At 39.0% G+C, this 72,089-nt stretch overlaps 1 protein-coding gene and 1 pseudogene across 2 annotated transcripts; both read right to left on the bottom strand.

Moving 5' to 3' along the window:
• Window positions 1–14,504: 14,504 nt before the first annotated feature.
• LOC149265518 (uncharacterized) lies at window positions 14,505–16,113 on the bottom strand (annotated as a pseudogene). The gene is made up of 3 exons (XR_016251676.1): window positions 15,767–16,113; window positions 15,587–15,670; window positions 14,505–15,483 (listed from the first exon to the last, which is right to left on the bottom strand). The product of XR_016251676.1 is annotated as an uncharacterized LOC149265518 (transcript).
• A 27,631-nt stretch (window positions 16,114–43,744) lies between these two features.
• On the bottom strand, window positions 43,745–44,584 carry LOC149265517 (uncharacterized; the record flags this gene model as incomplete). The annotated part of the gene is made up of 1 exon (XM_089404456.1): window positions 43,745–44,584. A coding segment is annotated over one exon (594 nt), but the record flags the coding sequence as incomplete, so codon positions are not given.
• Window positions 44,585–72,089: the final 27,505 nt, after the last annotated feature.

Here is a 72,089-nt window from a genome sequence, read left to right as displayed (position 1 = left end):
TACAATAATATTTGGGTTCCCATGTAGCTTTTAAATTGTGTCCATAAACGCAGTAAAAACTGTACTGGATTTAAATGGATTTGATAATGCACAAAAGTGTGCATACTTGGTAAGTTTGTCAACTACCACTATGATGACACTCTTTCCTTCAGACTTGGGTAAACCTGTGATAAAATCCATTGAAACCTCCTCCGAACGTTGGCTTGGAATGGATAAAGGTTGTAATAGACCTGGGGTCTTATTTGTTTCAACTTTATTTTCTTGGCAAACCAAACATTCTACCACAAACTTTTGAATATCCGATTTAAGGCCTTGCCAAAAAAATTCCTTCTTAACCATGTGGTAAGTTTTTAAAAATCCCAAGTGCCCTCCTAAGGGTGAAGTGTGCAATTCCATAAGAATATTTTGTTTGAGTTTGGAATCCTTACATAAGTATAAATGATCTTTGTAACATAACGAATCATTTTTCCAGCTAAATGTATCAGATATATTGGGATCTTGTTGTAACATTCGAATGAGTGCCCACACTTCTTCGTCATTCTTCCATTCCTCCCTTGCTTCGTTTATCCAATATGGTTGGATAATAGAAATGGCGCACAACAATGCTTCCACATCCTCATCCTTTCTTGAGAGTGCATCTGCCACAACATTTTGCTTTCCTTTTCTGTAGACGATTTCAAAGTCGTAACCCAACATCTTTGTGACCCATTTTTGTTGCTCTTCATAGGATAATATTTGTTCTAAAAAGTATTTAAGACTATCATGATCCGTTTTTACCTTGAAGTGTCTTCCCATTAGGTAGGGTCGCCATTTCTTAAGTGCATGTAGTATTACCAACATTTCCTTCTCATAAATAGCTTTGTGTAAATACTTTCCCTTGATTGGATGACTTTCAAAAGCAATGGGTCTTTCATCTTGCATTAAAACAGCACCAATTCCATTTCCTAAAGCATCACATTCCACAATAAAGGTTTTTGTGAAGTCTGGCATAGCTAAGATCGGTGCTTGGAACATTGCCTCTTTAAGATGTTCAACGGCCTTTGTTGCTTCTGGAGTCCATGAAAATGCATATTTCTTCAATAATGTTGTTATAGGTGCTGCTATTATCCCATAATTCTTAACAAACTTGCGATAATACCCTGTCAACCCGAGAAATCCTCACAGATGCTTTATGGATGTGGAGATTTTCCATTCCTTAATGGCTTTAATTTTGCTAGGGTCTACCTTAACACCTTCATGAGATACAATATGACCCAAATATTTCATCTCTTGCACTCCAAAGAAACATTTGGAGCTTTTTGCATATAATTGTTTCTCCTCCAATAGTTTGAGCACCCTGTCAACATGTTCAACATGATCCTTCCAAGACTTGTTGTAGATTAGCATATCATCAAATAACACAAATTTTCTAAGGAAGGGTTTGAAAATGGAATTCATCAAACCTTGAAATGTAGAAGGTGCATTGGTAAGGCCAAAAGGCATGACCAAACATTCATAATGACCCTCATGAGTTCTAAATGTTGTTTTCGGAATGTCTTAAGTCTTCATTCTGATTGGATGATATCCTGAACGAAGATCCAACTTGGTGAAGAAAATTGATCCATGCAATTCATCCAATAATTCATCAATGACAGGAATGGGAAATTTATCTTTAATAATGAGCTTGTTGAGCTCCCTATAATCCGGACACATGCGCCATGATCCATCCTTCTTGTGCACCAATACTACTGGAGAAAAGAAAGAACTTTGATTAGGTTGAATTATACCAGCCTCTAGAATTTCTGCAACCATACGTTCAATTTCAATCTTTTGGGCATAGGGATATCTGTACGGCCTGATGTTTGGAGGAACACTTCCTGGAATCAAATGAATAGCATGATCATGATCACGAATAGGTGGGAGACTTTTGGGAGTCTCAAATACCTTGGAATGATTGTCCAAGACTTTTTTGAGATCTGGAGAAATAAATGATTTCAATGTGGGAACTTCTAGCGAACATAATTGTGCAATTACACCTCGTTGTTCCTTCTTTAGAAGCTTTGTCATACAGTTAGAGCTGATTATCTTTCTCGGTTTCCCTGCAATACCCCTTAATTCAAATTCCTTTCCTTTTGCACAAAATTCTATGAAAAGTTCTTGAAAGTTAAAAGCTATTGCACCCAAGGATTATAGTCATTGGACTCCTAGTACAACCTCAGCACCATCCATTGGAATGGAAAGCATTGAGATATTCAATACATATTCTCCCATCGATAGCTTGATATTATGGCACTTTCTTGAGCAATTTATGGTTCCTCCACTTGCAACCATCACTTGACACTCTGGTGTTGGATATATGAAGCAATTCAATTCCTTTGCTATCTTACAATGAATAAAATTATGGGTACTTCCCGAATCAATCAACGCTATTACCTTTTTCTTCTTGATATGTCCTTCTATCCTGATAGTTTGAGGAGCAGCCAATACATTACAAGATATGGTCGAATTCATTTCTTCTTTATCTAGGGTTTGTTCTTGGAGTATATCCTCCTCTTTTGACATTTCTTGTTCCTTTTTTTCCTCCTCTTCACAATCTATGTAGAATAATTTCTTCTCGGCACACTTATGACCTTTAGTGTATTTGCTATCATAACTGTAACAAAGCCCTTTTGCTCTTTTTTCTTCCAATTTTTGTGGTATCAACCTTGTAGGTTGTGGAAGGTTAGGGGCGACAACACTTCCATCCTTATAGTTGTGAGTGTTAGGCTTCCTGGTTGCCATAGTTTTGCTCTCTATTTTTCTTGCTAACCTGAATGCCTTCTCCAATGAATCAGGTTCCCAAAGGTGAACCTCATGTTGGATATTATCCTTTAAAGTCCCTATCAACACATCAAACCTATGCTCCTCTGGAATATCTTTTACCCTTATGTTCAATTTTTGGACGTTCTCAATGTGCTCTATCATTGAACCCTTTGTTTGAGATTTATCAATTGGCTAAAAAAGGTGTTGACTTTTGTATCCTCATAATGTGTTATCATTTCTTCCATAAAAATTGCCCAAGTGACAATTTGTTTACGACAGCAAGGCCATCGATACCATACAAACTGATTTGGTTCCAAATATAAAGTTGCAATACATACCTTTTATGTGTTTTGCACATTATGGAGTTCAAAAAATTGCTCTATCTGTAATATCCATGTTTTGGGATCATTGCCATCAAACTTCCTCATATCGATTTTTGGAACATGGTGAGTCTTTAATCCAACATTAGAGTCTATGAAATCATGATTAGCATTTCTTTTGTTCTCTACATGAGTTTCCTTTACTACCTTCACCATTAGTGACCATTTCTTGTAGCAACTTGTTCAAATTTATCTTCAATTCTTCCATATTATTGTCAATGCCATTCATCTTAGCGTCCATGCCATTCATCTTAGCTTCCACGCCATCCAGATTAACTTGCATGCCATTCATATTAGCTTCCACGCCATTCATCCTGGCTTCATTTACCTTTAGTGAGAGTGAAATTTGTTGTATTTGGTCTTGTAATTTTGATATATCATGTTGCAATTCTTCCTCTTCTTCACGAGTCATGCTAGAACTTTCAAGTTGCTTACTAGGTGTTCCCATTTTCTTTCTTCAGGGCATTAATTAATGCTAATAATTATTCACTATTCCCTTTGAATTCCTTCAAACTAATTTTTCAAACCAATATTATGCAAAATTTAAAAAAAACTACACACCTTTTTTGACTTTGTAAGAGCTTGATATTTAATCTGTTGTATCTCTGTAACTGTGGATCTCGAATATCTGAAATCTTGTCCTGCGGTAGCCCTTTGAGTCCTCTTTCTAACCCCGTAAATCTGATCAAGAATGGATTTTCCAAGGAAGCGTTATGCCAAATCTCCCACGGTGACCTGATTATAGACTAGTTCAGTAGAGAAAACTTGTATGACGTGCCATGTGTTACTATTTCAACCTTAGTAACTGAAACTGATACACTAAAAACTACAGGCCATCCTCTTTCTGAAACTTTTGATGAAATTTCAATCTAATGCTCAAAACAAAAGTTATGACGATTTCCCCCATGTCACCTGTTTAGAGTGTAATTCGGGAGTCTGAAAATACTCTAACTTCCTCAGATCATATATCCGTAAATATAGCAAGACAAGATCTGAAATTCGGACCCGAAGTTCAAAAATATTTCGGCTCAATCAAATGGTTTTTTTTTGTCGCTTCTGAAACGTCACAGAAAAAAAAGTTATAGCGAAAATTCCACGATGACCTGTTTGGAGCAGCGAAACCCTAGAATCCAAAGCTCTGGTACCAAAGTTAGGAAACCAGGTCACAAAAAGATAGAAAAGATAGATCAACGCCTTAGAATTCAGCCTCTTCGAGGGGCAACCTCCTTTACATTACACAATTGAACAATTTTTGGATGATACAAATGACTAAACTCCCTTCTATATATAGGAGTCTAAGGGGTCACAATATAATCAAGTCGACATAACAGTAATAACATAAGGGCAAAAAAATAGCAATAGTGGGTTTCTATGGGACATATTAATAACAATATGGGGACAATAGGGGCACAATAATAACAATAAGGGATACAATGACAATAGTAATGGGGGAATCACTAGTATTATAAGGGCCTAACAAATTTGAATATGGTAAAAATAAAAATATTAAAGTCATTATAATGTAAATGAGGAGGTTCTGTTACCAACTTTACAAATTTGTTTATCCCACACTGTTTTTTTTTTGTTTAATAATCTATTTTCCTATAAATTGTATGAACTTTGGTTGGTTTTATAATTAATTTTCCTATAAATTGCATAAATATTGATTTTTATTATATTCATTTTATTTTGTGTGTTTTTAGTTTTGGAATAATAATTTTTATCTTTAAATATTTTATAATTTTTCACTTTTTTTTTGTTTGGAGTTTAAATTTGATTTTTTTTTGTTAGTTTTTTTTTCGATTATTTCTCGTAATAGATTTTTTTAATAATATTTGATGTTAATAAATTAATTTAAATATTATTTTTCAAAAACTAGCCATTTAATATAGTTGTTACTTATTAATATTTGTTTTTAATAAATTAATATCATAATTTAAATATTATTTTTCAAATACTAGCCTTTTGATATAGTCGTTACTTAATAATATTTGTTTTTAATATATTAATAAATTAATATCATAATTTAAATTTTATTGTTGGAATATAGTCATTAGTTGAAATTATGGTCTCTACATTGCTCTCTATTTAAGCCTTTGCCATGGTCTACCTCTTCATCTAACTCTCTATTTAAGCTTATGTCATAGTTTGTCTCTTCATGTGGTCCTCATGATGAACCACACTTGTTGATTCGAAACGCGTTGGCCAAAAATTTCTCTTATGTAATTTCTACCGAAAAACTTTTCTTAATAATAATTTTGCTGAGTGAAATTAGAATTGACAAAATCTTTATAATGTTTCAATTTCATGTTAATGATTTAATTTTTATTCTAAATTTCGAAACTTTGTATATATATAAAATTTTATATTATCTATATTATTTAAATTGATCATCTTATTAAATTGAAGTTAAAGATCCCACCTCTTTTTTGTTGTGATTGTTCACATTAAAAGCCTTAAAGTATTTAGTCCAATCTTGTTTGAGTTTGTAGCAGTGGCTATGGTTAATACTAGAAACAAGAACAAGGAATTTTATATAATATGTATATATTCTAAATATTATTTGTCTTAATTTTCAAAATTAGATTGTTAATGTAAAAAAATAAAAAATAAATAAATAAATAATGTGGAATATTGGTTTTAATTTGAAAATTATTACTTATAAAGTGATTTTTATTCACTCAATTTTATTCCAGACTTCACATGAAATTATGATAGTTCAAATTTCATATAAAATAACTAGAGTTTTGAAAAAATACATTTTTCTCTTTTATGGAGTTAAACTTAATCTAATATTTTTACATTTGTATCCAAAACTATAATAAGTTTTCCGCCTTTTCGATATTGTGGTTTAGAATTTAAATGGAAGTTGATAATAATAGTTAAATATTTGTAAGATTTCTTTAAACCATCTTAGATCCATCTTCGTCTCAGATCTAAGTGTCGAGAGGATCAAATCTCTTGAGGTGCAAATCTATTTTTTGAGTGCAAAACTTGACGAAATGTTTGCACCTCAAGAGATTTGATCATTCTCGACACTTAGATCTGGGGTTAAGATGGATCTAGAATGATTTCAATCGTGCGCGGTCACAAAATTTGTTGAACATCGAATTATTCTGATCATTTTAATTTTAAATTTGCTTAGTTCCCTAAGTTCGATGAGATGATAGAGATAGTTAATAACTTGAATGATGAAAAAAATGAAATAAGTATTTTGAATCCAAATTGACAATGTAATAGTGTTAATGATAGAAAATGTGATGAATAAGAATGTAGTATTCATTGTGATCAATCTCAAACTATTTTTTTTCTATTGTTCTTATTGTCACACCAGTTAGTTTTGCCATATTTTCATATCAATCATATGAAAAGGACAGTTAAAATCATAGACCATTCAAATCTTTAACTTGAGTTATTATAGTAAACGTCATATCTTGTCTCTTTTGCTCTCTAATATTAATAGTATCTTTCTCCAAAGTCAACCATTATGACTTATGGAGTGTTAAACGACAAGTAAGTTTCAATGGTAGTTGTTTTATATTATCTCGTTTGAATGCAAAGTTACTAACAATGTTGAATGATGGAAAACAAGAATAATAAGAATGTAGTCAATTACAAATAATTTACAGTTTCAAGAAGCAAACATTTCAGGTAAGTGAACATTTTATTTAAGATTAAAATTCAAGTATTTTATTTATGGTTGAATTATGGTAACACATAAATCAATGCACGTCGCCGATATTTTTTTGTGCTTATATTGAAATGAATGCAGACTATCAATCTAATTACTTTGAAATTAATGTACATCATACATCTAGTTACATCAAATCAGAAATCAACATCTACACTAAAATCAATGCATCTAGTGCAAATAATTAAATAAGATTAGAAATCAGCATCTACACTAAAAACAATGCATCTAGTGCAAGCAATCAAATACGATTAGAAATCAACATCTACACTGAAATCAATGCATCTAGTGCAAGCAATAAAAAAAAATTAGAAATCAATAACTACACTCGAAACAATGCATCCATTGCAATTAATCAAATAGGATTACGAATCAACATCTACAATGGAATCAATGCATCTATTTTAGTGAAAAAACAAAATATTCATGCCTTTCTTAACTTCTTTTACCTTTTTAAAAAGCCTTAATTCCTATTCCTCTACGGTTAAAAATGTTCAATATTATATAATACTATATAATATATGTATTTGTCTCTGTGTCTATTTGTTCTTCCCTCTCTCCCCCCCCTCTATTTTTGTGTCTATCTCCCTCCCACTCTCCTCTCTACCCCCCATTCCTCTTTCCCCCATCTCTCCCTTTCTCTCTCTCCACCTCTCCCTCCCTCTCTTTATCTCTCTCTTCTTCCCTCTCTCTCCCCCCACCAACTACATCTATATCTCCCTTCATCCCTCCTTCTTTGTCTCTCTATCTCACCCCCCAAAACACACACATCCTCTCTCTCCATATCTATCTATCTCTCCCTCCCTACCTCTCTCTCTCTCTCTCTCTTCTTCCCTCTCTCCCCCCTCTATCTATATCCCTATCTCCCTTCGTCTCTCCTACTTTGTCTCTCTATTTCAGCCCCCAAACATTTTCTCTCTCCATCTCTCTCTCTCTCTCTTACCTCTCACTCTCTTCTCTCCCTCACTCTCTCTCCATGTCTCCCTTATCACTCTCTCTCTCTCTCCACCTTTATCTATCTATGTCTTTCTTCTTCCCTCCATCTCTCTCTCTCTTCCTTCCTTTCTCTCACTTTCTCTCCCACTCCCTCCATCTCTCCCCCGATCTCTTTCTCTCTCTCTCTCTCTCCAGATCTGTCACTATCTCCCTCCCTCTCTCCTTCTCTCTATCGCTCTCTCTCCCCCCTCCATCTCTATGTATCTCTCTCTCTCTCCCCCCTCCATCTCTATCTCTCTATGTCTTCCTTCCTCTCTCTCCCTTTCTCTCTCACCTCCCTCTCTCCTCTCCCATCAATCTCTCTCTCTCTCTGCCTATCCTCCAACTCTGTCAATATCTCCCTCCCTCTCTCATTCTCCCCCCCTCTATCTCTCTCTCTCTCTCTCTATATCTCTCGCTCCACCTCTCCCCCTCTCTCTATCCCTCTCTTTTCCCCCTCTCCCCTCTCAATCCATATGATCTAGAATTTTCATTTTGTGTAATCAATAATATATGTAAGGTCTAATATAATACCACTATATATCTCTCTCGGTTCGCCTCTCCCCCTCTCTCTATCACTCTCATTTCCCCCTCTCCCCTCTCAATCCATATGATCTAGAATTGTCATCTTGTGTAATCAATAATACATGTAAGGTCTAATATAATAATACTTATAGTGGAGATGATTATTATTATAATATATTGGAATAACAATAATCAATATTATTGATTATTATACTATATATAACATGTTAAAGAAACAATAGTATGTTAACTTTACATTATATACCAACCAATTTCTTTTGATCAAATTGATAGCTCTTTTCCTTACATTTTACATTTTGTATTTTGTATTTTACAATGCACTCAAAAAATATAATGTAAAATGTAAAATGTAAAATGTTGACATACTTATCGTTACCCACCACCTATGGGTAGTGTATATAGGAGAAATTTTTTCTTCTAGATGGTCCTCAGTGGACAACCAACAACCCCTTGCGGCCACCAGATAGCTCGATGTGCCGTTATCTCCACCACCTAAGCGAGTCATGTGGTCCCTCTCTCACTTGTTAAGCTTATATGTTTGAAGGTGGGCCTCCCGACCCCGAAGGTATGGGTTTTCATTGGTATAGTTGAGTAACTTTCCTTACTTATCATGAGCACTTTTGGGCATGGATTGGTGGGGGTATTCGACAGAAAGAGTGGGCTAGGCCTATACTCTTGTCTCCACTGCCCAATTTCGTGGTTAACCTTGTACCCTAGTCTTGTGGGATCTCCTTTACTAGCCACTAACTTTAGGGCTAGCACTACATGATAAATCCTGATTTTGGTTGTGTGGTCCCACTTTTTGGCCCCATATGCATCTAAACGGAAATAAATCTAAAACCTATAGGCATTATAGCAATATTTTAACACTTTACCTATAATTAAAGAAACTATTGAAATTTAATTAAAATATCATCAAATTTCAATAAATTAACTTTATATTAAACAATATGGATTGATTTTTTTTAACACTTTACCTATAATTAAATTAACTATTGAAATTTAATTAGAATATAATTAATTTCAATAAAGTGACTTTGTATTTTAACACTTTACATATAATTAAATAAACTATTGAAATTTAATTAGAATATAATTAAATTTCAATAAATTGACTTTATAATAAACAATCTTACTTCAATAAATTGACTTTATAATAAACAATATTAGGGCACGCAAGTGCATGATGCAGCGGTCGGGGCAGTCGGTTGCTTCGCACCCCAGCCGCGTTCGATCCCCATGGTGTCGCTGCGCTGCAGCATTTCCTGCTCCATTGTGATTGTTCTCCAGATGTGATGGTTATCAGCTAGGTTGATATGTATAATGTATTAAAAAAAAAGAGGGCCCCATATAGCTTCTTCTGGGAACTAGCCCCTCCCATCTTAAAAAAACAATATTAGGACTCATTTCAATAATTACCTTAGAAACAAGCCAATAACATAAACAGAAATAAATCTAAAACCTATAGGCATTATAGTAATAATTTTAACACTTTGCCTATAGTTAAATAAACTATTGTAATTTAATTAGAATATAATTAAATTAAAAATTAAAGAAACTAATAATATTACAAAAAAACATGAAGGTAGGAATATAAATAACATTATGAATTATTACAACCATTATGGATATATTAATAAAAATAGGTTAAAAATTATGCTAGCAAATCATTATTATAACAAAGTAAATAATAGAGAAATTTTATAAAATAAACAAATATTTTATGAAGAAGATAATAAATAATTAAAATAAAACAAACAATCTTGAACTGGTTGGCTTTACTTTACAACTCTTTAATCATATTTATAACTCGTGTTTTTCTTTTTTGTAAATCAGTCCTGATGATGAGTCTTGTTCTAGACTCGAAACATAGACAACATAGAATGAACACTGTGGAATATCCGAATTATGAACCATATGCATTACCCACCTTCCACTCTTTTTAGCCCCATTCATTTATTTTCCCATGCATGTTCACATGTGTCCACTGAGTTCACATAGGGTTAGCCTCCTCCTCCCCTTGCCCACACCTTAATTCGGGCCTGAAACGATGCCCCAAAGGTTGATGCAGCTAAAAAGAAAAGAAAAAGCATAATTTGGTCACTCTTAATAGGAAATGTATTATAAAATGCAAAAGATGGTTGGGACATACAAATTTAGCACTTAGGAAAAATCCAAACATGAGCTCTACCCCTTATCCATAGCCATTTCCCTAGTTCTTATGGGCCCTAGATGAGCCCCCTCCATCATCAAGGAACCCATGATTGTCCCAACCCCTAGTGGGCGATGAACTGCCCCACCTTAAGGGGGTGTCCACTGCTATATACTACACATCATTCTCTCATCTCCTGGAGCTCCGAGTAGTTATGAAGAAAAATCAATAAAAGGGGAAATGAATATGAAGAAGGGTGGAAAAATAAAGGTCGAGATAACTCATGTACCACAATTCGCTCCCTCCTATACTCATATATACCCAAGTGTGGGATTCCCTTATTATAACTACCCTTATGCCATGACAAGTGGTTTGGATGATTATCTTGATCCCCACTCCATTCCACCACTATATCAATTTCTACCAGCCACCTGATGGATGTACCATAGACATGTTACCCCCTTTAAAAGCTGAAACCGCCTAATAGGGTCCTTGATTAACACACTTATTGATCTTGAAGACACTTGTACATGCCAAAGCCCACTATGGAAGGGTAAGCCACCATGAAGTGCCCCATTGATTCCATGACTTGTAAGATCTTTTACTTGATTATCCTAGTGATATGTTGTATTGGAGGGTTAGGGGATGCATTGGATATTGTGCAAGATTGTAGGTGGGTCTCCATTTGGGGCTTGGTCTCCCTATACGAGGTCCTAGCCCTCTAGAGGGCCACATTGGCACTTGTAGGGTGAGCGTTGAGAACCATGGATCTCCACCATAGCAGAGATTACTTCATGGATCCCCAACGCCACTCAGTGATTGTTCGTGTTCCACCTTTTGGATGAAGATGATGCCCCTGGTTCACCATGCCCAACCCACTCCACACTTGCACCATACACTTGGCAGATGATCTGGGGTCCAGATGAGGGAATATGACATCATCCTAGCCCTTAAAGATGGTTTACAGGTATTTTTGATCCACTTGGAAACCCATGAGGATGTCGTTGTGCCCCTCACACCCACTTGGGGGCACCACATGGATTTTCTTGAAAAACTAGGGGCCAACCCCTTGTCCATTATATTTGAGTTCCATTGTCACATCTTCGCACACTCTGGACTCCATTAGGGCTCCTCGAAGGCCCAACGACTCACTTTATTGATCATTCTACCCTCTTGGGAGGCTTATTATTATGTTATTGGGATATCTTGGTGGGCTTGTCACCAAGGGATGTTATTATTGCACATTATTTTATTATTTGGGACTTAATTATGACAAATTAGGAAAATCAAACTCATTAGTGACCGTATAAATACAAGCGAGGTGATTCATTTTCATAATCATCACTTGGATTTGGATTTAGTAGCTCTTGAGAATTTCACAGTCCCTTTTGAAGGACGAGTTTGGATGTTATGGATGAATTTTGATGTTTAGATTTATCTCTCTTGTCTTGGAGCTTTATTATTGGCATAATAGGATGATTGGATATACTCTTTTGTACATGTAAGTAATATTTTCATGCTTATTCTTGTTATTTACTTTGTCACATGAATGTTGTTGGGATTTTCGCTATACAGGTCTGAAATTTATTGATATCTTGTTCGAAATTGTGGAAATTTTGCTCTTTTATAGTGTTGCATCATTTCATGGGCCATGTATGAGTGGGTGAATGTTCATAGAGATCATTTTGTTTAAACACATCTTGACAAGTCATCAATTATTGCATATCGAAGTATATAGATCTCAAGTAACTGCTCTCATGCCCTAATGCCATGCGAAGTTGCTTGAAGACCTTCTTGATTGGATAAACTTCTTCCAAACCATAAATTCTTTTGACTCCATATATCCCAAAGGACAAGGCATTGATCCTTCCATAGGTGGTTACTTTAAACACATATTTCTCTCACCTCTCCTTCTCTTTCTAGGCCTAGCCTCCATAGGTCATTTAGGAAATCACGTATCTCACATTCTAGCCATCAAAAGACTTCGATTTCTTGTCCATTACTACGCTAGAGTTTCCTCTAGAGGCCCTCCAAATTTCATGAAATTCTAACGGTGGGATCTTAAGATATTACAAGCCCTAGCTCAATGATCGTTTCTTGCCCTATGTTTCCCTTGGCTAGTGACCTCATTTGGATCAATGTATTCTATTCTAAGACTATTTGTCCATTGATCCTCTTCCCTTCCACAATTAGGTCAAGCCCCTCCTTGATTGATTAATTCCACTTCCTTGACCTAATTCTGGGTCCACTTGGTCTTGTGTGGTCCCGCAACTTTACAACTCCAACTCCGCAAAGATCACATAATGACCAAATCTCCATAAGGATTTTTGGGCCTAGGAATCATATTTACAAGTTATATCCCTAAACCCTGGCCTCGAGAATCCTCTTAGCTCTTCCTAGAGAGCTTATCACCTTGCTTTCCAAGCAAGAAAGCCATACAATTGAGTCTCTCTTAGGAATTGGCCTTGAGAATCACCCTTCATCCTCTCATTGACACATCCATTATTGTGATTCCTTTTATACCAGGACTCCTCCCATCGGTGAAAGTCCGTAAAGAGCAAGAAGCCTTAGCTGAGGTCACTGTGTGCTATCGCTCTATTGTTGCCCTTACCCTAGTAGTTTCTCTATAGGATCCTCTCCTAGGACCCTTGCTAGTTTGAGTGGTAACACTTACATTACGCCTAATGCATAACGCATACACACCTCCACCATAATGGGCAATGATTATCATAAAACTGAAAGATACATTTTCTTCCTAATGTTATTGATACAATGATTGTTTCATAAATTTACAAAGCTATTCAAAATATTTTTATTACTTACAAAAGCTTTCAATTATTTTTGTGAAAAATTATATATATTTTCATAATATAAAATGAGAAGTGCCATCAATCATTTAATAAGTAACTTCAATAGTTTTTGTGAAAAATTATATATATTTTTATAATATAAAATGAGAAGTATAATCAATCAATCGTTTAATAAATAACCTACTTCTTGTATTTTACTAACATTTATCAAATCAAAACTCTTTAGGTACAAACTTCTTTTTAACTGAAAATCCCAAAATTAAAACACAAGATTTCCACCTCTAAAGATTTTATCCCTCTAAAAACTTATAAATCAAAAACTAAAATAAATTTATCCTCATTCTTAAATAAATAAATATATATATATAGATAAACACTTATAAAAAATTGATACCATTCAATCATTTTAATATACATGCAACTTTTCTTTTACACATTGTTACGTTTTAACAATATAAATAATTCGAAAAATAAGAAATAAAACACCTTTACTAAATACTAATATCACAATTAACATAAATTAACCTTTCAAAATTATATTTCAATTAAACTTATAAAACCTAATTACAATATTACTCATTTATTAGAATGATATATAAAGACTAAATTAGAGATAAATTTAATCATAATCTTTGCTAAACCTACTCATAACACGAACAATTCATCATTAGAAAACATATTTATTAAATCATATTTTACAATTTGAAAGTTAATGAAGGTTTCCAATTTTTCTTTCTGCAAATTATAAAAGCTAACAAAAACCACAGTGACAAATCAATGGGTAACTTAGCCACAAAGAGACATGGGTGAAAGAAAAACCCAACAAGAAAACTTGTTTCTTTGTTGAAATGGCTATGTTCTTTAACACATCACACAATATTTAATTGTAAACTTCAGGTTAATTCTAAACTTCACTCTGTAAATATCTCATGACGAGAAAAAAATATCAGCACAATAGAGCTGGAACTAGAAAATCTCAAAAAAATAAAAATGCAAAATAATACAACTAAAGTAAAATATGTTCAACGCGAATTTTACTAAAAGCCATTGTCATTTATTGATGGTTGCAATCTGCAGGACTACTGCAGTGAATACTTGAAACTTTTTCCCACTGCTGCAACAATGAGTGAATACTTTGGAGGGAAGGCCTGTAATCTTTGAAACCACAGTAAGAATGTGAATGTACCTAATAAATATAAGTTAAATTTTAACCCAAAATAAAAATTCCCAAACATTGTAAATGCTCACTAGCATGGTGCAATTAAACCTTCCCAAATGCTAGGGAGCATGATGCAATTAAACCTTCCCAAATCACAGTGAGAATGTGAGTACACAATAAGCATCAAGTTATGTTTCAGCCTTGAGCTTCATCGAGTTACGTTTGAGCCCTGAACTTCATCAGGTTACGTTGAGCTCTGAGCTTCGTCAGCTTACCTCAAAAAAAATCAGGAACTGTTGGGTTCCTTTCTTGAAACTTTTTTCTATGGCTGCAATACAGAGTCAAGAACAGTTGGGTACCTTTCTTGAAACTTTCTTCCGTGGCTGCAATACAGAGTCAAGAACAGTTGGGTACCTTTCTTGAAACTTTCTTCCGTGGCTGCAATACAGAGTCAAGAACAGTTGGGTACCTTTCTTGAAACTTTCTTCCATGGCTGCAATACAGAGTCTGAATACTTGGAGGGGAAGGCTTGTAATCTTCCTCGCTTCGAACGAATCCCAGGTGTGGTTCCTTGCCCTATCTTACACACATTTGAAATGCTGTTGAAACTATGTTGGAAATCTCCCGGTTCACTAACCTTATTTAAGGGCAATGCTTTTACAGACTCCAAACTTTGACCCTCATCCAAGCATTCATGGTGTTGCAAACTAGGTTTGCCCAAAGCATTTTTCTTTAGCCCTAGGGTGTTTTGGGTAAAACCTGGACTGAAACCTTTTCCTGAATTTCGATGCCGACAGTTATATGATGTTGCTGACCTTCTAATAGCTCAATGGCATCTACCAGCAAATAGAGAGATCCACCCATACTGTTCGCCTGGTTTGCAATATTTTGATTGTATAAACCGAGGCTTCTTATGCTTGAATTCCTCTGACCTCTATCTTCACTATGAGATATGTGATAATTTCTATTATAAATCCGAGAATTCATACCTGATTGCAGAAATTTCCGGTATTCAGAAATCAAATTATTCTTATAAACAGCACGTTATACATTGAAAGTCTGAGACTGAAACTCAGAGAAATTTTCGTTTACCTTAAGGTACTTGGGCGACGCCTTGACCTGGGTAGAATGCTGAATGCCAGGAATGCGATATAGAGATGGTCTCCCAAATAAGCCCTAAAATAATTTGGGAATTTAGCAGAAATATCATCCACTTCACTAATCAACGTGGTCTGGTTGAAAACTGATGTGGGATGTGGGAATGAAACATACCTCTCGCAACTGATGGCTATGGCGTCCCTAGTTTGCTATATCATTTTATCGAATCCGTAATTTTCTGCGACTGATGAATTGGGCTGCATTAACCGTATTCACATCCAGGAGCTTGGCTTCTCCTCTGCCGATGAATTTGTGTATTGTGAAGCAATCGGAATTGGGCTGATCTTGAAAGTCTTGGGAGTACTTGCAGAAGGAGAACAAGAATGACAAGAAAGAAATGGAGGAATGGATGTTCGAAGAATGAGGCGGTGTTAATTATATTTATCGACTTTTATAGATAACGAAGGTGCACAGATCGTTCCTTGTTATATACATGAAGAGAGGATACAAGAGGGCTATGATCTGGCCTCGCTGTGGAGCAATAGGACATCACGACATGCAGCTTAGGTATTCCTCTCAACCTATTTTTACCCTGAGATTTTATGGATTTTAAGTTAGTACGGGCAAGGCAAGAAATTTTTATTTTTATTGTTTTTTAAAGTAAAGTAATATATATATATATATGATTAGAAATTTATAATTAAAGTTTTAAATTATTAAAATAAAAATATTTTACTTAAAAGGATAATGTTGATTGTGAACAAATAGTTTAATTATGATTTATATTAAGTATGAATTTCTTTAGCAGGTTAGAAGTTTATAATTTAAAATTTTAATTTTATTAAAATAAATATAAATAAAATGATAATATTGATTATGAATATTTAGTTGAATTATAAATTATAGAATCAAATCATTTGCAACAATCAATGGATGAATAATTTTCCACATGGGGTGCTTTGCACACGAGAGGGTTGGAGGCAGGTTGTCGCTGCCCCATCTAGCCACATGACTAGGGGACATGGCAACATATCCCATAATTGTTTAAACATGAAGCACAAACACAACACAAGAGACACCCTTATTTTGTTGTTTGACATTCATCAAACGGATCACCGCCCTTTCACTTCAAACCCACAACAAATCCATTCATTCTAACAAATGATCTTCACACCTACTTACCTGGCCTATTTGCCTTGTGCAACTGGTCAGATGTTATAGCCATTAATGAGTTTAAATGACAAGGTTCTGCTTACCACCCACATCACATTCAACGACAAAATCAGATAGGAGGATCTCCAACAATATTGGGCATTTAAGTGGTTAAATTAGGGGAACTGGAAACTCAGAACCATTTCTTGCAAAGAGCTAAGTCCTTGATCGCTAGCTCAACCCATGCCTAATCTTATGCACCATGCACAAAGCAGTTTGTTCCTCTTTTGGCTACACAAATCTCATACTTTCTCAACTCTCCTTAAGAGCCTCTCAAAAAGGAATGTCAACTTGTTAACAAGCTTTGTTCCATTGTTTCGACATTTTCCTTTCTCAACTCCAAAAAACAATTCTCCTCAGCCACTAGAAGTCGCTCTTGGACAAAGATATATCTTTCTTTTCGAACTTGACTTGGAAGCTCCGATGCAATGGGAAGCCATCTCGATAGCAAGCTGGCCATACCTTGTTGCAGGTCGATCATCCTCCCCCCCGTTATTTCTTACTCTTATGCCTTTAGTTGGCTCTCTTTCGAATTCCACCTCTATTAAGGTTTTGGGTGTCGTTTCTTGCTCATCAGTTTTTGTTCCCTTACAAAATTTATGGCATCTCATTCTCTATTGACCTTCTAACCTTTAGGGCACATCCTCTATCTAAACCCATCATTTCTTGGAAATTTTGCTTCTTATTTTGTCCTCTCTTGATTTCGACCCTTGCCTTGGACACTATTCTAAGTGCACTTTCTTGCAAACACCTCACCCTCGACCCACCACTGTCTCGTCTCTGATACCCCCTCCTCGCTTTCAGTACTAGCCTTTCCCATCGTGCAACCAACATGCCTCATAAGGGAGCTCGTGTCCATTGGGGGCAACGTACTATCAGGAGTCTCGCAATCAGGGCAACACACAAGCTCAGCTCAAAGCTAAAGGCTTAGCAACACGTTTTCAAAATCTCACCCCGCTTCCTATTTAGGAATAACTCTCATGTAACACCCCCTCCTAGGTTTTCCCAAAGTAACCATGCCAATCGAGGTAAACATGAGACGATAGACTACTATGATGGAATTCAACCTCCTATGTGTCCTTAAGGAAGTGGAATTGATGGAACATCACACACAATCATCCAACAACATCAATAGACTCATCAAGAGACAAGTCAACCACTCAAACAACATGTCCCTGAGTTCCACTGTTGTTTAAGCAACTTAGGATAGAGTAAGACTCCCCATACACTACCAAGGTGAGTTATAACGCTCCCCAGCCACTACCCAGGTGATCCAAAATGGATCCAAATACCCTATAAGTCTTCAAAAATCGCTTAAAAGATCAAAACAATCGCTTGAGAAAACCTTCATAAAACAGCGGAAAACACTATCGGGACCCAAAAACACCAAGAAAATAATGGAAAACAAGCTTATCGGCGGTCAAAGGAGTGATGCACAGGAGCCATCAGATATGGCTGATCAACGGTCCAAATCATATCGGCAAATTGCAATCGGCAAAAGCTATCGGAGGCTATCAGAGGCGGCGATATGGGAAGCGCGACCAAACGAGAGCCATTGATCTATGCATGTAGATCAATGGCCCAGATTCCATAGTGCTATCACATCGCTGATATATATATATATGGACTTAACCACGTCCCGGGAAGACCAGCGACATGCGATTGTGATATCGCAATATCGCATCGAAGCTATGCAAAGGAGCGAGGCTGATTATGACTAACACTGCGATAGATCAGACTCGATAAAAATATAAATGCTATTTCATAAGATTTGAGATCTGTCAAATGGCATTTTGAATGTTTTTCATGTATTTGGTTTATTAAATGAAATACAAGGGAAACGCCGATGCGATGAAAACTGAACCCGAAAGGGTTTGGGAATGAAAATGAATAATATTTCAAATCTGCCCAAAGCCATTTTTATGGGATTTTTTAGTGTTTTAACATATTTTCCAAATTCAAAGGGAAGCCACGGAAAGGGGCATTGCGACATGTGATAGCGACTTACAGGCGGACCCAATGGGAGAATAGGGCGCATTTATGAAGATTTGAAGTGCGATGAACAGTGTTTTGGCAGACTTTTCCTGTGTTTGAACGCATTTCTCTGTGTAAATAGAGAATGGTCGTTTTAGGGATTTCAAAGGCCCGATGCACGCATCAATTGCAGAACAGGTGGCCACCTCCCCCAAAAGTCGTTATGACATGATTACTAACGCTTAGAAGAGGGATTTGAGCAGACAGAAGCCGGGAGACAGAAAGCCGAGAAGAGGAAATGAACAGGCAATGTCGATTGGCTTTAAAGCCATAGAAGAGAGAAAACAGAGGCAAGCAGTGCTGAGATAGAGAGAAAACAAAGACAGAGAATCAGTGAGGAGAGTCTGTGTACTCAGAAAGACTTGGGGGATCCAAGAAAGCCTTGTTGTTTTGTATCTATTGTGTGAGACTCAAATTGAGCTCATTCTTGTAAAAACTCTGCTTCTGAAGACATAATAGAGAGGTCACACTTGACAGCTGGACTAGGAGATGTAGCCCAAGAATTGTTGGGCGAACTCCTTATTAAATTTGTTGTGTTTATGTGTGTTGTCTATTATGCTTCTTTATTGCTTCATTGTCTATGTATTTCGCAATCTTATCGATCCATTGCATAAGGTAACATAGGCAAATCCATGCACATGAGTCTGTAATACCTTAATAATTGTCTAAGATCTCATTTTCAAATCAAGTGGTATTAGAGCTTTAGGTTGCTAAGGTTAGACAAGCTTGTGCTGGATTATTGAATGCTAATTAGGTCAAAGCTCAAATTAGGAGAAGGAGAACTAGTTGAGACTAACCCATAAATTGGAAGAGTCTATCCTGTGAGGAAAATGACAGAAGAAATTCCCTTGGAATCATACTCTCATTTCATGGACAGTTTCATGACCATGAGAGCCATGGTGGAAGAAATGTACGAGAATTTAAGAAAGGCCGAGAGGAAAGCCCTTCAGCATCTCAAACAGGAAAAGGAGTAGAGGAACCTCTTCTAGTTGCCCATTCAGAAGGCAAGGGGAAAGGGGAAGAGCCTCCTCCATCAACACCTCCTTCTAGCCCTGAAAATAAAAAGAAGAAGACTTATGTGATTAAATTAGATGTAAAATTGGATTTGCCAATATATGATGGAGAATTAAATGTAGAAAATCTAGATAACTGGATTAGACAGATTGATGTATATTGCAGGGCGCAGAACATCGATTCAGAAAGGAGAAATATTCAGCTGGCCAACCTTCGCCTTGGAGGAACTGCCCTAGTGTGGTGGGAAGGCAGAACACAAGCTGATCTGAAGAAGCATGGTAAAGTTCTTTCTACTTGGAGTGAATTTGTTTCTACCATTAAAAAACAATTCTATCCACTAGCTTATATGCAGCAAGCCATGATGAGTTGGCAAACTCTTCACCAATTAAAGGGGCAAAATTAAAGGGGCAAAGTGTACAAAGCTATACCCAGGAATTTAGAAAAAGAGCTTTAATTCTAGGCATTTCTCTAGACTCACCTGAAACTTTGCTGAAGTATATAGGTGGTCTGCATAGCTATTTGAGGCACACCATTCTCATGTTTAACCCCACTAGCATAGATGAGGTATCCGTTCAGGCTACACATCTAGAGGCTAGAGGCAAGAATGTGAACCCAGAGATTGGGGGATCATCAAAACCCACTGCAAGCAAGAACAAGGAAAAGAAGAAGCAGAAATGGAAAGAGAGGAAAGCAAACATTGTACAGAAATGAAAACCTTCATGCACTCATTGCAAGAAGGATGGACACGATGATGAACATTGCTGGTCTTTGCATCCGGAGCTGAAACCCAAGAAGTTCGATGACAAGAAGAAGAAGACTATTTCTATTATACAGAAAGATTTGGGATCAGACTCAGGTGATGAAACAACAATCACAGCTACAGGCATAAAAGGTAAAAATTCTGAAGCATATACTAGTAATTTTGCACAAACTATTGATGATGAAGAAAATGAGAGGAAAATACATGAGCTTTTTCATATTAGAGTTATCTCCAAGCATCAAAAGATTGATACTTTATTTGACAATGCTTCACAAGTAAACTTGATTTTTGAAGCAATTGTAAAGAAGTTGGGATTACTAGCCACACCTCACAAGAAGCCATATCCATTAGGTTGGGTATGTGATAAAGCAAAGCTAAAAGTGACTAGACAATGTAAACTTAGGTTTTATTTTGGGTCAACATTTGTAGATGAGGTTGAGTTAGATATTGTTCCCTTGGATATATGTGGACTTGTTTTAGGAAGTCCTTACTTGTATGATAGAAAAACCATTTTCTATAGAGCTGAAAACAAGTATCAACTCGCCAAAGATGGAATCGAATATATTGTAAGAGCTCATAAACTCAAAAATAATTACACTCTCATAAAATCAGGGCAGATGAAATTAATTGTAAATTCATGCAAGTAATTTTTACTGATGGTTGTAAAGGAAAAGAACCCTGATAAAACCAATATATTTGAAGGCTGTGATGCTAAACAGAAAGCTGAATTAGAAAAAGTTGTTTCAGAATATGATATTCTCTTTCAAGAACCTAAAGGTCTGCCACCCAAAAGGGAAATTGTACATGATATTCATTTGCAGCAAGATGCTCCATTGCCTAACATCGGAATGTATAGGTTATCCGCTTTAGAGAATGCAGAGATCAAGAAGAAGGTATAGGAGCTGCTCAAGAAAGGGTTCATAAGACCAAGCACATCACCATGCGGATCTCCGATCGTGTTGGTGAGAAAGAAATATGGTTCATGGAGGATGTGCATTGATTACAGAGCACTGAATAAAATAACGATCAAGAATCGTTATCCCCTTCCTCGCATTGATGATCTATTGGATCAGCTGAAAGAAGTTGTTTACTTTTCCAAGTTAGACTTGCGTAGTGGCTACCATCAGGTCAGAGTAGTAGAACAAGATGCATGGAAGACTGCTTTCAAAACAAAGCAAGGGTTGTATGAATGGTTGGTTATGCCTTTTGGCTTAACTAATGCTCCTGCCACTTTCATGAGAGTTATGAATGATGTACTCAGGCCTTTTATTGATGATTTTGTAATTGTATATTTAGATGAAATTCTTGTTTTCAGTAAAACATGGGAAGAACATTTGAAGCATGTAAAGCAGACTCTAGATGTTTTGAAAAAAGAAAATCTCTATGTTAAGTTATCAAAATGTGAATTTTGCAAAACATCTTTGAATTATTTGGGTCATATTGTAAGGGGTGGTGAATTGAAGATAGATCCCTCTAAGGTTGATGTCATTGTGAACTAGCCTAAACCCAAATCTGCTACAGAAGTTAGGAACTTCCTAGGAGTAGCACAATATTGGAGAAAGTTTATTGCTAACTTTTCCTTGATTGCAGCTCCCTTACATGCTTTGACAGGATTGAACAAGGTGTTTCAGTGGGGAGGCAAACAGCAGAAAGCCTTCGACACCTTGAAAGAAAAAATTAGTACGGCACCAATACTAGCATTGCCAGATCTTCAAAGACCATTCGAGATTGAAACAGGTGTCAGTGACTATGCCATGGGAGCAGTGTTGTGTTGAGGGCCCCGAGGTCGGGTCAACAACAAGGGGGATACCCACCCGGTCCGGAACCTGGTTGGCGGCTCCTTGCCCGTTTGGAGTAGCGGGTCCGACTGGGGGTAATGGGACCAGTTTCCCAATGTGATGGGTGTGTGTGTGTGCGTAGAGTCTGATGGTATTAATCTAAAAAGGGGGAGGGATTCTTCTAAACTAGTCTTAATTCTAACTGCTAAATTAACTCTATGCTAATGTAATCTAATGAAGAAAAATACATCTAATCTACGCTAACCCGGGGTGTTTTTCTTTTGTTATGCAATCTAGAAAGATTTCTAACAGCGGTCGGTAATAAAGATCATTCAACTGATATCAGAATATAAATCAATAAAGATAAACCATTCTGCATAAGAAGTTAGGCAGAGTAGTTGTGAACAACATATCGCATAATCAGTTTTCTATATGTTAAACATAAATAAATGATCCCACCGTACAGAAGTGCCAAATGGTAATACAGACATTCATGCAATAACATACAAAGAACTCAGCCACATATCACTTTAGGAATACTAGCAGAATCTAGCCAAGAGATAAAAGTACCATTTATGACTAAGTTCACTAATAAACTTCAAGTAACAATGATTTATTTCTACTTGTTCTAACATCTGCTAAGAGTACAAAAGTGCAACATCAGTAACAGATATTAAAATTCAAACATAAATAAATCTTGATCCATCCATTCATCAAAAACCTCCTCTGAGGGTGCAGAAGTGCATGTTCTGAGGATAAGTTTTTTGACAGATTTCCGGACCCTTCTCCAAAAACCATGAGAAGGGTTAAATACTACTAACTAATCAATATTAATTACATGAAATTAGGGAATCGGCCTCAAATGACCGCCCTTTTACTAAAAGCAACTTTATTTCTAAACTTAAAATCTAATTTCTGACCGTTTCTGTATATTCTCTTTAGTGTTGTCAACAGTGTAATGCTTTCCTGGGAAGAGTCGGCTAGCCGCCTTCTTGTTTCGCTCGGGAGATAAAAGTGGAAATAGCAGGAGCTGACACTTCCTTCCGGCAGACCAGAAGATATTTTCGAAAACCTTTCTCTAGTTGGGTGTATTCGCCGCGTGTATACTTAGCGTGTCCCAGTTTCTTCTCGAACTGATTTTGCTGTTGCCGTTTTCGGTTTTCGGTCGTGCGGTGGATTGAGTGGGTTAAGAGTCGTGCTACATGGGCAACTACCTGTTTCGAGAATTTCTTCCGTTCTTTGTTCCAGGTTTCCCTGAAGCGTTCTCCTTCTCATGTGCTTCTTTCTCTGCTTCACTAAGTCTTAGCTTCAGGATCTTTTCTGAATACGCTGCTTTTGTGCGCCTTTGACTCTGAGTTCTGGATAGTCTAATTTCATCAGTGCTGGTTGGCTGATAGCCTGAGATCCGCGGTTCTGCTGCATGCAGGATCCATTTTGCGAAATCATTCTCTCTTTGCTGATTGGCGCTTTCCTCTTTCCTTCAGATGTTTCCTGCATATAAACTTATATCAGTTGCGTGTCTTGCAGTCTACGCAAAGGAGAAGTGAAATGAAAAGACTTGACGTGAAAGCATTAATCTCTAATGAACGCATAATTCTGACATCCATCATCACTTGACTCTTCGATAAATGTAACGCAATCATTCCTAGATACTTAAGCATGCGGTCATTAAATTCTTTCAAGGCGCGCGCTTAATGCATGGGTCTATCGTGTGGTAAGTCTTTTCAGATCGCAAATCGCAAATCGCAGATTGCTGCCATCGCAGATCGCAAATCGCAAATCGCAAATATCGCAAGTTCTCGTTTAATGGTTACGTCGTATAGCGTAATGCTTGCGATTTGCGATATCGCATATCGGCGATCGCATTGCTCGAAGGTTTTTCTTTTAAGGGGCGCGTGTGAGGTATGCGATGCGATGAACTTCGCATCGCAATTTCGCAGTATTTGTTTTTTGCGCTCGAGTTATGCTTCGGCCTTTCTTTGCGATGCGATTTGAGCCTTAGGGAGAGAAATACAAAAACTTTAGAAAAAGTATTTTTTTTGGGATTTTCGTTCAGGGTCCCCTCTTCGCTTGACGTTATTGCTAATGTCAAATGAAGAAAGGGGGGTTGTTGGTGACCACAACAATGGCGATTCACTGTGAAGAACCAGTTATCTCTGCTTGTTCTATTGCATTTTCACTTCCAAAACAGAAAAGTTTTCTTATACCTAAATTTTGTTATGGAAAGATAGAGTATTACCTTTTATCCTGTCAATGATGCTTCGTCACAACTTCTTATTTGATTCTGATTGTTTGTTTCCCCTGGGTTATTTTTTGTATTCATACCTAGTCATTACTCAGTCTCCTCAAAGACAAAATAAGGTCTTCTCTGCGTACTGGCTTTGTAAAGTATGCTCATTTGTCGCAGGTAGAGCCTCTGCTGCCCGCAAGCGTCCATAGCCTCGACAGGGTTACCATGTTATCCAGTAATGATCCTTTTTCCTGCTTGAGGTCATTTACAACATTCCAGAGAAAAATCCTTTTGACACTTTTTCTTTCTTTTTTGATTTTTTATTCTCTAAAGAACAATGTCTTGGTTTGGTGGCCAAATTATGATACAGTCATTCACTTGATTTATACTTTTTGCTGAACAAGCTGGCTCGTGATGAGACCCCTTGTCTTTCGATTGCACAATCTTGAGTCGTTGCCCTGTTTTGGTAGACAGTAGTGGCAAAGTCAGCAAGTTATAATATCTGTGATCATGATAAGCCGGCTCGTGATGAGACCTCTTATTCTTTGAGATATAGTGTTTTCTTGGATTGTCTCTCTGGATGCTGCGATTTTCCTTAGCAGGGAGGAAGTCATTGTTTTTCCTTAAGAAAGCTCTGGACGACAATAATAGAGTTTTAAGAACAGCAGTTTTGCAGAGAATACCTATTTTGCTATTGATGATACCTTTCATAGCATTGGCATAAAACAATTTTTGCCAAAAGTTACTCTCATCCCAGGTTTCTTTGTGAAGTTTGAAACTAACATCATATTCAAGTTAAAGTTAACTCTATTTGTCAATAATAAAAGTCAGATTTTTCGAAAAGTTTTGCTATTTATACAAGTGAAATCAAAATCCGATACAGAAATGGTATGTTTCTTCATGAATACTATTTATGATCATTCACAACCAACCCTATCTATGAAAAAATGAAAACTAACATGAAAATTTAAAACTATCCTACAAAAACAGAAGGATGACCTTCTATGGGAAATACATTTTGAGGATTTGTCCATTTACAGACAGTGAATCTCTCCTGCCTGTCAAGTCCTGCAACACAAAAGTCGACGGGCCTATGACTTCTACGATTTGAAAAGGACCAAGCCATAGCTTCTGGAATTTCGTATGTTTGCCCTTCTCTTCGTGAGCCTTATCCCACTTCAAAACTAGATCACCCATCTGGAAGTTTTTTCTGGTCTTTATGTTCGAGTCAAAAGAGGATTTTATCAGCGCTTGGTGGTGAGCATGGGTTTTCTTGGCCTGTTCTCATCGTTCTTCTAACTTGATTACCTCCATTTGCCTTAGTTGTAAGGGAGAAGTAGGTACTTCATCAATGTATTGTACTAAGGACAAAGAGGGGATGAGTAAGTGAGTAGGAAGAACTGCTTCTCTCCCGTAAACCAAATTAAAGGGAGAAGTCTCGATAGAGGCTTTCTTGGTAATTCTGTCTGCCCATAAGGCGTTTACCAGCGTTTTGTGCCAATTTTTTTGGTTTTGGTCAACTGTCTTTTTGATAATCCTGATTAGGTTCTTGTTTGTTGATTCAGCCAACCCATTGCCTTGCGGATAGTAGTTGGCAGAATACTTCAGTGTGAACCCTCTTTTGAGCGCGAACTCAGTCATGGTATTTCCAGAAAAATATGAAGCATTATCAAATATTAAGGCCGTCGGCAATCCAAACCAAGTAATGATAAACTGATCTATGAATTCAACAATGTTTTCAGAATTAACTGTCTTGAGCGGAACTGCCTCTACCCATTTAGTAAAATAGTCAGTTGCAGTGAGGATATACCTATGCTGTTTAGAGGAGTGAGGAACGATCTCACCTATTATGTCCAGGCCCCATTGGCTGAACGGCTGCTCGATGTTAACCGGCTGCAGTGGCATGGATGACTTCTTTTGTTTTCCTGCAGCAGTTTGGCAGACTTGGCATTTTCTCACGTGATTGTACGAGTCTTTGAACAGCGTGGGCCAGTAGTATCCTGCACGTAAGATCTTGTGTGCGGTGGCTTCTCCAGCATAGTGTCCACCTGCTGGTCCATCGTGGAGTTCCTGCAAAACCTTTTCGGCTTCAGTTTTCTCAAGACATCTAAGAAGCACAGAATCATAGTTTCTTTTAAATAAGACATCATTTACGAGCTGGTATTGTTTGGCTTTTAACCTCAGGGCTCTCTTTTTTATGTGATCCAGGTGAAATGGAGCATATCCGTTCTTTAGGAAATAAATGATGTCGACATAAAATGATTCTGCGTCGTTTAGGCTTACCTCATACGCGTGTACCTCTTCAGGTGACTCTTCGGGGATTTGCGATGCTCCAGCTAACATCTTGCAGAAGCCTTGGCCTCTTACGATGTGTGCCGGCTTGATTTCCAGGTCGTATTCTTGTAAGGCGGTGATCCAATTCGCTCTCTTTTCGCCCACGTCTTTCTGAATCAGGAGGTTTCTTACCGCCGGGAATGGTACTATGACCTTGGTATGGGCCTTTATCAAGAAGGGTCTGAAATATTTGACTGCTTTAAAGACGACATATGCCTGTTTTTCTACGTCCGAATATTTCAGCTCAGCACCTTGTAAGTTCGAGCTAAAGAATGCGATTGGGGCTTCTGCCTTTTCTTTGTTTGCCTGGGTCAAGATCGCAGCATAAGAATGCTCTGAGGCAAACGTGTATAAGACAAATGGTTCTGAAAAATTTGGGGTTGCTAGGGATGGAACGTCGATGATGGCTTGTTTGATTAAGTTAAATGCTTCGTGCTCGTCTAGACCCCATTTAAAGCTTGAATTATTTTTTATCATTTTTTGTAAAGGAGAAATAATACGTGAAAAATCTGGGACAAATCTTTTCACAAAATTGATCTGTCCTAGGAAAGATTGCATGGTCTTTTTGTTATGGGGCATGGATATCTCGGAAATTTCTTTGATTCTGGAAGATTCGATGTGAATGCCCGATTTGGATACTATGAATCCTAGCAATTTTCCTTCACTCAACGCGAAAAAAAGATTTCTTCGGGTTAAGCGAGATTCCATACCTTAAACATCTTTGAAAGATTTGCTTCAAATCTTTGAGATGGTCGCTTCGTTTTTTGGAGTACACAGTTATATCATCCAGGTAAATCACTACTGATTTATTGATTAACCCTTTGAACGCAATATCCATAGCTCTTTGAAAAGTAGCGTCGGCGTTGATCAGACCGAACGGCATCTTTCGATAGGCATAGGTACCCCACTTAGTTCGGAAGGTGGTTTTTAGCTGATCGTCTGGGTGTACCAGCACTTGATTATATCCTGAAAATCCATCCAGGAAAGACATCAATTCTGAGCCTGCTACAGCCTGTAATATTTGCTCCATAGGTGGGAGGGGAAAATTGTCCTTCTGACAGGCTTTGTTGAGATTCCGGAAGTCGATGCAGATTCTAATATCTCTGTTTTTCTTCCTAACAGGTACCATATTGGATACCCATTTGGAATGTCTGACCGGGAAAATTATTCTGGCTCTCAACAACTTATTCAGCTCAGTTTTTATCTGATTTTCCAGGTTGGGGTGGATTTTTCTGAGCTTTTGTTGGACGGGTTTCTCGTTGTCGATCATAGGGATAGTGTGCTGAATGATAGAGGTGTTATAAGTTTTCAGCTCATCGTAGTTCCAGGCAAAGACGTTCTTGTACTGTCGTAGAAGACGGATGTATGCTGATTTTTCTTCAGGAGCTAGGCCTTGGCCTAGATTGACGTTTTGGGGTTTCTCGTCGGTTCCTAAGTTCACTGATTTGTAGTTCAAAGTTGAACTGTAAAGTTTGGCGTTAGCTGACTTTTTGAATCGACTTTTTAAGTCATACAAATCTTCTAATTTGACCACTGATTTGGGTATAGCGTTATCAGTGCCACTTTGTTGTATTTGGTGGTCATGGCAGTCCTCGTCGATTATCTGGTTTGAGTAGGATCCTTCGGAGGTAAGGAAACTTACGATGTCTGGGTCGTCGTTGAATACTCTCTAGTTGGTGATGTTGTCAGGGATAGACGGTTTAAAAATTAATTCTATCGAAAACCTATCTGGACTAAAATCTTCGGAGGGAATGAGTCTGGAGGCTACGTTTGCTAGCAGGTCTGCGCTTGCATTGTGAAGTCTTGGGATTGATGAAATATTAAATGCTGTAAAATGCGCAGTGAGATCTTGCACTAAAGATTGGTAGTGCTTTAAATGACTAGACAGGCAATGTATGGTGTTACGTACCTGTTTGACGACAATCTCGGAATCTCCAAAGACTTGAAGATATTTGGCGTTGGAGCCGATTGCTTTGTATAGGCCTTGCACCAAGGCTTCGTATTCCGCTGTGTTGTTCGTGCAATCGAACTCCAGTCTGCATGTGAGCATGGTCTTATTTCCGTCTGGGCTAATCAAGACGCATCCTGCTCCCGCTCCCTCGTTGGACTTAGAGCCATCAAAATATAATTTCCAAAATAAAGAAGTATTTACAAGGTTATCTAAGAAACTAACACATTTTGAATCATCAGTCTGGGAAAAGTTTTCTACTTGGGACACGACTGAATTTTCTAAATATGGTGATATGTGAGCATTGAAATTTCCAAGGAAAGAGTCTACCGAATAGTTGCCTATGATGCTGCTGTTGTATGCTATGGCTTCGTTCTCTCCCTCCAGGTCCGTCACTATGTACTTTTGGTGCAGTTCTCGTTCAACCTTTATTTGATTTGGCTTCTCGTTGAAGGGTAACCACATGTGCGACTAGTCAGTCGAAAAATATCCGTGTAGCTTCTCGGACCAATCCCTGCTAAGAATTAGACCATAAAATTCAGGGATGTCAGCAACTAGAATATCGATGACCTGGCACACTTTGGGGTTGGACGATAGTCTTATGTTCACTTGATTAAGTTCACCTATCACTTCGACTTGTGATCGATCAAGTTGAACTATGCGCACTGCGGATTTTTGCGGTTGAACATTAAGTTTGGCACATATTGACTTGGGTAGAATATTGGTTGAAGCACCAGAATCAACCAAGCAGTTATGCACGTTTCTGTTAAAGATCTCGTAAGTGAGGAGGAAAGGGGGAGTGTGAGATCTAGACCTCCCTCCAATCAAGGCGATGTCATTTGGATCGATTTTATTGATCGCGTTGATTGGGGGTCTTCCTATATTATGGGAAGCTATAGCTGTAGGTAGAAGCACAGTAGGTACGACATGTAACTCTTTCATCATGATCTTCTGTTGGTGTTTCAATTTGCTCAGCTCGTACAGGGTGATATTAGCCCTAGTCTTCTTCATGTCGTCGATGATGTTATATTCCATTTCATCCGACACTATTAGTGTCTTTGATGGAGGCGATTGCTCCGATTGGACTGGGCTAAATGAGGTCGCTTTAGGGGTTGTCTTCTTTGTTGCGACCTTTTCTCTTGCTGGAGGGCTTGCGCCCTTCTGTTTTGGGGTAGTCTGGGGAGGATCAAGTTGATTTTTGCTTCTTGTACTAACCGGAAGTGCTTCTTGATCTTCCTCTTGTGGGAGGATGAAATCCCACATTCCTTGCAGTTCCACCACTTCCTCATCGTCGGTATGTGTTTCAACGGTGTTCTCTTCTTCTTCTTCTTCAGATTCCACGTTAGAGACCACGCTAGGTGGCTTCGTCTCCATAGGAGGATTTCTCTTAAAACTCCTAAAAGGCTTTCTTGGGGACGATTCTACTACTTGTTTCCTGATATCAATCATCTCATTTGACATGGCCTTTAATACCTTTTGTAATCCTTCCATGTCGAAAGGATCCTTCGTTTGCTTCTTCTTGGTTTCTTCTTTGAAAGAGATTTTCTTAGATTTACACTCTTCGATTGTAGATCTCTTTTCTAGGGCTACTACGCGTCTTTCGACTGCTAATGCCTCAGCCAAATTTTCGACTAAGGTTGTCTTGCTTGCCCTATCTACGAAGATGGCCAAGTTTGAAGGTAAGGCGGTGATGTACCATTCGCATCTTACTTTCTCGCTGGGTTGGGAAGCAGCGGGGATTTTATTAAGTATCTTGTTGAACCGTAAGTTAAAATCTTTAATGGGTTCCCGAGCCTCAGCTTTAAGATTGGACAGATCATTGATCAGTGTCGCTGTCGATCTATCATCGCCGAATTTAGTGAGAAATTGATTTTGAAAAATATCCCAGCTGGTGATAGATCCGGAGGGTAGCGAGAAGTACCATGACCCGGCCGTCCCTTGCATTGTATAGGGGAAGAGTCGGACCACGGCGTATTCGTTGGTAACTCCGTTGAGATTAACAGAAAGCATGAAATTATTGATATGTTCTTCAGCTAGCATTCCAGTTTCCGGATTGAACTTTGGTAACCACTTCTCGGGATGGGCAGGTATTGGACTCAGGGGTGGAGGCATTAGAACCGCCCCAGGGTTGTTCCATGGAGATTGTGCCATCGCTGAGTTGCTGGTTAGTAAAAGTGTAGAAGATGATCTTTGAGGTTGAGAAGATAGAGATGTTATGATCTTTGACGATTGTGGAGGAAGGGTTGCGGAAGATGGATGAGTGATTTGAGGTGGAGATGTGGGTGGTCGACTTCGCGGAGAGGGAGTTGAAATGGATGAGGTGGATGAAAGAGTCTCTCTGTCAGACTCTTGAAATGCTTTCCTTGCTCTTTTCCTAGTGGGGAGAGGGATTTCAGTTGGCTGAATGCCAAACTTTTCACTCTTCAATCGGGTCAGGGGATGAGCAGGGTTGTATTGCGAAGTCAAGCTGCCTTTAGATTTATCAGATTTCTGGTTAAAAATAGAGAATCCCTGGAGTTTACGGATCAAGGTTTGAACTTCAGGGGGATCGACAATAAGTTGTTCTAATGTATCGGGATGTATAGCAGCGGTGGATGTCCGAGCGACTTCCAGTTCTGAGTTTAGTCGTATTGGGGAAGTCGGGGAAGTTGGTGAGGGTGATTTGCTCTTAGAATGGTATTTGGATTTTGGATTATGTGCCATTCATAGCTGTGGCCCTCCTTCTAGCGCCAGAAATGTTGAGGGCCCCGAGGTCGGGTCAACAACAAGGGGGATACCCACCCGGTCCGGAACCTGGTTGGCGGCTCCTTGCCCGTTTGGAGTAGCGGGTCCGACTGGGGGTAATGGGACCAGTTTCCCAATGTGATGGGTGTGTGTGTGTGTGCGTAGAGTCTGATGGTATTAATCTAAAAAGGGGGAGGGATTCTTATAAACTAGTCTTAATTCTAACTGCTAAATTAACTCTATGCTAATGTAATCTAATGAAGAAAAATACATCTAATCTACGCTAACCCGGGGTGTTTTTATTTTGTTATGCGATCTAGAAAGATTTCTAATAGCAGTCGGTAATAAAGATCATTCAACTGATATCAGAATATAAATCAATAAAGATAAACCATTCTGCATAAGAAGTTAGGCAGAGTAGTTGTGAACAGCATATCGCATAATCAGTTTTCTATATGTTAAACATAAATAAATGATCCCACTGTACAGAAGTGCCAAATGGTAATACAGACATTCATGCAATAACATACAAAGAACTCAGCCACATATCACTTTAGGAATACTAGCAGAATCTAGCCAAGAGATAAAAATACCATTTATGACTAAGTTCACTAATAAACTTCAAGTAACAATGATTTATTTCTACTTGTTCTAACATCTTCTAAGAGTACAGAAGTGCAACATCAGTAACAGATATTAAAATGCAAACATAAATAAATCTCGATCCATCCATTCATCAAAAACCTCCTCTGAGGGTGCAGAAGTGCATGTTCTGAGGATAAGTTTTTTGACAGATTTCCGGACCCTTCTCCAAAAACCATGAGAAGGGTTAAATACTACTAACTAATCAATATTAATTACATGAAATTAGGGAATCGGACTCAAATGACCGCCCTTTTACTAAAAGCAACTTTATTTCTAAACTTAAAATCTAATTTCTGACCGTTTCTGTATATTCTCTTTAGTGCTGTCAACAGTGTAATGCTTTCCTGGGAAGAGTCGGCTAGCCGCCTTCTTGTTTCGCTCAGGAGATAAAAGTGGAAATAGCAGGAGCTGGCACTTCCTTCCGGCAGACCAGAAGATATTTTCGAAAACCTTTCTCTAGCTGGGTGTATTCGCCGCGTGTATACTTAGCGTGTCCCAGTTTCTTCTCGAACTGATTTTGCTGTTGCCGTTTTCGGTTTTCGGTCGTGCGGTGGATTGAGTGGGTTAAGAGTCGTGCTGCATGGGCAACTCCCTGTTTCGAGAATTTCTTCCGTTCTTTGTTCCAGGTTTCCCTGAAGCGTTCTCCTTCTCATGCGCTTCTTTCTCTGCTTCACTAAGTCTTAGCTTCAGGATCTTTTCTGAATACGCTGCTTTTGTGCGCCTTTGACTCTGAGTTCTGGATAGTCTAATTTCATCAGTGCCGGTTGGCTGATAGCCTGAGATCCGCGGTTCTGCTGCATGCGGCATCCATTTTGCAAAAGCATTCTCTCTTTGCTGATTGGCGCTTTCCTCTTTCCTTCAGATGTTTCCTGCATATAAACTTATATCAGTTGCGTGTCTTGCAGTCTACGCAAAGGATAAGTGAAATGAAAAGACTTGACGTGAAAGCATTAATATCTAATGAACGCATAATTCTGACATCCATCATCACTTGACTCTTCGATAAATGTAACGCAATCATTCCTAAATAATTAAGCATGCGGTCATTAAATTCTTTCAAGGCGCGCGCTTAATGCATGGGTCTATCGTGTGGTAAGTCTTTTCAGATCGCAAATCGCAAATCGCAGATTGCTGCCATCGCAGATCGCAAATCGCAAATATCGCAAGTTCTCGTTTAATGGTTACGTCGTATAGCGTAATGCTTTCGATTTGCGATATCGCATATCGGCGATCGCATTGCTCGAAGGTTTTTCTTTTAAGGGGCGCATGTGAGGTATGCGATGCGATGAACTTCGCATTGCAATTTCGCAGTATTTGTTTTTTGCGCTCGAGTTATGCTTCGACCTTTCTTTGCGATGCGATTTGAGCCTTAGGGAGAGAAATACAAAAACTTTAGAAAAAGTATTTTTTTGGGGATTTTCGTTCAGGGTCCCCTCTTCGCTTGACGTTATTGCTAATGTCAAATGAAGAAAGGGGGGTTGTTGGTGACCACAACATGTTGATGCAACATGGTAAACCCATATGTTATCATTCTGAGACATTTAATTCTGTAGTAGTTAATTATCCCACATATGATAAAGAATTGTATGCATTAATACAGAGTGTGAAAAAGTGGAAACATTACATAATGGGCAAAGAAATAGTTATACACATTGATCATCAGCCACTTCAGTATTTGCACTCACAAACTAAATTGCAGCAATCAAGACACTATAGGTGGATGGGTTTCCTACAACAGTTTCATTTAGTCATCAGATATAAGAAAGGCATACACAATAAAGTTGCAGATATGTTGTCCAGACCAATCATAAATGCATCTAATATACTTAATCATAATTCAGTATTGCATGAAAGCTACATTGAACAATATGCTCAAGATGTAGATTTTAAAGATGCATATGCAACTTTAAGTCATGGCAAACAAGTAGAAGAATTGGATTATCATGTTAAGGACCAATTCTTATATCATTTGTGAAAGTTATGCATTCCTCAAACTGAAAGAGTTAACATAATCCGAGAAGCACATACTTCTCTAATATCAGGTCATTTTGGTGTAAATAAAAAAGTTGCACAGCTGCAAAGATTCTGCTATTGGCCAAGAATGCATGAAACAGTTTCTAGATATATTAAAGGGTGTACCATGTTTGCTAAAAGCAAGCCCAGCAATAGAAAACTAGGCTTGTACACTCCACTTCCAGTTCCTTCTCGTCCTTGTGAAAGTGTTTCCATGGACTTTGTTGGGGGATTACCAAAGTCTAAAAAAGGTCATGATTATTTATATGTTATTGTGGACAACTTCAACAAAATGTGCATTTTAATACCTTGTAACAAGCATATTACAATTGAACAAACAACAAAGTTGTTCTTTCAGCATGTATGGGTTCATTTTGGGTTACCCACTTCTATTGTATCTGATCAAGATTCTCGATTTGTTGGGAAATTTTGGTCAAGTCTATGGGAACTGATGGACACCAAACTGAAGAAGAGCATGGCCTTTCATCCACAAACAGATGGCCAAACAGAGGTGGTCAACAAGACGATTATCCAGTTGCTCAGGGGATACTGTAGCAAACATCCCAAGCTTTGGGATGAACATTTGTGTTATGTGCAACATGCTTACAACCATGCTAATACAAAGATCTCCTTTTGAGACTTGTTTTGGTTTTACACCAAAGTCTCCCTTGGGTTTTGTCTTTGGGAAAGACATAGCAGTTGATGGACACAGTGATGTGGACAAAGCAACCAAGTTCATTGAACAGATCCAAGGAATTCACTATGGAGTGCAGGGACAACTGGGACAGAGCCAGGCCAAGTACAAGGCAAGGCATAATAAGCGTCGAATTGAACATAGATTCCAAGTTGGAGATCAAGTTTGGCTATACATCAGCAAAGACAGAATGCAAGGTGAGGGAAAGAAGCTGAAGCCAATAAGGTATGGGCCTGTTACCGGGAAAAGTGTCTATTTAGAACTGCTCTATCCCACTAAGGTGTGACAGCTGCCTTAGAAACAAACAGAGAAAACTACTTTTGTATCTCCTTTATGAACTATAAATAAAGAGGAATAGGAAGAACCAACCTGTATCTTGCACTAGTCCTTTGATCCAATCTCTCTCCTCTTTGACAGCTTCCAACTATCTGCTCCCTTACTTGCCCAGCTTCACCAAGTACCTGTAAAATCACAGAAGAAGAAAACTATACAAAGACATGGATTTATATTCATAAATAACTTAGGATCAGATTTAAGTTAACCACACAAATGTAACAAGCATCAATGATACAAAAGCATGGAGGAGAAACTCAAATAGTTTTTATTGATATACAAGAAGATCCAGGAGGAGTTACAACTGATGATTCCTGACCCAGCATCAACCTCCCAGCAAAGAAGCCCCTCATCACCTCCAACAAAGCATAGATCACCCAATTCTCTGATATGTATCTCAAAACCAACAGCGATTCCTTACAATGTGCAAAATTCCAGCCTCTGGATCTCTGGGATGAGGGATCCATATATAGATGTATGCAAGGAGGATGAGTCAGCTTGTGATTTGATTAGTGGCTTCTCTCTGCCAGTTCTTGCTTCCACTTGGAGACTGAAGGCCTCTTACTCATCATTGGTCGAATTCAGTGAAGCAAGTGTCATAGGAGAAGATTCTGGAAGCTTCCATTGTCTTTCCACCTTGCGGAATGACACTGCCATTTGTCATTTCCCGCTCAACGCACCCTGGTAGTGCATTTAGGTGCGTTGCAACGCACCTAGCCAGTGGATTTAGGTGCTATGCAACGCACTTAGCTAGTGGAGCAGCTGAAATGATCCTGTTTTGACTTATTCTGAGCAGTTTCTGGTGGAGAACTTCTGGGAGAAGCTGTAATTTGTTGACCTTGTTCCTTTAGGGGTTAGAACAACACTTTTAGGGACTTAGGAGCCCTTGGTTTATGGACATTTCATGCTTAGAGCTGTAAGGCACAAAAATGTCTATAACAGTTGCCCCCTAAAGTATGAGGCCGTTTATCGGGTGAAATGCTTTATTATGAGGATCTGAAGTTCTTTCAATGCTGGGAGGAGACCTGTAATAAGATACAATACAATACATTATCTTCATATTGTTTTCATGATCTAGCTGAGGCGGGCATTCCCATGCTCAGCTTTATAAATTCATTTTCATGTACATAGGACAGACAATCGTCTGATGGTAGACTGATGATTCTGATAGAGCCATCATCCTTTTGGTAGGATGATTATCTGTGCTGCAATGCTGTACATTTCAATTTCTTTATTTTCCTGAATATATATCGCAGCCCGAATGGATGAAACTAGATCCGGGGTCTTCGATCTCGTCCGATCTTCACTCGAAGTACAAGTCGATCCATGTGAGAAATGTTTTGAAGTCGAACATGGAAAGACATCGCTTGATTACCAGTCAATGATGTAAACTGTTAACAAACGCGAGAGGAATCACCGATAATGATAATGATCCTCAAGGTACTGCAGTACAATTCACGTGGTGTGAATAAAGGACTTGGCGTCGAACACCACGCAAAATCTTTCGATCGAAGGTCATTGATGTAAACCTATCACCGGAAGTGAGAAACTTGCCATTGAGGCATGCAAGCTTCAAAGTACTGAATGGGGTGTTCCTAGACCAACTTCTTGGATAATGAGTTGATGTCGACAAGAAGTGATCCGTCACAGGAGGGCCTTAATGAATCCCACATCAATGACACAGAACGGAGCAAATGATTTTGATGGAGGTGAAAATGATCTGATGATATATGGTTCAGGGTGGCGGTCATGAAAGAATGGAGTATAATGTATGGTAGTGGGCGGGACACAGGTGGCCTTTCTGGATGACTTCTCTTGAACATATCGGCGACACTGATGTGATGGATTGGTAGTATTAACCTCAAATGTGGATGGTATGGCGTGACCATGGCGATGTGACCAGTGAATGAAACAACCCAACCCGACTCGGGCACGGAGCGGAAGTGTCATGTTCAAGAGCGACTTGCTACCAATAAAGATTCTTTGAGTTTTCTTCCCAATTTTTCCCTAGTCATTGCTGACCAGTACCTCTTTATTTTTGTCAAGCTTGAAGAGGATAACATATGCTTGTTCTATAATTTTCCCTTCGGGCAAACCCATCGCTATGTTTTAACGAGCCTAGCGATAGTGAAACTCATTCTCGTCTAAAGAAAAGTTTGTCGTTATTATCCTTGTTAACGAGTTTAACGACAAAGATAACTCAGTCCTTTTCATTTTTAGAGAGTGAAAAAGGTACGTAAAGGTAACTCCAAAATTCATTTTTCGTCATCTAATCCCTTAAGTCCGAAAAAGTATAAAACAATACAGAAGGGATGAATTTTCGATAGCTTTAACGAGCCGAACAAAACAAGCGCTCGATCTTTTTGTGCAATAATCCCTCAGGTCCAAAAATATTAAAATCTAGAGGAGGGATAGCACTTCTCGTCGCTTTAACGAGCTGGAATGCCAGAACTCGGCAATCTTTTCATATTTACAAGTCAGAAAAGAGCTTAAAGAAGACTCGTCTTTTGAGGAACGAGTGATAAAATGGGTAGCAGTTGATTCCAGGTAAGGTTTGGAATTTTCCAATCACAGTAGTGTTACAAGGATGGCTAGTGAAATCACTCTTTGCAACTGTTCCTCAAAATGGGTAAACAATCAAATGGAGGTGAATGATCGGCCAATGAAAAAGTGGAGGTGACGGTGCAAACACGACCAAGGCTTTAATGGCTGAAGTACTACATTCACGGTGGTTATTTACCAGGGAATAGTTCATTTTTTAACGAGCTTAAACGCGGGTGGAAACATTTGCTCGGTCCGGGTTTATTTTTTAACGAGCTTGAACCTCGCGGTAACACTGCTCGATCAGATGGTCTTGTTTTGATTTTTACCATAAATAGCTTTGTCCTTCCAAAGATCGTACTGTATTTTCAACTGCTTCATCAAACTAGTCAGAAATGAACAATATTTGCTTGAAAATGAGTTTAAAACGCTAATATTTTACTTTGAACTACGTAAAAGTAATTAAAAAGTGTTTTTTACCTCTCATTTTACCATTTCATTTGAACTTGGTTTGTTGGAGCTTTGGAGGTGCTTTTCCCCCTTGATTTTCATCAGCTGATTTCGAGAGATTCTGTGGACGATTCTCGGCGCCGTCTGGACCAGGTAGGAGCTAAACCTGAGCTCTTTCATTTCATGGTTTCCATTTTGCATTTTGAGCTTGATTCCTAGCTTTTCTGAGCCCCTGGGGTTTGAGGAACTCGTTCTGCCATCAACGCACCCCCAGTGTATCGAAACCTGCGTTGAATGCTGGCCTGTCTGAAGGCAATCTGGCTTTCAACGCACCTAGAACACTGCTGCAGGTGCGTTGGGCGCAAAAAAGGGAATTTGAAGCACAATTTTTTATGGAATTTTTGCCTGTTTCTTACCAAAATCAGGATCTAACTCCTCTCTTGTTTGTTTTTCAGAGATCTTGGAGTAAGATGACCCTTACATGGCGAGAACGTGAGCATGAAGAAGAGGACATGATTGCCCTACATGATCCAGTTACAGTGAACGCGCTGCGGAATTGTGGCTTGCTGAAGTTCTTTCGCATTTCTAGCATGAGACAGCAGATCAACTTACTGCAGTATTTGCTCGATGCTTGGGATCCTACTAATCAGGTTTTCCAGATTAGGGGCAAATCTATCCCCTTGACTACAGTAGACATCTATTTCTTGACTGGCTTGTCGAGGCGGGGTGCCCCCATCTCTTTGTCAGGTTCGGCCCGAGGAGGCGATTCTGTGAGAGATTATGTCCGCCGATATTGCAGAGAAGGATCTCAGCCGAGTAAAGACGACAAGATCATCATCCGTGATGTCACTGACAGGTCCCTTAGGACTATTCTGTTTACTTTTGGTAGGATGGTCGGTAGTGCGTCTCTTCATGTAGCCAACCGATCTTATATGCAGCATGCCTTGGAATGCCTTCAACCGAAGGTGTTCAACTGGTGCGACGCAGTACTTCTTGTGATGAAAGAACAGTTGACCAAGATAAAGAACGGGAGGTTGAAGAACTTTGGGTATGGTTCTATTTTGACCGCCTTTGCCTTGGAGAAGATACCACTGATGCAGTCGCAGTACATTGCACTCGATTTACCTTCTCCTACTGAACCACGTATGCAGAGATGGGTTGACCATATGTCTAGGCATGTTGGTCAGTCTCAGATTTCATTTTCTGATACCTTCTTCAGGTGGTTTGATCGTCAAGAGATGGTTTATTCCGAGTATCCATATGCTGGCATGGACTTCCGGGATGATCCAGACTTAGTACTGCCGGATGGTGAGCAGTGGGGTGCCATTGGTAAAATATTTGACCATATTGTTGTTTACCGTTTTTGTTTATAATGTCTTTGTGCTTTATTCTGTCAAGACTTTAATCAAACTCATGTGTACATGCAGATGTTGGTCCCGTTCGTCCAGTAGTTCGCCTGAGAGTACCCGCTGTTGCCCCAGCAGGAGAGGCCGTCGGAAGGGCTACTCTTCGTGACCTCGATGTGGCTGAGACTCTCACAGCTTTGCAGGAGCAGGTTGAGAGCCTCACTCTTGGTATACCAGATGTGAGGACTGACTAGCTACCTTTGCGGTTACAGTGGCATACTACTGGTGTGCCCAGACGATGGACTCGTTTCCTACGCATGATCGCACAGGCTGTGACTTGTTATCACAAGCATCATTAGACTAGGGTGCCCCCTAGCATTTTGAGTTTTGGGTCGCTTGACCGATTTTGTCTTGGTTACAGAACATTATGTGTAAACCATAAACAACTATATATATTTTTGATTTTCAGGGTTTTATTTTGGTTGAGCTACATGATCCACATGCAAAACATTGATGATGTGTTTCTTTTTATAAATGTTGCAAATGTCTATCTAACACATAGTTTGCTAATGAGTCAATTAATGTGTTTAAGTTTCTGGAAATATGTTGATATTGAATAAGATCAAATTGTCTTTCCAAAATCTTAACCCTTAGGAACATGCGATAAATAGCTGGGTTTCGGACGGAATATATACCATTGAGTTGTAGTATTACAAGTTGTGAGTCTAGCCTTACAATTAGTTGGCGTATACCATGAGTGATGGCATCATAGAGAAGCTCTATCAACGCGCTATACTCAGCGATTTTATTCGTTGCTCGACCAATACATACACCTCTGAAACTTACTAACTCGCCGCTTGGATCAAAAATGGCCCAGGCTGCGGAGGACAGGTTCCGCGAACTACGACTCGCTCCGTCGGCATATCCAACACATGGCTCCAATAGGTTTGACATCTGCAATAAATGTAAAAAGTGGATTACTCGACCAAAACAAACACTTTAGCGAAAACAAAAATATAACAAAAGCATACTGGTTACCATTACGCATAGTAATGCTTGAGGTACAACCCATTACGAGGTTGCGCCAGTGGAATTCCGTCATAATCCATTAACTCGTAGGCTCCCTTTGCTAACACCCGCTTAACAATATAGGCTTATTATTATTTTATTGGGATATCTTGGTGGGCTTGTCACCAAGGGATGTTATTATTGCACATTATTTTATTATTTGGGGCTTAATTATGACAAATTAGGAAAATCAAACTCATTAGTGACCGTATAAATACAAGTGAGGTGATTCATTTTCATAATCATCACTTGGATTGGGATTTAGTAGCTCTTGAGAATTTCACAGTCCCTTTTGAAGGACGAGTTTGGATGTTATGGATGAATTTTGATGTTTGGATTTATCTCTCTTGTCTTGAAGCTTCATTATTGGCGTAATAGGATGATTGGATATACTCTTTTGTACATGTACGTAATATTTTCATGCCTATTCTTGTTATTTATTTTATCACATGAATGTTGTTGGGATTTTTGTTATACAGGTCTAAAATTTATTGATATCCTATTCGAAATTGTGGAAAATTTGGTCTTTTATAGCGTTGCATCATTGCATGGGCCATGTATGAGTGGGTGAATGTTCATAGAGATCATTTTGTTGAAACACATCTTGACAAGTCATCAATTATTGCATATCGAAGTATATAGATCTCAAGTCACCGCTCTCATGCCCCAATGCCATGCGAAGTTGCTTGAAGACCACCTTGATTGGATAAACTTCTTCCAAACCATAATTTCTTGACTCCATCTCTCCCAAAGGACAAGACATTGATCCTTCCATAGGTGGTTACTTTAAACACATATTTCTCTCACCTCTCCTTCTCTTGTTAGGCCTAGCCTCCATAGGTCATTTAGGCAATCACGTATCTCACATTCTAGCCATCAAAAGACTTCGATTTCTTGTCCATTACTACACTACAATTTCCTCTAGAGGCCCTCCAAATTTCACGAAATCCTAACGGTGGGATCTTAAGATATTACAAGCCCTAGCTCAATGATCATTTCTTGCCCTATGTTTCCCTTGGCTAGTGACCTCATTTGGATCATTGTATTCTATTCTAAGACAATTTGTCCATTGATCATCTTCCTTTCCACAAATAGGTCAAGCCCCTCCTTAATTGATTAATTCCACTTCCTTGACCTAATTCTGGGTCTACTTGGTCTTGTGTGGTCCTGCAACTTTACAACTCCAACTCCACAAAGATCACATAATGACCAAGTCTCCATAAGGATTTCTAGGCCTAGAAATCATATTTACAAGTTATATCCCTAAACCCTGGCCTCGAGAATCCTCTTAGCTATTCCTAGAGAGCTTATCACCTTGCTTTCCAAGCAAGAAAGCCATACAATTGAGTCTCTCTTAGGAATTGGCCTTGGCAATCACCCTTCATCCTCTCATTGATACATCCATTATTGTGATTCCTCTTATACCAGGGCTCCTCCCATTGGTGAAAGTCCGTAAAGAGAAAGAAGCCTTAACTGAGGTGACTGTGTGCTATCACTCTGTTGTTGCCCTTACCCTAGTAGTTTCTCTATAGGATCCTCTCCTAGGACCCTTACTAGTTTGAGTGGTAACACTTACATTACACCTAATGCATAATGCATACACACCTCCTCCGCCATAATGGGCAATGAATTATCATAAAACTGAAAGATACATTTTCTTCCTAATGTTATTGATACAATGATTGTTTCATAAATTTACAAAGTTATTCAAAATATTTTTATTACTTACAAAAGCCTTGAATAATTTTTGTGAAAAATTATATATATTTTCATAATATAAAATGAGAAGTACCATCAATCATTTAATAAGTAACTTCAATAGTTTTTGTGAAAAATTATATATATTTTTATATTATAAAATGAGAAGTATCGTCAATCAATGGTCTTCTTGTATTTTACTAACATTTATCAAATCAAACTCTTTAGGTACAAACTTCTTTTTAACGGAAAAGCCCAAAATTAAAACAAAAGATTTCCACCTCTAAAGATTTTATCCCTCTAAAAAAATTGATAAATCAAAAACCAAAATAAATTTATCCACAATCTTATATATGATACGATTGAATCAATTTAATATACATGCAACTTTTTTTTTACACATTGTTACGTTTTAACAATATAAATAATTCAAAAAATAAGAAATAAAACACCTTTACTAAATACTAATATCACAATTAACATAAATTAACCTTTCAAAATTATATTTCAATTAAACTTATAAAACCTAATTACAATATTACTCATTCATTAGAATGATATATAAATATTAAATTAGAGATAAATTTAATCATAATCTTTGCTAAACCTACTCAACAATTCATCATTAGAAAACATATTTATTAAATCATATTTTACAATTTGAGCGTTAATGAAGGTTTCCAATTTTTTCTTTCTGCAAATTATAAAAGCTAAAAAAAACCACAGTGACGAATCAATGGGTAACTTAGCTACAAAGAGACATGGGTGAAAGAAAAACCCAACAAGAAAACTTGTTGCTCTGTTGAAATGGCTCTGTTCTTTAACACATCACACAATATTTAATTGTAAACTTCAGGTTAATTCTAAACTTCACTCTGTAAATATATCATGACGAGAAAAAAATATCAGCACAATAGAGCTGGACCTAGAAAATCTCAAAAAAATAAAAATGCAAAATAATACAACTAAAGTAAAATATGTTCAACACGAATTTTACTAAAAGCCATTGTCATTTATTGATGGTTGCAATCTGCAGGACGATGAATAGGGTGATGGCTACTGCTAACAGTCTATTCAGTGAATACTTGAAACTTTTTTCCACTGCTGCAACAATGAGTGAATACTTTGGAGGGAAGGCCTGTAATCTTCGTCTTTATTAGTTGTTAAAAGCAGATCTTTGAAACCACAGAAACAATGTGAATGTACCTAATAAATATAAGTTATATTTTAACCCAAGATAAAAATTCCCAAACATTGTAAATGCTCACTAGCATGTGCAATTAAACCTTCCCAACTCTTCACTAGCATGATGCAATTAAACCTTCCCAAATCACAGTGAGAATGTGAGTACACAATAAGCATCAAGTTATGCTTAAGCCTTGAGCTTCATCGAGTTACGTTTGAGCCCTGAACTTCATCAGGTTACGTTGAGCTCTGAGCTTCGTCAGCTTACCTCAAAAAAAAAATCAAGAACAGCTGGGTACCTTTCTTGAAACTTTCTTCAATGGCTGGAATACAGAGTCAAGAACAGTTGGGTACCTTTCTTGAAACTTTCTTCCATGGCTGCAATACAGAGTCAAGAACAGTTGGGTACCTTTCTTGAAACTTTCTTCCATGGCTGCAATACAGAGTCTGAATACTTGGAGGGGAAGGCTTGTAATCTTCCTCGCTTCGAACGAATCCCAGGTGTCCTTCCTTGCCCTATCTTACACACATTTGAAATGCTGTTGAAACTATGTTGGAAATCTCCAGGTTCACTAACCTTATTTAAGGGCAATGCTTTTACAGACTCCAAACTTTGACCCTCATCCAAGCATTCATGGTGTTGCAAACTAGGTTTGCCCAAAGCATTTTTCTTTAGCCCTAGGGTGTTTTTGGGTAAAACCTGGACTGAAACCTTTTCCTGAATTTCGATGCCTACAGTTATATGATGTTGCTGACCTTCTAATAGCTCAATGGCATCGACCAGCAAATAGAGAGATCCACCCATACTGTTCTCCTGGTTTGCAATCTTTTGATTGTATAAACCGAGGCTTCTTATGCTTGAATTCCTCTGACCTCTATCTTCACTATGAGATATGTGATAATTTCTATTATAAATCCGAGAATTCATACCTGATTGCAGAAATTTCCGGTATTCAGAAATCAAATTATTCTTATAAACAGCACGTTATACATTGAAAGTCTGAGACTGAAACTCAGAGAAATTTTCGTTTACCTTAATGTACTTGGGCGACGGCTTGACCTGGGTAGAATGCTGAATGCCAGGAATGCGATGTAGAGATGGTCTCCCAAATAAGCCCTAAAATAATTTGGGAATTTAGCAGAAATATCATCCGCTGTTGGAGAAGAATGAGCAATATTGATATTATGATCGAATTGGGGAATACATGTGCTCTGCAGAGATGTTAAAGAAGGGTAATACTTCTAATTGGTGTAAGGCTACTGCGAGTCCTCTAACCAGTGCTTCTTACAGAAGCCGGATCCACTTCACTAATCAACGTGGTCTGGTTGAAAACTGATGTGGGATGTGGGATTGAAACATACCTCTCGCAACTGATGGCTATGGCGTCCCTAATTTGCTATATCATTTTATCGAATCCGTAATTTTCTGCGACTGATGAATTGGGCTGCATTAACCGTATTCACATCCAGGAGCTTGGCTTCTCCTCTGCCGATGAATTTGTGTATTGTGAAGCAATCGGCATTGGGCTGATCTTGAAAGTCTTGGGAGGACTTGCAGAAGGAGAACAAGAATGACAAGAAAGAAATGGAGGAATGAATGTTCGAAGAATGAGGCGGTGTTAATTATATTTATCGACTTTTATAGATAACGAAGGTGTTATATACATGAAGAGAGGATACAAGCCTCGCTGTGGAGCAATAAGACATCACGACATGCAGCTTAGGTATTCCTCTCAACCTATTTTTACCCTGAGATTTTATGGATTTTAAGTTAGTACGGGCAAGGCAAGAAATTTATTTTATTTTATTTTATTTTTAAAGTAAAGTAATATATATATATGATTAGAAATTTATCATTAAAGTTTTAAATTATTAAAATAAAAATATTTTACTTAAAAGGATAATGTTGATTGTGAACAAATAGTTTAATTATGATTTATATTAATTATGAATTTCTTTATCAGGTTAGAAGTTTATAATTAAAAATTTTAATTTTATTAAAATAAATATAAATAAAATGATAATATTGATTATGAATATTTAGTTGAATTATAAATTATAGAATCAAACCATTTTCAACCATTAATGGATGAATAATTTCCCACATGGGGTGCTTTGCACACGAGAAGGTGGGAGGTAGTTTGTCGCTGCCCCATCTAGCCACATGACCAAGGGACATGGCAACATACCCCATAATTGTTTAAACATGAAGCACAAACACAACACAAGAGACACCCTTATTTTGTTGTTTGACATTCATCAAACGGATCACCGCCCTTTTACTTCAAACCCACGACAAATCCATTCATTCTAACAAATGATCTTCACACCTACTTACCTGGCCTATTTGCCTTGTTTGTTGAGATTTTCAGGCAAAAATCTCAGTAGGTGACAACAATCAGATTGTGTTGCTATATTAGCTCTATTTTGTTGGGAGAGAGTTAATGCATCCTATATTTGTTGTAAGAGGATTTATGAGGTAGTTAGATTCTCTTAGCTATAAAACAGGTGTCCATATGGATTTGAAAGTGAGCGTGAGAGTTTGTGAGGAAATTGAATATCTTGTAATCTCTTGTTTGATAATAGATATTTCCGATGCCTATGTTTGGTGGACGTAGCCCAGAATGGTTGGGTGAACCACGTTAATCTTTTGTGTCTTTTGTGTATGGTTTATTTGCTGTTGTTGTTTTTTGGTTTGCTGCGCACTGTTGGCTTCAACAAGTGGTATCAGAGCATGTTGGAGGCGTGGCGCAGTGGAGGAGTGGCGTAGCAGAGACAGGCGTGGACCAAGCAGCATTGAGACAGGCGTGGCATGTTGCTGGAGGAACTGCGCGTATGATCATAGCACTGTGGCTTTGTATGAAAAACGGTGTGGTTGTGCTAGTGTTAGAGTGCCAGCAACGCTGGCAGGATCCACCGTTGTGACTCTCGACACGTTACTACGCCTTTGCATCATTCCTTCGGAAAATTCCCGCGACGTGAAGTTTTTCTGTGCGTATAGTTGGGGTTTTCATCCGCGCTAAAGTTTAGTTTGGCGCTAATGCGTGTGTACATATATATATATATATATATATATATATATATATATATATATATATATGAATGAGTGCTCAGAAGAGGCGAAAGAAAGATACATTGGTTTTGAGTATTTCCGAAAACAGTTGCAGAACCTTAATGGCGGCAGTGTCATCTCTTCTGCGCCTGCGCATGCCATCAAGTTCTCAAAATCGTTGAAACAACACGTGACCGAATACAAGAATTTGCTGCGAAAGGTGCGTAATACAGAATTGTTGCGTGGAGGTGTTGTTGGCGCATGGCTGAGGTGCGTACATTGTGTTATGTGCGTTGACCAGCGCAATTGATGTCTATGCCAAATCGCAGATCGATTGAAACGGTGATCAAACAGCCTCAGCGCGAGTATTTCAGTGCGTGTGATTGCAGGTGGAGTATTTCACGTGTGCAGGTGTAGTATTTCAGCGCAGGTGGAGTATTTCGTATTTTTTAAACCGTTTTGGCAATTGGTGCGGGTAAGCATTGAACAGGTGCGCCAAGCATTGGCGTTGGCGCTGGACCGATATGCATAAGCGCGCCAGCGCGCTAAGAGCCGGATGGGCACAGAATTTATAGGTATATGCGCGTCAATTTTTCACACTTACAACATTTTTCAAGTGGCACGGAGCTTCAGTTGGTAAGCAAGCGCCAAGTTCATTTTATAGTTTGCTGCGCGCCAATCCGTTTACACTGTTTTTTAATTGTAATTTGAAATGCAAACAACAAAGGGATTTTTTAATATAAAGTAAAGGCATTGTAAAATAAGGCATAGGTGGTTTTTTATTTATTAACTTCTTTGGAATTGGAGATTCTTTGTTATAAACAAGATGGCGAAAACTCAGAGTGCCCGATTCAAATCGAGAAGTTTAATGGCAAAAATAACTTCGAGATCTAGAAGGTAAAGATGCATGATCTCCTGGTACAACAAGGCGTGGCAAAGGCGCTGTCGGGAAGATCCAAATTGCCTTACCCCGTGACAGATGCTGAATGGAATGAATTGGATGGAAGAGCCTTGAGCGGTATTCGACTGTGTTTGGCTGATGATGTTTTATTTAACATCGTGCCAGAGAAGACTGTTGTTGGTTTGTGGATGAAGTTGGAGAAGCTGTATATGAAAAAATCCTTGACAAATCGGATTCTCCTGAAGCGGCAGCTATACAGTTTGCTAATGAAGGAAGGTACTTTCATTACTGATCATTTGAATGTTTTTAATACTCTACTGGTACAATTAGAAAGCATAGAAGTAAAGTTTGAATCTGAAGATAAAGCCATAACTTTATTGTGCTCATTGCCCGAGTCATGGGATCATTTTGTTACTTCTATAAGTCTTAGTTCATCCGAAACCATTGAATTTGATGATGTCGTCGGAGTTTTGTTGTCCAAGGAGACCAAGAAGTGGTCGAATGCTGACACCTCTACATCAGAGGCAATGGTGGCTATAGGTTGTTCTAGAGAAAAACGCTTTGGTAAGCGCAACGATTCGCGTTCAAAGTCAAAAGGAAAAAAGAGTAAAGTAAAGTGCTGGTTCTGCGGCAAATCAGGGCATATGAAAAAGGATTGCTGGAAGCGACAACAAACTTCTAAAGAAGCTTCATCGACAGAGAAGAAGGAAGCAAATACGACCGATACGGGTTCGGCATCTGGTTCAGGTATGAGCGACGAAGTCTTATCAGTTAATTTGTCAAATCATGATCAACATTGGTTGTTGGATTCCGGGGCATCAAACCACATGTGTATTCATAGAGAATGGTTTAAGACGTATAGATCAGTTAATGATGGAGTCGTGTACAAGGGTAATGATGTCACATCTAATATTGTGGGAATAGGGAATATACAACTGCAAATGTTTGATGGGACAACTAAAATGTTAACTGATGTAAGACATGTACCAGATTTAAGGAAAAATCTAATTTCACTGGGGGCACTTGACACAAATGGATATAAAACTGTAATTCAAGGTGGAGTAATGAAAATTTACAAAGGTATTTTACTAGTAATGAAAGCTAAGAAAGTAGGAGATCTATTTTAGTTAGAAGGAAGAACAGGGTCAGTTCATGTGTCTACAGTGTTTGAACATGACAGTAGTTCCATTCGCCTATGGCATCAAAGGTTGGGCCATATGAGTGAAAGAGGGTTAAAGATTTTGGCTGATCGCAAGTTACTTCCTAATCTAAGGTCTGGAAAGTTAGATTTCTGTAAACATTGTCTGTTTGGCAAACAAAGTAAGCAAAAGTTTAAAACAGGAAAACATACTAGTAAAGGAATACTTGATTATATCCATTCAGATGTTTTGGGTCCAGCACCTACAACTTCGTATGGTGGCTCGTCATATTTTGTATCGTTTATTGATAACTTTTCTAGGAAAGTGTGGGTCTACATGTTGAAAAGGAAGTCTGATGTTTTTACAGTTTTCAAGCAGTTTAGAGCATTGGTAGAAAACATCATTGGTAAAACTATAAAATGTTTAAGAACTGACAATGGTGGTGAGTTTACCTCCAAGGAGTTTGAAAACTATTGCAAGGATGCAGGGATCAAGAGACATAAGACTACTGTTTATACTCCTCAGCAAAATGGAGTTGTTCAACGCATGAACAAGACTCTTTTGGAGAGAGCAAGGAGTATGCTGAGTAACGCTGGTTTGCAGAAGGAGTTGTTGACAGAAGCGGTGGCTACAGCTTGTTATGTGATAAATCGGTCGCCATCGACAACGATAGGTTTCAAGATTCCTCAAGAGGTATGGAAAGGACACCCTTATGATTATTCTAAACTCAGAGTGTTTGGTTGTGATGCATATGCTCTAGTACCTAAACATCAGCGAACTAAATTAGATCCGAAATAAAAAAGGTATATCTTTGTTGTGTATGGTGATGGAACAAAGGGATTTAGATTGTGGGATCCTACTACCCGCAAAATCATCATCAACAGAGATGTAAAGTTTGATGAATCCTCTCTTGTACAGTTAGATGTAGATAATAAATTGAAACAGGATGATGTATCTGATTTTCAGCACATTCAGTTTGACAACACTTCTAATGATAGTCATGATGACCATAGTTCAGATTCTAGTCATGAACAGGTTTCAGAATCAGATTATGAACAGGGTTTAGATGTAGGTCATGAACAGGTCTTAGATGGTGGTCATGAAGAAGTTCCTGTAGATGGTAGTCAGCCAATTGTGGAAGCACCAGAAACATCCTTAAGGAGGTCTACAAGAATCAAACACCCTCCAAAAAGGTATGATGATTATGTTACTTCAGTTGCATTTACAGCTAATGACGATGAACCTCTGTGCTATCAAGAAGCTATAGAAGGTTCAAAAAGTGACAAATGGAAAGCAGTGATGAAGGACGAAATGATGGCCTTAGGTAAGAATGGCACATGGGATCTGGTTGAACTTCCCAAAGGCAGGAAAACTGTGGGATGTAAATTGGTTTTCAAGGTGAAACGGGGCGTCAATGATACGGAGGACAGATACAAAGCGAGGCTGGTTGCAAAAGGGTTTTCTCAGAAAGCAGACATTGACTTTCATGAGATATTTTCACTAGTTGTTAAAATAGTTTCAATTAGAATTGTGTTAGCATTAGTCACTTTGCTTGATTTAGAATTACAACAACTAGATGTTAAGATTGCATTTTTACATGGAGATTTAGATGAGGAAATTTACATGGAACAACCGGAAGGGTTTTTCAGCATAGCAATAAGAAATTTGTCTGCAGGCTCAAGAAGTCATTGTATGGTCTGAAGCAGTCGCCTCGATAGTGGTACAAGAAATTTGATTCTTTCATGTTGAGTCAAAAATATATAAGAAGTGAATATGATCATTGTGATTACTTTACGCAGTTAAGTAATGGCATGTTCATTATCTTAGTGTTGTATGTTGACGATATGCTTTTAGCAAGCAAAAGCATTGAAGAAATCAACAGGTTAAAGACTCATATGGCAAGGACATTTGATATGAAAGATCTAGGAGCAGCAAGACAGATTTTGGGCATGGAGATTTTCAGAGACATGAGCAATGGTAAGCTGTGGCTATCACAACAGAAGTATATTGAGAAAATACTTGTGAGGTTTGGTATGAACAATGTGAAGCCTGTGTCAGTCCCTTTAGCTTCCCATTTTAAGCTTTCTTCCAGTTTATGTCCTAATACAGATGAAAAAAAGGAATATATGTCTCGAATTCCATATGCCAATGTAGTAGGATGTTTGATGTATGCGATGGTTTGTACTTGACCAGATATTTCACATGCAGTTGGGGTTGTCAGCAGGTATATGGCAAATCCAGGTAAAGAACACTGGTCAGCAGTGAAATGGGTGCTTCAGTATTTGAGAGGCACAAGTAGTTATTGTATCACTTACAATAAGAGTAGTGAATTTGTTTGCAGGTATGTTGATTCCGATTTTGCAGGTGATTTGGATAAGAGAAGGTCAACTTTAGGGTATGTATTTACTCTTGCAGGTGGAGCTATTAGCTAGATGTCAAAGCTACAAAACATTGCTGCTTTATCCACTATTGAAGCAGAATACATTGTTGCTTCACATGCTTGCAAAGAAGCGGTTTGGCTGAAAGGTTTGCTTGGTGAGTTTGGTAGGTTATAGGACAACATCAAGTTACTTTGTGATAGTCAAAGTGCAATACATTTGGCTAAGAATCTGGCCTATCATAGTAAATCAAAGCATATTCCAATAAAGTACCATTTTGTAAGGTTATCACTGAAAGGGGAGTCTCTCTTGAAAAGGTGCATACAAAGTGTTGGCATTATGATTCAAATGTTGTCCTTGATGGCAACTCACTCAGAGGTTGGTACAGGTGCTCAGAGGTTGGTACAGGTGATGGCAACTTAATCAGAGGACAGATCTTAGTACAACATGCCAAGAAAGTTCATACACGTAGGTTCGTTAAGCCCAAGTCGCGTATACAAGCAGGTTCATTATATACCAAGTCGCGTATACGCAGGTTCTCTATATATCAAGTCGCGTGTACACGCTGGTTGGCTTCAGTAAAAGCGTGTGTATGTGGAAAACTTATCTTTGGTCCACGGCGGTTATTCCTTGGAAGTTGTGCCTATGGTTTTGGACCTTGATGTCTCGACGAACGTGTTGATCCCTAGTTTTGAAGCTGATGGTATTGGGTTACTATGGTTTTGGACCGTGGTATTGTAAAGGGCATAAGGCTATATAAGGAGAAGATCATTAGGCAAGGGCAGGTAAGCAAGGTGTGTCTGACGAAGTGAGAAGATCTGGTATTGTTGTTTATCTGTTCGGGACGCTTGGCAAGGGTCGGATCTAACAGCGAAGGCAGAAGTAATTATTTCTAGATCTGCACGCGGGTTGCCTTTGGAGAAAGCGTGTATACACGCGGTTTTGGTACAGTGAAGTAGCGTATGCATAATAAGATTTGATATTTCAGGTTGCTGTTGATTCTGGTGGTTGTTGCAGAGTTCTGGGCTCTGGTTTGGGTTCTGTGTTCTTGATGACAGGGTTTCAGTGATTCAGTATTGGGTTGTTTAATGAATTATGATGCAAGTATAAGTTGATGATTGTATTGCTGTAATGTTTGTTTTGTACTCTTGGATCCAGTCTGAAAATTGATGAAACGTGGTCCCTGAAAGAAAGAAGGTTGTAGGGTCAGTACCTACGTACTAGTAAATGGATCGGCTAGTACAAGAGCTGAGGGGGTTGTAGCTCCCTTCCAGAAGTAGTTGGAAAACGAGAGAGGGTTGTAGCCCTCTGCAGGTTGTAGCCTGCGTACTGGTAAAGGACTGCACCAGTACATTGTAAAAGAAGTTTCTTATTAAAGAAGAAAGAGACGAATTGCAGCAGGTGGTTTTCACCCACATTGGGTTTCCACCTTATATCATGGTGTTCATGTGTGTGGCTCTTGTGTGATGTTCTGTTCTGTTATACTGCACCTGTTTACTGTTAATATTCTTAATAATGTTCTGATGCATTTACTGAAGATTAAGCTAACTGAATTATAAGATCTCTAAGATATATGCTGGTTGCATTAGACACAGTAGCGTGTACACGCGGGTTCACTTAATTGAAGTAGCGTATATGTTTCTGAGTATGAAATTGGAAAGGTTTTACTGATCTGATAATACTGATTCACCCCCCCCCCCCCTCTCAGTGTTATTTCCAACAAGGAAAACTGTGCAGACATGTTCACGAAACCAGTTTTGTTAGAGAACCTGCGTTGGTGTTTGGCTTCTCTTGGCTTGCAGAAAAAATAAATAATAAAGAAACATGGCATCAGGCTAATTGTTGTCAAGGTGGAGATTGTTGAGATTTTCGGTTTTAGTAAAATAGGCAAAAATCTCAGTAGGTGACAACAATCAGATTGTGTTGCTATATTAGCTCTATTTTGTTGGGAGAGAGTTAATGCATCCTATATTTGTTATAAGAGGATTTATGAGGTAGTTAGATTCTCTTAGCTATAAAACAGGTGTCCATGTTGTAGGGAAAAGTATCCGATTCGGATGACCCTATCCCACTCTAAGGGTGATAGTACCTCAGCAACAACTGTAAAGCAAACTACTTAAGGTTTACTTCTTTATGAAAGCAAAAGAGAGTGGAGAAATGCACTAACCGTTGCCTTGCGCTTAATGTCGAATCCAAACTCTTTTCTTTGGTCGTTTGCTCCTAGCTCCTTGTTCTTTTGCTGGCTCAGCTACAATAAGATCCTACAAAATAACAAAGAAGGAAACTACAAGAGGCATGCAATCATAACTGGTTCAAGGATTAGTATAAACCAAATATACAATTATCACAATATATCATTGAAACAAGAGCATATAGAAGAACCTCAATAGCTTTTATTAATGAAGAAGTAAAGGTTCTGAGAGTGTTACAACCATTGAAGGCCCCAATCCAGCAACACCTCCCAGCAGAAAGAATTTCTTCTCTTCACCTCTCTCAAGCAATCACCCAATAGCTCTATAGTGAAACCAACAACATATCATTACTTTGCACAAAATTCCAGCCTCCTGAGCTCATAGGAGAGAGCTCAATATATAGATGAATTGAGAAAGGATGAGTCAGCTTGCAACTGATGTGTAGCTGCCTTGTGTCCTCTCTCTCTTCAGTTGATCTTCAGTTCTTGAGTCCACTTGGAGAACCTTGCTTCCACTTGGAGAAACAGAGCCTCTGACTCATCACAAGGCGAAATCCCTGATCCAAGTGTCATTTTTGGAAGATTCCAGAGCAATGACTCAGTGTGCCACTTGTCCCATCTCGCTCAGCGCAGGTGGCCTTTGTTCCACTTGCTTTGCAACGCAGGTACACCATGGAGGATCTGAGTTTCAGCGCAGAAGCCTAGTGGAGCACCTGCTTTGATTTCAGGATTGCTTGTTTTTGAGTGTTTTCAGGTGGAGAACTGATCTGAGAGCTGTTGGTTTGCTGACCTTGTTCCTCTAGGGGTAGGAACATCATGTTTAGGGAAATTTGGATCCCTTGGATTATTGACAATTCATGCTTGTTGTTGTAAGGCACAAAATTGTCTATAACAGATGCCCCCTAAAGTATGAGGTCGTTTATCGGGTGAAATGCTTTTTTGAGAGGATCCGAAGTTCATTCAATCTGCTGAGAAGTGTCCTGTAATAAGATACAATACAATACATTATTTTTCATACATTTTCATGATCTAGCTGAGGCGGGCATTCCCATGCTCAGCTTTATAAATACATTTTGGTACATAGAACAGACGATCGTCTGATTGTAGACCGATAATTCTCTGCTGAAATTATCATCCTTTGAGAAGGATGATCATCTGCTGTAATGATGTACATATCAAATGTCTTTATGTCCTGAATATATATCGCGGCCCGGATGGATGAAACTAGATCCGGGGTCTTCAATCTCTTCCGATCTTCACTCGATGTACAAGTCGATCCATGTGAGAATTTCTTGAAGTCGAACATGGAAAGACATCGCTTGATTACCGGTCAATGATGTAAACCGTTAACAAGCGCGAGAGGAATCACCGATAAGGATGATGACCCTCAAGGTACGGCAATACAATTCACATGGTGGGAATAAAAGACTTGGCGTCGACCACCATGCAAAATCTTCTGGTCGAAGGTCATTGATGTATACCTGTCGCCGGAAGTGAGAAACTTGCCATTGAGGCATGCAAGCCTCAAAGTACTGAAGGGGGTGTTCCTAGATCAACTCCTTGGATAATGAGCTGATGTCGACAAGGAGCGATCCGTCAAAGGAGGGCCTTAATGAATCCCACATCAGTGACACAGAACGGAGCTAGTGATTGTGATGAGGTGAAAACAAACTGTGATGTATGATTCAGGGTGGCGGTCATGAAATGGATGAAGGACAATGTATGGCAGTGGATGGGACACGGTTGACTCTTTGCAGAACCACATCTCTTGAACACATAACGACACTGATGTGATGGATTGGTAGAATTACCCCAAATGTGGATGGTGTGGCGAGGACCATGGTTATGAGACCGGTGAATGAAACAACCCAACCCGATGTGATATGGAGGACAAAGTGTCATGTTCAAGAGCAACTTGCTACCATTAATGCTGTGAGGTTCTCCCAATTTTTCCCCAGTCATTGTTGACCAGTACCTCTTTATTTTTGTCAAGCTTGACGAGGATAACATATGCTTGTTCTATAACCTGCCCTTCGGGCAAGCCCATCGCTATGTTTTAACGAGCCTAGCGATAGGGAAACTCGTTCTCGTCTAAAGACAAGTTTGTCGCTATTTAATCATTTTAACGAGTCTAACGACAAGGAAAACTCGGTCCTTTTCATTTTTAGAGAGTCTGAAAAGGTACGGAAAGTTAACTCCAAAATTCCTTTTTCGTCATCTAATCCCTTAAGTTCGAAAAAGTATAAAACAATACAGAAGGGATGAATTTTCGATTTCTTTAACGAGCCGAACAAAACAAGCGCTCGATATTTTTGTGCAATAATCCCTTAGGTCCAAAAAGATTAAAATCTAGAGGAGGGATAGCTCTTCCGGTCCTTTTAACGAGCTGGAAGGCCAAAACTCGGCAAACTTTTCATATTTTACGAGTCAGTGAAAAGAGCTCAAAGAAGACTCGTCTTTTGAGGAACGAGTGATAAACAGGGATAGCAGCAGATTCCAGGTACAGGTTGGAATTTTCCAATCACGGCAGTGTCACAAGGATGGCTAAGTGAAATCACTCTTCGCAGCTGTTCCTCAAAATGGGTAAACAAACATATGGAGATGAACGATTGGCCAAATGAACGGATGGAGGTGACGGCATATAAACACGACCAAGGGTTTTAATATGGCTTTCAAAGGTTACATTTCTCAAGGTTATTTACCGGTTCATTTTTTCTGGATGAGCTTGAACTGCTAGGGAAAGATTGCTCACAACTTATGTTTATTTTTTAACGAGCATGAACTCTATACAAAAACTGCTCGATTCTTGCGTTTATTTTTTAACGAGCATGAACATTGCTAAAACTGCTCGATTATACCAGTCTTAATACAAGGAATGCCTCAGGTGAGGTAATCTTATTTAAGGAGCGATACCTCACTAATTACTCCAATTCGGCAGGTTTTAACTTTTGCCTCACATCCTTTCTTTATGCAAGCTGGAAACGGCTAATCCTACGAGTTTAACGGGTTAGACCTACAGGTTTAAAGGGAGGACCTAAAAATTTAAAAAAAATAAATAGTCGTCCCGTGCTTGCACTCCAAAAGGTTCGCATGCCCCCAGGTATAAAGTATAATTTCGAGATTCTGTCCTCTTACTTATTATCCGAAAAATGGTTTTGTTTGTTGCTGCAAACTAAACTCTCTTTTCGGCGATGTCTATCATTAGGTTGCTAAGGATGGTGACTACTTGTTGCAGCAATTTCATCTCTTTCTTTGGAGACTGCCCCTACTTATCCTTTAAAACATATGTTTTAATGGGTGAGGCTTGACATTCAAAGATGGTGGCTACTTGCTGCCACAAATGGATCTCCTCCTTAGGAGAGCCTACTTTTTTAGACAAAGGGAGACGATCTTTTCGCTCACATAACTTTGACAAAAGAATTTTATCCTAGAACAACCCTCTTTTCCTTTTTCGGACGGGGTACGGACTAGTCCATTCTTCTGCGGAAATTAACTTTATACCCAAGGTTTTCTCTGCCCAAGGCAGGCCAGGGTGCATGCCCCCTGGGTCCCAGTTCTTTCTTTCCGAATTACTCGCATTCATCGGGAAGTAGAACCGGGGGTGGTGGCATTCCTTGAGTGAATAAACCATTAAGGGATGGTATTTGACTATTTGCGATGCGTGATCCTGGAAATGAAAGTTGGTCTATGAGCTTGACCATTCTTCCTTCGTGCGGAAAACACATGACTCTAAAGAGCAAGGACACTATTGCCTCCATGCAATATATATAGTCTCGTCCAAGGAGTAAGTTATAAACCAAGGGTCCCTGGACGACCATGATGTTCATATGAACTGTCTTCCCTTTCAATGTAACTGGAACATTGGGGAGAATCCCTAACGGGTGACTGGTTCCTTTTGTCAAAACCTGATAGATTTCTCATCTCAGGTAAAAGCGTCGGGGAACCCAGTGCTTTCCAAGCAATAGAGGAAAGGATACTCACAGATGCCCCTTCATCAATGATAGTTCCGGCCATCACCATTCTGTAGATTTGGACTATGATTCTGAATGGGATACTGGCTGGTAACCGGGGTCTGCCTAGTTGATTCCAATCAAAGGACACAACCAGGTTGCTTGGTGGTGGGACCGAATACACGGCCGAATACGACCCTGACAATGTTCCTTCCTGCGATAAAGGAATGGGCGCATTGCCCTGATGCTCATCAGAGTCTGTGTTGATGAAAAGAATATGGACGGTGTCATCCTTATCCTCTTCAGTGAGGGTGTCATTTGAAGATGGGTCTTCAATGACGGAGTCATTGGAGGATGAAACCTCTGAAGGAAGAACCGGGTCAACTGCCGCTTCGACCTTTAGACTTTCGTCTGGCCTGGATTCAGCAGGTTCATTCTCAATGACTGACACTTCAGCTGACCACTTGAGCGGGCTAGCTGGATTTTCAACTATCGAGGGATTAGGCGCAATTTTTTGGTATCCAGGAGGAAGTCGTAACGGTGAAACCGGACGATCTTCTAAAACTCTCTTTGCCTCATCTAAGAATGGACATCGGTGGATGGCGTGATCGCCTTCACACAACATACAGGGTGATCTTGGTCTCCCTTTTCGTCCTTCACTCTCGCTAGTTGACGGAATGCAATCAACATGTCTATCAGAGGTTGATGCTACCGGATTGTGCAACCTGGGGGACCAGTCCCTTAGTATCCGGGGAATACAAGGACAATCACGATGGAAGTGGGTCCCTTTGCAAATGACACATGGCGATTTAGGCCCGGTCGGTGCAGTGTGTGGATTTTTGTCGGCTGTCTTTTGCTTGCCCCCAGTCGCCTTCGCCATAGGCCCCTTCTGCTTCTTTTCTCTCTTCTTCTTTTCCTTCTTCTCCATGGGAGGCTGACTTTTGCCGGCTCTACCTTGTGAAGATGAAGGATCAGAGGAAGAATTGTAAGAAGTGGAAGGCTGGTGGGTAGTTCTAGACTGGTCTGACTGTTGATTCGACTGCTCAGGATTAGTGGCGATCTGAACTACATTAGTTGAAAAGAGCCATACAGGTAGGCCAATTGTCAATCCTGGAAGTGACAATGTGGCCATATGAGGCGCACCAACATCTCCCCAAGAGGAGAAGGGATTGGGACTTCCGCCAAGGTTACTTCCTTGGTTGGTGGGCTCCATACTTTTCAACTGAAAGATCAACGTGGGAATAACAGGTGATTATGTTCCGCTTAAAATAAATTTTATTAACGACGCTTTAGACACAAACTTGCTTTTTCATGTTTTAAGAGTCGAGAAAAAGCTAAAGATGACTCTAGTCTCCTTCGATGTTTTAACGAGCCCGAAGTGACAAATGCTCGGATGGACTTTTTCAGTTATAGAGTTTGAAAAAGGCCAAAAGAAACTTCTCTGGAGTTCTAGGCAGAGGGTGTGACAAACTTTTCGTGAAACCACAGAATACGTTTTACGGTACGGGTGGTCAATCTTCGTGAATGCTGTGTTCACTGCATCGCGATCAGTAGGGCGGTCGACACGGCTTCCGATGGATAAAGGATAATTGCCTATAGGGGTCTCCCAATATATACGCGACGGTACGTGGGAGCACAAGTCCGTATTAGTGCCACCGACTCTCAGGAGGAATCACCCACCTTCGTAGAGATCGACAGTCACTATGTTTAACGATGCCGGAACACGTCTCTACCTAGACCTCTATGTGTTTGCGTTATGTTACAAAGCGTTGTTATGTAAATTGGATTTATTTTAATGTTGATCTTGCTTAGCAGTTTGCCTTTAAGGATCACCACGAGATGTATGTAACAAATTCCTGAATGCAGTCTAAGATGAGAAGCAAACTTTTCAATCTTTCAACTTTGAAAACCTTTACTACTGAGGGAAAAGAAAGGCAAATCTTTTCACACAGATCATAGAGCACACACTAAATGCAAATTTTTCCTAAATCGTCAAGCAAACAGTCAAATGCAAAATGCACAATGCATGTATTTTCTTTTCCCTTTCTTAATGTAGATGGGTTACAAAAAGAAAGTTGTTATATAACTTTGATTTCGATTTAAAGTGAAAACAAACAAGCTTGTCCAAAATCAAAAGACACCTCAAGATTTACTTGCTTAATCACTGGAAATGCATGAAATCAAACCATAATGACGAAAGTAAAATGACTAATCAGCTATGGACAGCAAACAAGCTAACTCTTTAGACCAGCAAAATGCCTAACACAGGTTCAGATCTAAGAGGCCAAAAGCAAGACTAGTTTACTCTTCGTTATGGGAAATTGTAAATGAGTAAGAAATACAAAAGAACAAGTACAATTTCGTTATATAACAGAGGCAGAATGATGGCAAGTAATGTTGGTTTCAGAACAGGTACAAGACTGGTAACTGGCAGCCAAATCTATAGTGAAAACAGGCAAGAGAAAGGGAGGAAACCCCAAATGCACTAGGCAAATTTGGGCCAACGCAGGTGCTGCACAGCCAATCTGGCTCTCAGCGCAGGTAGCCCCTTCAAGACCTGCGTTGCAAAGCAGGTAGCCTGTGTACTACCTGCTTTGGAAAACGAAAGTTGCGTTTTCCCAGTTTCTGGGTCACAATTTTCTAAAAAATGCACAGTTTTTGCTCAAATCAGAAGCAATCAGTCAAGCACACTCAAAGGGATGATAAGGAAGGTGAAAAGCTATCACTAAGAGCTTACAAGGATCCTTGTAGATCAGCTCTTCAAATCATGAACATGCTCAGAAATGAGCTAGAGTAGCTGCCCTCTACTTCGCTTTTGATATAGTCAAAAGCTTTTCGATTTGGTACTCTTTTGTTCAGGAAATGAATAGCAAAATACTACAAACACAATCAAACAGATACGATCCCCAGCGGAGTCGCCAGTTTGTTGTAGGGAAAAGTATCCGATTCGGATGACCCTATCCCACTCTAAGGGTGATAGTACCTCAGCAACAACTGTAAAGCAAACTACTTAAGGTTTACTTCTTTATGAAAGCAAAAGAGAGTGGAGAAATGCACTAACCGTTGCCTTGCGCTTAATGTCGAATCCAAACTCTTTTCTTTGGCTGTTTGCTCCTAGCTCCTTGTTCTTTTGCTGACCCAGCTACAATGAGATCCTGCAAAATAACAAAGAAGGAAACTACAAGAGGCATGCAATCATAACTGGTTCAAGGATTAGTATAAACCAAATATACAATTATCACAATATATCATTGAAACAAGAGCATATAGAAGAACCTCAATAGCTTTTATTAATGAAGAAGTAAAGGTTCTGAGAGTGTTACAACCATTGAAGGCCCCAATCCAGCAACACCTCCCAGCAGAAAGAATTTCTCCTCTTCACCTCTCTCAAGCAATCACCCAATAGCTCTATAGTGAAACCAATAGCATATCATTACTTTGCACAAAATTCCAGCCTCCTGAGCTCATAGGAGAGAGCTCAATATATAGATGAATTGAGAAAGGATGAGTCAGCTTGCAACTGATGTGTAGCTGCCTTGTGTCCTCTCTCTCTTCAGTTGATCTTCAGTTCTTGAGTCCACTTGGAGAACCTTGCTTCCACTTGGAGAAACAGAGCCTCTGACTCATCACAAGGCGAAATCCCTGATCCAAGTGTCATTTTTGGAAGATTCCAGAGCAATGACTCAGTGTGCCACTTGTCCCATCTCGCTCAGTGCAGGTGGCCTTTGTTCCACTTGCTTTGCAACGCAGGTACACCATGGAGGATCTGAGTTTCAGCGCAGAAGCCTAGTGGAGCACCTGCTTTGATTTCAGGATTGCTTGTTTTTGAGTGTTTTCAGGTGGAGAACTGATCTGAGAGCTGTTGGTTTGCTGACCTTGTTCCTCTAGGGGTAGGAACATCATGTTTAGGGAACTTTGGATCCCTTGGATTATTGACAATTCATGCTTGTTGCTGTAAGGCACAAAATTGTCTATAACAGTCCATATGGATTGGAAAGTGAGCGTGAGAGTTTGTGAGGAAATTGAATATCTTGTAATCTCCTGTTTGATAATAGATATTTCCGATGCCTATGTTTGGTGGACGTAGCCCAGAATGGTTGGGTGAACCACGTTAATATTTTGTGTATGGTTTATTTGTTGTTGTTTTTTTTTTGGTTTGTTGCACACTGTTGGCTTCAACAAGTGGTATCAGAGCATGTTGGAAGCGTGGCGCAGTGGAGGAGTGGCGTAGCTGAGACAGGCGTGGACCAAGCGGCATTGAGACAGGCATGGCATGTTGCTGGAGGAACTGTGCGTATGATCATAGCACTGTGGTTGTGTATGAAAAATGGCGTGGTTGTGCTGGTGTTAGAGTGCCAGCAACGCTGGCAGGATCCACCGTTGTGACTCTCAACACGTTACTACGCCTTTGCATCATTCCTTCGGAAAATTCTCGCGATGTGAAGTTTTTCTGTGCGTATAGCTGGGGTTTTCATCCGCGTTAAAGTTTAGTTTGGCGCTAATGTGTGTGTACATATATATATATATATGAATGAGTGCTGAGAAGAGGCGAAAGAAAGATACATTGGTTTGAGTATTTCCGAAAACAGTTGCAGAACCTTAATGGCGGCGGTGTCATCTCTTCTGCACCTGCGCATGCCATCAAGTTCTCAAAATCGTTGAAACAACAGGTGACCGAATACAAGAATTTGCTGCGGAAGGTGAGTAATACATAATTTTTGTGTGGAGGTGTTGTTGGCGCATGGCTGAGGTGCGTACATTGTGTTATGTGCGTTGACCAGCGCAATTGATGTCTATGCCAAATCGCAGATCGATTGAAACGGTGATCAAATAGCCTCAACGCGAGTATTTCAGCGCGTGTGATTGCAGGTGGAGTATTTCACGTGTGCAGGTGTAGTATTTCAGCGCAGGTGGAGTATTTTGTATTTTTTAAACTGTTTTGGCAATTAGCGCGGGTAAGCATTGAACAGGTGCACGAAGAATTGGCATTGGTGCTGGACCGATATGCATAAGCGCGCCAGCACGCTAAGAGTCAAATGGGCACGAAATTTATAGGTATATGCGCGCCAATTTTTCACACTTACAGCGTTTTTCAATTAGCGCGGAGCTTCAGTTGGTAAGCAAGCGCCAAGTTCATTTTATAATTTGCTGCACGCCAATCCGTTTACACTATTTTTTAATTGTAATTTGAAATGCAAACAGCAAAGGGATTTTTAATATAAAGTAAAGGCATTGTAAAATAAGGCATAGGTGGTTTTTTATTTATTAAATTCTTTGGAATTGGAGATTCTTTGTTATAAACAAGATGGCGAAAACTCAGAGTGCCCGATTTGAAATCGAGAAGTTTAATGGCAAAAATAACTTCGAGATCTGGAAGGTAAAGATGCATGATCTCCTGGTACAGCAAGGCGTGGCAAAGGCGTTGTCGGGAAGATCCAAATTGCCTTACCCCATGACAGATGATGAATGGAATGAATTGGATGGAAGAGCCTTGAGCAGTATTCGACTGTGTTTGGCTGATGATGTTTTATTTAACATCGTGTCAGAGAAGACTGCTGCTGGTTTGTGGACGAAGTTGGAGAAGCTGTATATGACAAAATCCTTGACAAATCGGATTCTCCTGAAGCGGCAGCTATACAGTTTGCGAATGAAGGAAGGTACTTCCATTACTCATCATTTGAATGTTTTTAATACTCTACTGGTACAATTAGAAAGCATATAAGTAAAGTTTGAATCTGAAGATAAAGCCATAACTTTATTGTGCTCGTTTCCCGAGTCATGGGATCATTTTGTTACTTCTATAAGTCTTAGTTCATCCAAAACCATTGAATTTGATGATGTCGTCGGAGCTTTGTTGTCCGAGGAGACCAGGAAGTGGTCGAATGCTGACACCTCTACATCAGAGGCAATGATGGCTAGAGGTCGTTCTAGAGAAAGACGATATGGTAAGCGCAACGATTCGCGTTCAAAGTCAAAAGGAAAAAAGAGTAAAGTAAAGTGCTGGTTCTGCGGCAAATCAGGGCATTTGAAGAAGGATTGCTGGAAGCGACAACAAACTTCTAAAGAAGCTTCATCGACAGAGAAGAAGGAAGCAAATACGACCGATACAGGTTCGACATCTGGTTCAGGTATGAGCGACGAAGTCTTATCAGTTAATTTGTCAAATCATGATCAACATTGGTTGTTGGATTCCGGGGCATCAAACCACATGTGTATTCATAGAGAATGGTTTAAGATGTATAGATCAGTTAATGATGGAGTCGTGTACATGGGTAATGATGTCACATCTAATATTGTGGGAATAGGGAGTATACAGCTGCAAATGTTTGATGGGACAACTAAAATGTTAACTGATGTAAGACATGTACTAGATTTAAGGAAAAATCTAATTTCATTGGGGGCACTTGACACAAATGGATATAAAACTGTAATTCAAGGTGGAGTAATGAAAATTTACAAAGGTATTTTACTAGTAATGAAAGCTAAGAAAGTAGGAAATCTATTTCAGTTAGAAGGAAGAACAGGTTCAGTTCATGTGTCTACGGTGTCTGAACATGACAGTAGTTCCATTCGCCTATGGCATCAAAGGTTGGGCGATATGAGCGAAAGAGGGTTAAAGATTTTGGCTGATCGCAAGTTACTTCCTAATCTAAGGTCTGGAAAGTTAGATTTATGTAAACATTGTCTGTTTGGCAAACCAAGTAAGCAAAAGTTTAAAACAGGCAAACATACTAGTAAAGGAATACTTGATTATATCCATTCAGATGTTTTGGGTCCAGCACCTACAACTTCGTATGGTGGCTCGTCATATTTTGTATCGTTTATTGATGACTTTTCTAGGAAAGTGTGGGTCTACATGTTGAAAAGGAAGTCTAATGTTTTTACAGTTTTCAAGCAGTTTAGAGCATTGGTAGAAAACATCATTGGTAGAACTATAAAATGTTTAAGAACTGACAATGGTGGTGAGTTTACCTCCAAGGAGTTTGAAAACTATTGCAAGGATGCAGGGATCGAGAGACATAAGACTACTGTTTATACTCCTCAGCAAAAGGGAGTTGTTGAACGCATGAACATGACTCTTTTGGAGAGAGCAAGGAGTATGCTGAGTAACGTTGGTTTGTAGAAGGAGTTGTGGACAGAAGCGGTGGCTACAGCTTGTTATGTGATAAATCGGTTGCCATCAACATCGATAGGTTGCAAGATTACTCAAGAGGTATGGAAAGGACACCCTTGTGATTATTCTAAACTCAGAGTGTTTGGTTGTGATGCATATGCTCTAGTACCTAAACATCAGCGAACTAAATTAGATCCGAAATCAAAAAGGTATATCTTTGTTGGGTATGGTGATGGAACAAAGGGATTTAGATTGTGGGATCCTACTACCCGCAAAATCATCATCAACAGAGATGTAAAGTTTGATGAATCCTCTCTTGTACAGTTAGATGTAGATAATAAATTGAAACAGGATGATGTATCTGATTTTCAGCACATTCAGTTTGACAGCACTTCTAATGATAGTCATGATGACCATAGTTCAGATTCTAGTCATGAACAGGTTTCAGAATCAGATTATGAACAGGGTTCAGATGTAGGTCATGAACAGGTCTTAGATGGTGGTCATCAAGAAGTTCCTACAGATGGTATTCAGCCAATTGTGGAAGCACCAGAAACATCCTTAAGGAGGTCGACAAGAATCAAACGCCCTCCGAAAAGGTATGATGATTATGTTACTTCAGTTGCATTTACAGCTAATGACGATAAACCTCTGTGCTATCAGGAAGCTATAGAAGGTTCGAAAAGTGACAAATGGAAAGCAGCTATGAAGGACGAAATGATGGCCTTAGGTAAGAATGGCACATGGGATCTGGTTGAACTTCCCAAAGGCAGGAAAACTATGGGATGTAAATGGGTTTTCAAGGTGAAACGGGGTGTCAATGATACGGAGGACAGATACAAAGCGAGGCTGGTTGCAAAAGGGTTTTCTCAGAAAGCAGGCATTGACTTTCATGAGATATTTTCACCAGTTGTTAAAATAGTTTCAATTAGAATTGTGTTAGAATTAGTCGCTTTGCTTGATTTAGAATTACAACAACTAGATGTTAAGACTGCATTTTTACATGGAGATTTAGATGAGGAAATTTATATGGAACAACTGGAAGGGTTTGTTCAGCGTCGCAATAATAAATTTGTCTGCAGGCTCAAGAAGTCATTGTATGGTCTGAAGCAGTCGCCTTGACAGTGGTACAAGAAATTTGATTCTTTCATGTTGAGTCAAAAATATATAAGAAGTGAATATGATCATTGTGTTTACTTTAAGCAGTTAAGTAATGGCATGTTCATTATCTTAGTATTGTATGTTGACGATATTATTTTAGCAAGCAAAAGCATTGAAGAAATCAACAGGTTAAAGACTCATATTGCAAGGACATTTGATATGAAAGATCTAGGAGCAGAAGATAGATTTTGGGCATGGAGATTTTCAGAGACAGGAGCAATGGTAAGCTGTGGCTATCACAACAGAAGTATATTGAGAAAATACTTGTGAGGTTTGGTATGAACAATGTGAAGCCTGTGTCAGTCCCTTTAGCTTCCCATTTTAAGCTTTCTTCCAGTTTATGTCCTAATACAGATGAAGAAAAGGAATATATGTCTCGAATTCCATATGCCAATGTAGTAGGATGTTTGATGTATGCGATGGTTTGTACTCGACCAGATATTTCACATGCAGTTGGGGTTGTTAGCAGGTATATGGCAAATCCAGGTAAAGAACACTGGTCAGCAGTGAAATGGGTGCTTCGGTATTTGAGAGGCACGTGAATTTGTTTGTAGGTATGTTGATTCCGATTTTGCAGGTGATTTGGATAAGAGTAGGTCAACTTCAGGGTATGTATTTACTCTTGCAGGTGGAACTATTAGCTGGATGTCAAAGCTACAAAACATTGTTGCTTTATCCACTACTGAAGCAGAATACATTGCTGCTTCACATGCTTGCAAAGAAGCAGTTTGGCTGAAAGGTTTGCTTGGTGAGTTTGGTAGGTTACAGGACAACATCAAGTTACTTTGTGATAGTCAAAGTGCAATACATTTGGCTAAGAATCTGGCCTATCATAGTAAATCAAAGCATATTCCAATAAAGTACCATTTTGTAAGATGGGTTATCACTGAAAGGGGAGTCTCTCTTGAAAAGGTGCATACAAAGGAAAACTGTGCAGACATGTTCATGAAACCAGTTTTGTTAGAGAACCTGCGTTGTTGTTTGGATTCTCTTGGTTTACAGAAAAAATAAATAATAAAGAAACAGGGCATCAGGCTAATTGTTGTCAAGGTGGAGATTGTTGAGATTTTCGGTTTTAGTAAAATAGGAAAAAATCTCAGTAGGTGACAACAATCAGATTGTGTTGCTATATTAGCTCTATTTTGTTGGGAGAGAGTTAATGCATCCTATATTTGTTGTAAGAGGATTTATGAGGCATTTAGATTCTCTTAGCTATAAAACAAGTGTCCATATGGATTGGAAAGTGAGCGTGAAAGTTTGTGAGGAAATTGAATATCTTGTAATCTCCTGTTTGATAATAGATATTGCCGATGCCTATGTTTGGTGGACGTAGCCTAGAATGGTTGGGTGAACGACGTTAATCTTTTGTGTCTTTTGTGTATGGTTTATTTGTCGTTGTTGTTTTTTGGTTTGCTGCGCACTATTGGCTTCAACATTGTGCAACTGGTTAGATGTTATATCCATTAATGAGTTTAAATGACAAGGTTCTGCTTACCACCGACATCACATTCAACGACAAAATTAGACAAGAGGATCTCCAACAATATTGGGCATTTAAGTGGTTAAATTAGGGGAACTGGAAACTCAGAACCATTTCTTGCAAAGGAGCTAAGTCCTTGATTGCTAGCTAAACCCATGCCTAATCTTATGCACCATGCACAAAGCAATTTGTTCCTCTTTTGGCTACACAAATCTCATACTTTCTCAACTCTCCTTAAGAGCCTCTCAGAAAGGAATGCCAACTTGTTAACAAGCTTTGTTGCATTGTTTCGACATTTTCCTTTCTCAACTCCAAAAAATAATTCTCGTCAGCCACTAGAAGCCGCTCTTGGACAAAGATATATCTTTCTTTTCGAACTTGACTTGGAAGCTTCGATGCAATGGGAAGCCATCTCGATAGCAAGCTGGCCATACCTTGTTGCCGGTCGATCATCCTCCCCCTCCCCCCCCGTTATTTCTTACTCTTATGCCTTTAGTTGGCTCTATTTTGAATTCCACCTCTATTAAGGTTTTGGGTGTTGTTTCTTGCTCATCAGTTTTTGTTCCCTTACAAAATTTTTGGCATCTCATTCTCTATTTACCCTCTAACCTTTAGGGCACATCCTCTCTCTAAACCCATCATTTCTTGGAAATTTTGCTTCTTATTTGGTCCTCCCTTGATTTTGACCCTTTCCTTGGACATTATTCTAAGTGCACTTTCTTGCAAACACCTCACCCTCGACCCACCACTGCCTCATCTCTGATACCCCCTCCTCACTTTCAGTACTAACCTTTCCCATCGTGCAACCAACATGCCTCATAAGGGAGCTTGTGTCCATTGGGGGCAACGTACTATCAGGAGTCTCACAATCAGGGCAGCACACAAGCTCAGCTCAAAGCTAAAGGCTTAGCAACACGTTTTCAAAATCTCACCCCGCTTCCTATTTAGGAATAACTCTCATGTAACACCCCCTCCTAGGTTTTCCCAAAGTAACCATGCCAATCGAGGTAAACATGAGACAAGAGGCTACTATGATGGAATTCAACCTCCTATGTGTCCTTAAGGAAGTGGAATCGATGGAACATCACACACAGTCATCCAACAACATCAATAAACTCGTCAAGAGACAAGTCAACCACTCAAACAACATGTCCCTGAGTTCCACTGTTGTTTAAGAAACTTAGGACAGAGTAAGACTCCCCATACACTGCCAAGGTGAGTTATAACGCTCCCCAGACACTACCCAGGTGATCCAAAATGGATCCAAATACCCTATAAGTCTTCAAAAATCGCTTAAAATATCAAAACAATCGCTTAAGAAAACCTTCATAAAACAGCGGAAAACACTATCAGGACCCAAAAACACCAAGAAAACAGTGGAAAATAGGCTTATCGGCGGTCAAATGAGTGATGCACAAGAGCCATTAGATCTGGCCGATCAATGGTCAAGATCGGATCGGCAAATTGCAATCGGCAAAAGCTATCAGAGGCTATCAGAGGCGGCTATATGGGAAGCGTGATCAAACGAGAGCCATTGATCTATGCATGCAGATCAACGGCCTAGAGTCCATCGCGCTAGTCACATCGGTGATATATATATATACATATATATATATATATATATATATATATATATATATATATATATATATATATATATATATATATATATATATATATATATATATATCTATATATATATATATATATATATATATATATATGGACTTAACCATGTCCCGGGAGGACCAACGACATGCGATTGCGATATCGCAATATCGCATCGAAGCTATGCAAAGGAGCGGGGCCGATTATGACTAAGACCGCCATAGACCAGACTCGATAAAAATATAAATGCTATTTCATAAGATTTGAGATCCGTCAAATGGCATTTTGAATGTATTTCCACGTATTTGGTTTATTAAACGAAATACAAGGGAAACGCCGATGCGATGAAAACTGGACCCGAAAGGGTTTGGGAATGAAAATGAATAATGTCCCGGGAGGACCAACGACATGCGATTGCGATATCGCAATATCGCATCGAAGCTATGCAAAGGAGCGGGGCCGATTATGACTAAGACCGCCATAGACCAGACTCGATAAAAATATAAATGCTATTTCATAAGATTTGAGATCCGTCAAATGGGATTTTGAATGTATTTCCACGTATTTGGTTTATTAAACGAAATACAAGGGAAACACCGATGCGATGAAAACTGGACCCGAAAGGGTTTGGGAATGAAAATGAATAATATTTCAAATCCGCCTAAAGCCATTTTTATGGGATTTTTTAGTGTTTTAACATATTTTCCAAATTCAAAGGGAAGCCACGGAAAGGGGCATTGCGACATGTGATAACAACTTATAGGCAGACCCGATGGGAGAATAGGGCGCATTTATGAAGATTTGAAGTGCGATGAACAGTGTTTTGGTAGACTTTTTCTGTGTTTGAATGCATTTCTCTGTGTAAATAGAGAATGGTCATTTTAGGGATTTCAAAGGCCCGATGCACGCATCCGTTGCAGAACAGGTGGCCACCTCCCCCAAAAGTCGTTATGACATGATTACTAATGCTTAGAAGAGGGATTCGAGCGGACAGAGGCCGGGAGACAGAAAGCCGAGAAGAGGAAATGAACAGGCAGTGTCGATTGGCTTTAAAGCCATAGAAGAGAGAAAACAGAGGCAAGCAGTGCTGAGATAGAGAGAAAACAGAGACAAAGAATCAGTGAGGAGAGTTTGTGTACTCAGAAAGACTTGGGGGATCCAAGAAAGCCTTGTTGTTTTGTATCTGTTGTGTGAGACTCAAATTGAGCTCATTCTTGTAAAAAACCTGCTTCTGAAGACATAATAGAGAGGTCACCATTGAAGGCTGGACTAGGAGATGTAGCCCAAGAGTTGTTGGGGGAACTCCTTATTAAATTTGTTGTGTTTATGTGTGTTGTCTATTATGCTTCTTTACTGCTTCATTGTCTATGTATTTCACAATCTTATCTATCCATTGCATAAGGTAACATAGGCAAACCCATGCACATGAGTCTGTAATACCTTAATAATTGTCCAAGATCTCATTTTCAGATCAAGTGGTATCAGAGCTTTAGGTTGCTAAGGTTAGAAAAGCTTGTGCTGGATTATTGAATGCTAACTAGGTCAAAGCTCAAATTAGGAGAAGGAGAACTAGTTGAGACTAACCCAGAAATTGGAAGAGTCTATCCTGGGAGGAAAATGACAGAAGAAATTCCCTTGGAATCAGACTCTCATTTCATGGACAGTTTCATGACCATGAGAGCCATGGTAGAAGAAATGTACCGAGAATTTAAGAAAGGCCGAGAGGAAAGCCCTTCAGCATCTCAAACATGAAAATGAGTAGAGGAACCTCTTCTAGTTGCCCATTCATAAGACAAGGGGAAAGGGGAAGATCCTCCTCCATCAACACCTCCTTCTAGCCTTGAAAATAAAAAGAAGAAGACTTATGTGATTAAATTAGATGTAAAATTTGATTTTCCAATATATGATGGAGAATTAAATGCAGAAAATCTAGATAACTGGATTAGATAGATTGATGTATATTGCAGGGTACATAACATCGATTCAGAAAGGAGAAAGATTCAGCTGGCCAGCCTTCGCCTTGGAGGAACTGCCCTAGTGTGGTGGGAAGGCAGAACAAAAGCTGATCTGAAGAAGCATGGTAAGGTTCTTTCTACTTGGAGTGAATTTGTTTCTACCATTAAAAAACAATTCTATCCACTAGCTTATATGCAGCAAGCCATGATGAGTTGGCAAACTCTTCACCAATTAAAGGGGCAAAGTGTACAAAGCTATACCCAGGAATTTAGAAAAAGAGCTTTAATTCTAGGCATTTCTCTAGACTCACCTGAAACTTTGTTGAAGTATATAGGTGGTTTGCATTGCTATTTGAGGCACACCATTCTCATGTTTAACCCCACTAGCATAGATGAGGTATCTTTTCAGGCTACACATCTAGAGGCTAGAGGAAAGAATGTGAACCCAGAGATTGGGGGATCATCAAAACCCACTGCAAGCAAGAACAAGGAAAAGAAGAAGCAGAAATGGAATGAGAGGAAAGCAAACATTGTACAGAAATGAAAACCTTCATGCACTCATCTCAAGAAGGATGGACACGATGATGAACATTGTTGGTCTTTTCATCTGGAGCTGAATCCCAAGAAGTTCGATGGCAAGAAGAAGAAGACTGTTGCTGTTATACAGAAATATTTGGGGTTAGACTCAGGTGATGAAACAACAATCACAGCTACAGGTATAAAAGGTAAAAATTCTGAAGCATATACTAGTAATTCTGCACAAACTATTGATGATGAAGAAAATGAGAGGAAAATACATGAGCTTTTTCATATTAGAGTTATTTCCAAGCATCAAAAGATTGATACTTTATTTGACAATGCTTCACAAGTAAACTTGATTTCTGAAGCAATTGTAAAGAAGTTGGGATTACTAGCCACACCTCACAAGAAGCCATATCCATTAGGTTGGGTATGTGATAAAGCAAAGCTACAAGTGACTAGACAATGTAAACTTAGGTTTTATTTTGGGTCAACATTTGTAGATGAGGTTGAGTTAGATATTGCTCCCTTGGATATATGTGGACTTGTTTTAGGAAGTCCTTACTTGTATGATAGAAAAGTCATTTTCTATAGAGCTGAAAATAAGTATCAACTCGCCAAAGATGGAATCGAATATATTGTAAGAGCTCATAAACTCAAAAATAATTACACTCTCATAAACTCGGGGCAGATGAAAAGAATTGTAAATTCATGCAAGTAATTTTTACTGATGGTTGTAAAGGAAAAGAAACCTGATAAAACCAATATATTTGAAGGCTGTGATGCTAAACAGAAAGCTAATTTAGAAAAAGTTGTTTCAGAATATGATATTCTCTTTCAAGAACCTAAAGGTCTGCCACCCAAAAGGGAAATTGTACATGATATTCATTTGCAGCGAGATGCTCCATTGCCTAACATCGGAATGTACAGGTTATCCGCTTTAGAGAATGCAAAGATCAAGAAGCAGGTACAGGAGCTGCTCAGGAAAGGGTTCATAAGACCAAGCACATCTCCATGCAGATCTCCGATCGTGTTGGTGAGA

The sequence above is a fragment of the Pinus tabuliformis genome, chromosome 6, assembly GCF_031772625.1.
Source record: "Pinus tabuliformis cultivar Carrire ecotype Pingquan chromosome 6, CPIR1, whole genome shotgun sequence".
Classification (NCBI taxonomy): Eukaryota; Viridiplantae; Streptophyta; class Pinopsida; order Pinales; family Pinaceae; genus Pinus; species Pinus tabuliformis.
The sequence above is the reverse complement of the archived record's forward strand: the minus strand, read 5'-3'. Positions and strand labels throughout refer to the sequence as shown.